General features: G+C 45.0%; 1 pseudogene; it reads right to left on the bottom strand.

The window, feature by feature from the left end:
• Positions 1-40,955: 40,955 nt before the first annotated feature.
• Positions 40,956-60,417, bottom strand: LOC138666573 (oocyte zinc finger protein XlCOF8.4-like; annotated as a pseudogene).
• Between the last annotated feature and the right edge of the window lie 11,672 nt (positions 60,418-72,089).

Here is a 72,089-nt window from a genome sequence, read left to right as displayed (position 1 = left end):
ATACAATATAGAGTAGGCCTATGGGGAGTGCAGTATATTATATTGAATACTATCTGGTGCATTATATTATATTGAGGACAGGGCCGGACTGGGACTAAAATTCAGCCCTGGCATTTAAAGTTACACAGGCCCACTTGTCACATGGTGACTGTATAATATCTTTGTACACTTGTAGATTACAAGAAGTGAGGGGAGTGTAACACGACTATGTAACATATAATCACAGCTGTATCCAGCATTACAGCTCAGTCCTATTTATTGCCTTTAGTTGCAGTACCAAGAAAAGCTGCTACTTTACCTACATAACAGGATCTCGTAGAAAATGAAGGGATTGAGATGACCAAAGGCTGTGGAACCTTATTCTGATGCTCCATAAATGTTGCCTACAGCCACTTTTGGTTCTGCTGCGCAGCACGAGACCCTGTGACTCTGCAGAGCGGTGACATCAGTAACGTCACTGCTCTTTAGATATTCCGGGTCTTGCGCTGAGCTCGGCGACTGTGAAGAGCGGTATTGTTACTACCGTCACCGCTCTTCAGAGTCGCTGGATCTCGCCAGGTCTGGGCTAGTAGTGGGGGTGTCTGATAGACACCTCTCCATTACTTACACCAGGGATTGATAGCAGTTGACATTACACAGCTGGCATCAACCCTAAAAATCATTACACATACCAGAATTAAATGCTCTGGTGGCTGGGAAATGCAGTAGAGTTAGCGCTATTCCCAGGCGCCGGGTGCTAACTACAACTGTCATCATCCTTGCCTGGTCTCCCTGCGAAGCATTTCTGCTGTATTTACATGCGCTGATCTCAGGCCACTAAACGAGTGTGATCGACAATACTGAAGTTGTTCTCTTGTTTCCCGACCTCTGAGAACTGACAAAGAATAAAGGGAACAGAACAATCACAATTAAATCAATCTGTCCCCATAAAGTATCATGTTATCAGCAGCACATCTACAGTTTACAGTGGCAATGTGCTGCTGAGAACAAGGATTTCTGTTCCCACATAAACAATCCAATCACTCGAATAGGCAGCATTTTGCTTGTTTAGTATAATACACCCCATAGTCCTCCATATATTAAAATGTGCACCTCAGTCCTCCATATAGTATAATACACTCCTCATAGTCCTCCATATATTAAAATACACTGCAATTTCTCCATATAGTATAATATACTCCTCAGTCCTCCATATAGTATAACGTATTGCCACAGTTCTCCATATAGTATAATACACTCCTCAGTCCTCCAAATAGTAAAATACATTCCTCATAGTGCTCCATATAGTATAATGCCCCGACATTGTCATCCATGTAGTACAATTCACTTCCCATAGTATAATGCACCCCATAGTTCTTCATATTGTATAATGTATTCCCCATAGTCCTCGATACAGTATAATGCAGCCCACATATAGTATAATGATGCTACCCCACAGAATATATTGTAGCATCCTTAGTATAATGTAACCCCCAGATTATATAATGCAGCCCCCTCATATAGTATAATGCAGCCCCTGCATATATAATATATGGTAGCCCCCTCATAGAGCATAATGCAGCCCCCCATAGAATATAATGTAGCCCCTCCATAGAATATAATACAGCACCCCATAGAATGTAATACAGCCCCCATAGAATGTAATACAGCCCACCTCCCCATAGAATATAATACATACCCCCATAGAATATAATGTATCCCCCATAGAATGTAATACAGCCCCCAATGGAATGTAATAGCCCTCCCACATAGAATGTAATACAGCCCTCCCCCATAGAATGTAATACAGCCCCCCCATAGAATGTAATGCAGCCAGACCCCATAGAATGTAATACAGCAGAGCCCCCATAGAATGTAATGCAGGACAGCCCCCATAGAATGTAATGCAGCCAGCCCCCATAGAATGTAATGCAGCCACCCCCAATAGAAAGTAATAAATCCCGCATAGAATGTAATACAGCCCCCCCAATAGCCCCACAATCCAGTTATCACTCATTGATATATTTAAAAAAAAAAACACTCTCCTCACCTCTCCTCGTGCCCCGCACTGCTCCCGGCTCCAGTCTCATCAGCTGCAGTCTGCCCGCCCGACACACAGCAAGTAGGCGATGATATGATGTTATTGCGCACCCGCAGTGTCAGAGGCAGAGCGGGGAATGATGGGAGAGGGAGCAACAGCAGACGCTCTCTCCTCCATCATTGCATTCAACTGTGCCGGTGTCATAGACGTCGGTATAGTTGAATGCGGCGGCGCTGGCAGTGGGTGAGTCGGCGCTGGGGGGGGGAGTCGGTGCTGGCGAGCGGCCCACTACTGCGACCGGCCCTTCTGGCATTTGTCAGAAGTGCCCGATGGCCAGTCCGGCCTTGATTGAGGACGATCTGGTGCATTATACTACATGGAGGAAATCTAGGGGGGCATCATACAGTGTGGGGATTACAGTGTTGGAGCCATCAAACAGTTTGGAGGCTACTACCGGGTCAGTATACTGTGTATAAGAGAGCATCATAGTGTGTATAAGGGAGCTGTACAGGGGGGAGACTCGGGACATTATTAAATGTAAAGTGGGCACTTATTGTTATAGGGGAACTCAGGTTACTGTGACTATCAAAGGGGTACGCAGGGCAATGTTACTTTCTAGGGGGCAAAATATTGGCTCTGTTATCTAGGGCACTTGCACCCGGCATTACTATATTATAAAGGGGTGCTTTAGAATTTAGAGGGCACAGAGAACCACACAGCAGGGGCAGTAATAGAGTCACATATGGCAGCAGCGGCTCATGACCCTGGACAGATCGATTATCCGTGGTTCCCCCCCTCTTTTTGACCTCACTCCTATAAACAAATGACAGACACATTTCTTTTGGATATTAAATGGCCACAGCAGACAATTTATTAATAATTAAAGAGACTCTTGGTAGGGCCCTCGAAGTCGCAAAAAAACTCTAAAGTCTGGTGGTCTATTTTCCCATGGCATTGCCCCTTCCCCTCCGCTTTTACTCCTAGCCGCGTTTTAATTTTAGCTCAGGAGCACCGCGAGTCCAGGGGAAAAGGTTACCTCCATTCTGTTAACGTGAACCCGATGTTCCATCGCCAGGTATCACCCCAAAACTAACGACCATGTGACCCCGACATACCATCGCCGGGTGCCATCCATTTTTGTGTTGTTATTGTGACACCGACATTACCACCGCCGGGTATCACCCCCTTAACACCAGACCACCACCAGGTAACCAACCAATGAAGGGGGTTCATGGCCTTTTCAATAATCCCCACTTCAAATTTTTTACCGAATTCGAGGACCCAACAACGCCACATCGAGACCCCACCAACTAGCAATGCTGTGGCCCTCCCTATCCCTCATTGTAGCCCCGTGATCCAAATATCCATCCCTGTTGCATTCAAGTGTACCACGTCAGCTCGTCAAAATGCCCCATGTACATCCTCCAGGCCCGCATGGCGCACCGCCACTCCCCCTCTCTGCACTACGAATTTGGATATTGCTTTATTAACCTTCATGCGTGCTTTGTTAACCCTCGGCACTGACCGTGCACCTCGCCAGAATTTCCTAGGTACAATGTCGGACCACACTACTTTTATCCCCGTGAAGGATGACCATAGCTGCCTCAAATCTTTTTTAATGTCATCAACTAATCCTTTCCCAGAGCGAGCTGCCAGATCGTTTCCCCCTACATGTAGAACTAGAATATCTGGGGCTCTGTGGCAGTGAACTGCTAGGTGAAACTCATGAAGAACCCTCTTCCAGACCAACCCCCTAAAGCCCAACCACCTAATGAACGCCACCTCTTTTGTGTAACCCAACTGTCTGCCGTCAATCTGTCTGTCCGCTCGCAGCGCTCCCCAGTGAACGTAAGAGTGGCCTAAGATCCAGATTAACAGTAGAACATGCCCTGCAACAAAGCAAACATATGTTAGTGACATGTTAAATACCAGCCGGCTCGGATCCTCCATTTCCATAAGGTCGCACGTAGGACCGGTAACGCTTTGACTCCCAGCGGCCAATTCTCTTTAAAACTTCGGTGCTCAAGCCTCCCACAGCCGCCTCCGTTGCAGCTCCAATGCGAAATGAATACCCCCCATAACTGCGTGGCTCTACTCCCGATTCCCTCAAAAACGAAAATAAATTGCACTAAGCATTGGGACGGACACATAAAGGAGTCCTTCACCCTGCCCACCAAAACTCTCTGTCCTTTTCCTAACTGGTCCGTCTTTGATTTCCTAATCCAGAATTCCACTCCCCTTTTGGTAATCATTACGTCCTCGACTAAAATGCCCCCAACCTTATTCTTACTTGGCGCAACTAATTCTCCCAATCTCATTGCACTGAAAAAGGCCAAAGAAAATGCAAGTCTGAATAATCTGACCTCAAAGGGGGATCTGCAAACTGCCTTTAGTCGCAGGCCCAACTTCTCTAGTAATTCAAATGAAACTGGCCGCCTATTATCCATTTGGCTTCTTTTCCTACGAAAACCTCTAAGCGCCTGTCTGACTATAAACTTTTTTGTCAAATCCGTCCTATTCCTAAGTTTAAAACCAAAAGCAAACCCGGAAATTAACTGATTCACCCTCGCTGCAGACCACTTATCGTCTTGGTGGTGTGTGAACATGATCATACAGACTTGTTCACTGTGCAAGTAGCCCATGTGTTCCTGTTTCCATAATTGTTCTCTTGTGTCTACAAGACTGGGGAGTTCCACCACTCCTCTTGGGCTATCTGCACAAAAGCTGTTCTACCCTGTATGCACACATGGATTTTTCCTCTCTGAACCCTGTTCACACAGGTTATATACAGATGATCAGGTTTTTAAATACATCAGATAGGGATTGCATACATTAGTTAGGACTGCTCTGATAAGGGTATACCGTGAAGATTGGTAGAGCAGCTTAGTATACATTTTTTGCAAAAAACGTATCAACCAAATACCCTGTTTTTTACATTTTTTACTAGCACTTGCGGATTACTGCAACATTTTTTCAAACTGAGTGTTTTTGGTTTTACTATTCTCTTTTGTGTCTTCAGGTTTCTTGGTGGTGTGTGAACATGATCATACAGACTTGTTCACTGTGCAAGTAGCCCATGTGTTCCTGTTTCCATAATTGTTCTCTTGTGTCTACAAGACTGGGGAGTTCCACCACTCCTCTTGGGCTATCTGCACAAAAGCTGTTCTACCCTGTATGCACACATGGATTTTTCCTCTCTGAACCCTGTTCACACAGGTTATATACAGATGATCAGGTTTTTAAATACATCAGATAGGGATTGCATACATTAGTTAGGACTGCTCTGATAAGGGTATACCGTGAAGATTGGTAGAGCAGCTTAGTATACATTTTTTGCAAAAAACGTATCAACCAAATACCCTGTTTTTTACATTTTTTACTAGCACTTGCGGATTACTGCAACATTTTTTCAAACTGAGTGTTTTTGGTTTTACTATTCTCTTTTGTGTCTTCAGGTTTCTTGGTGGTGTGTGAACATGATCATACAGACTTGTTCACTGTGCAAGTAGCCCATGTGTTCCTGTTTCCATAATTGTTCTCTTGTGTCTACAAGACTGGGGAGTTCCACCACTCCTCTTGGGCTATCTGCACAAAAGCTGTTCTACCCTGTATGCACACATGGATTTTTCCTCTCTGAACCCTGTTCACACAGGTTATATACAGATGATCAGGTTTTTAAATACATCAGATAGGGATTGCATACATTAGTTAGGACTGCTCTGATAAGGGTATACCGTGAAGATTGGTAGAGCAGCTTAGTATACATTTTTTGCAAAAAACGTATCAACCAAATACCCTGTTTTTTACATTTTTTACTAGCACTTGCGGATTACTGCAACATTTTTTCAAACTGAGTGTTTTTGGTTTTACTATTCTCTTTTGTGTCTTCAGGTTTCTTGGTGGTGTGTGAACATGATCATACAGACTTGTTCACTGTGCAAGTAGCCCATGTGTTCCTGTTTCCATAATTGTTCTCTTGTGTCTACAAGACTGGGGAGTTCCACCACTCCTCTTGGGCTATCTGCACAAAAGCTGTTCTACCCTGTATGCACACATGGATTTTTCCTCTCTGAACCCTGTTCACACAGGTTATATACAGATGATCAGGTTTTTAAATACATCAGATAGGGATTGCATACATTAGTTAGGACTGCTCTGATAAGGGTATACCGTGAAGATTGGTAGAGCAGCTTAGTATACATTTTTTGCAAAAAACGTATCAACCAAATACCCTGTTTTTTACATTTTTTACTAGCACTTGCGGATTACTGCAACATTTTTTCAAACTGAATGTTTTTGGTTTTACTATTCTCTTTTGTGTCTTCAGGTTTCTTGGTGGTGTGTGAACATGATCATACAGACTTGTTCACTGTGCAAGTAGCCCATGTGTTCCTGTTTCCATAATTGTTCTCTTGTGTCTACAAGACTGGGGAGTTCCACCACTCCTCTTGGGCTATCTGCACAAAAGCTGTTCTACCCTGTATGCACACATGGATTTTTCCTCTCTGAACCCTGTTCACACAGGTTATATACAGATGATCAGGTTTTTAAATACATCAGATAGGGATTGCATACATTAGTTAGGACTGCTCTGATAAGGGTATACCGTGAAGATTGGTAGAGCAGCTTAGTATACATTTTTTGCAAAAAACGTATCAACCAAATACCCTGTTTTTTACATTTTTTACTAGCACTTGCGGATTACAGCAACATTTTTTCAAACTGAGTGTTTTTGGTTTTACTATTCTCTTTTGTGTCTTCAGGTTTCTTGGTGGTGTGTGAACATGATCATACAGACTTGTTCACTGTGCAAGTAGCCCATGTGTTCCTGTTTCCATAATTGTTCTCTTGTGTCTACAAGACTGGGGAGTTCCACCACTCCTCTTGGGCTATCTGCACAAAAGCTGTTCTACCCTGTATGCACACATGGATTTTTCCTCTCTGAACCCTGTTCACACAGGTTATATACAGATGATCAGGTTTTTAAATACATCAGATAGGGATTGCATACATTAGTTAGGACTGCTCTGATAAGGGTATACCGTGAAGATTGGTAGAGCAGCTTAGTATACATTTTTTGCAAAAAACGTATCAACCAAATACCCTGTTTTTTACATTTTTTACTAGCACTTGCGGATTACTGCAACATTTTTTCAAACTGAGTGTTTTTGGTTTTACTATTCTCTTTTGTGTCTTCACTTATCATCGTCTGCCTGCCTGATTCCCATCAATAACACCCCCACTTTCTCCTCATCTGTTAGGTGTCCCCCCCCTGTCCTAGCCAGTGTTCCCATGTTTTCCATGACCGATGATAGGATGCCCATGCGCTGCTTGCCAATGATGACCTAATTAATGGTCCGACCGCCCTGATACCACATTCCAGAGTCCGGGAGGGCAGGGTATGCCCTTTTCTTCCGCCTCCGGTGCCAGAGCCCGGAACCGCTCCCACTGGAAACGAGAAAGTGCGTCAGCTATTGAGTTAAATTCCCCCGGTACATGTGATGCGGTAAACTGAGCATTACTAGATAGGCAGTCCAATAGTAGCTGCCGCAAAACCCTGATAACTGGAGGGGAAGAAGCGGTTATGTTATTTATAGCCAACACCACACCCATGTTGTCACGTTTGAAACGAATCCTCCTGTTTGCCAGCCGTCCTTTCCACAAATTAACAGCTACCAAAATGGGAAAAATCTCTAGTAACGCTACATTCTTGACAAGATCCAAATGGACCCATTCATCCGGCCACTTGGCCGCGCACCATTGCCGTTGAAAATAAGCTCCAAAACCGCAACTCCCCGCTGCGTCCGTGTATAGATCAATGTCGGAATTGCAACACACCCCTTCCATCATCAATGATCGACCGTTGTGATTTTCCAAAAATGTGTTCCAAACACCCAGATCAGCTCTGTTGTCAGCCGAAAATCGAACATAATGATGAGGCAGCTTCACACCTGCCGTAGCTCCCGCCAACCTCCTTGAAAAAATTCTCCCCATAGACAACACCCGACATGCGAAGTTTAAACTGCCCAATAAGGACTGCACTTCCCATAACCTCAATTTTTTTAGTTTCAAAGCCCTGCGTATTTCTCCTTTGAAGGATGACACCTTATCCTCCGGGAGCCGACATTCCCATTTGACTGCATCGATCACAATACCCAGGAAGGAAATACATGTCGTTGGACGAACTGTTTTTTCAGGAGCCAATGGTACACCGAATTCCCTTGCCACCCATTCTATACTCCTCAAAATCACCGAACATCCGAATCCGGGGGGCCAACGCACCAAAAATCATCCAAGTAATGTATCACCGATTTAAAACCAGAAATGTCCCTGACTACCCATTCCAGAAAACTGCTAAAGGTCTCAAACAAGGAACACGACAGCGAGCATCCCATGGGTAGGCACCTGTCCACAAAGTACTCTCCCTCCCAATAGCACCCAAGAAGGCGTTGACTAACCGGATGTACAGGCAGTAACCGAAAGGCAGATTCCATGTCTGTCTTCGCCATTGAAGCCCCTTTTCCACACTTCCTCACCCACTGCACAGCCTCATCAAACGAGGCGTATACAACCGAGCATAACTCAGGATCAATGGCATCATTAACGGACTTTCCACAGGGATATGACAAATGGTGAATCATTCCTTCTTAGGCACAAAAAAGGCGGAGACTTGAATGGACCTGCCATTCGGCCTAGTAGCACCTCTTTTCTCAATTTTTCCTTCACAACTTCGGAGTGCTGATAGGCAGATTTTAGATTTTTAAATTTTGTTTGTAAAGTGATATTCGTGACAGGAATTACGAAACCATCCCTAAAGCCTCTGATTAACAGGTCCGCCTTGAGTCTATCGGGGTACTTATCTAGAAAGGGGAACATCGCGTGCAGTTTGACTGGGGTTTGGCCCTTGACCATGGTTGTTTCCCCCGGCGGTAGCGTTGTTCTTCCTGACACATTTACTGGCTCCATGTGAGAACCCGTTGCACACTGAGCATTGATGTCTGAATCTACAGCTGGGCCCGAACTTACATTGGCTCTCATTAAACTGCCAACATATACCGTGCTTCTGTACCCCAACCCGGGCTTGAAAACCTCCTGAAGCTTGAGCCCCTGATCCATAACCCGCTTGGCCGGTTCTCCCGGCCCACCCCTGAAAGGAGTTCCCAAATCTGTTACTAGGGGCCATAATCTTTAACCAAAGCCCAATAACTTTTTGGTCTCATCTGATGGACTGTTCATCATACCGCAACCATGCACATAAGTTCTGTAAGCTTCCCCTATGGAATCCATGTAGCAGAACAATTGTGAACAGTTCTCTGGCGCTCTCTCCCCTATCATGCTGGCTAGAATTGCAAAGGCCTGCCACCAATTCGAGAATGTCTGCGGTACCATTTGACTCCGTCGCCTTTCGTCTTCCTCCTTTTTATTCCCCTCCTTCACAATCTTCTCAACACTCACTTTATCAATGGGCAGCAGCGAAAATATGTCTACGTACTCATTCCTCCAAATTTTTTCCCTCACCTCTTTTTTAAGATGGGCACCTAGGGGGCCTGAGAAACAAATGTACACCTCCCCCCGGGCCCTATCATCTAAGGGAAAATTTTCCCCCTCCCCCACTGAACTCGCATCGGCCACTTCGACTGTGCCGTTACTCACACTCGTGCCCCCTCTATGATGGGTGTAAGGGGTGGTCCAGGCTGATAGGTGAGCTGGCCCCGGTTCCTCTAGCCGATCTAGCCTCTTCTCTAACCTGGCTACTAACGCTATCAGCTCGCTGCTGACTGGATCAGGGGGTGACTTGTCAACCGTAACGTTATAAACCTTAGACCCCCGACTATCACTGTTTCCTGTATACGGGCCAGCGATGGGAGACAAATAGATTGATAATTACCATGCTCCCAGGGAGCCGAAGTCCCTCTGGTCGTTTCATAGTCCTCAGAGACCTCTTCTTCTCCGGACTGGGCCAGGGTCATGTCGATGTGGGGCCGGGCTGGCGATATCCTCTCCCTGGTTCTCATGGCGTGGAGGACTGGACTTCCTTCTTCATTGTCGGGACTCTCCTCCCGACATGGAAAAGACTCCCCCTGTGGGCTCAGTTACCTCTCCCCCTGGGGCCTGCACTTCCTTCTCTGACGTGGGCCCGTCCCATCCCTGGAGGGGCTCCTGCAGCGCCACTGTGCCCGCACAGGCATGTCCATGGACAGCCTCTCTGGGGGCCTAGTTCTTCGGGCAGGCCTTATGGATCTTTTTTCAGCTGCAGGCATTTGCACCTCCCCCTCCATTTCCACGCTAAATTCTGCAGGCGCCGCCCTAGACAGCTCATTCCCCGGGGTCCTTTGTGAAGGACCCCGGAAGCAAGATGGCGGCGCCCATTCGGTCACATGTTTCCGGGCTTCACCACGATGCTCCCGTACCGCCCGCCGCCCGGAACGCTGCCTGGCATATACAGGCAGAGCGGTAGGGTAGTCGCTGCGTCTCCCAATTATCTGGCCGCCGCGCTGGGGGATTACCGCCGCGGGCAGCATTGTGGGGGGGTCGACAATCGCCCCTTTGCTGGACTGCACTCTGGAGGGTGCAGTTATTCCCGCAGGCAGCACCGCGGAGGGGCCCCGGCTATCTGCCCGCCTCGCCTGACCGTCGGAGCCAGAGGGGACACCATCTTGCTGCTCCGCCCCGAGACCCCTGCTATGTCCCCTCTCTGCATGCCCTGGAGGGCGTGAGGATTCCATCCCAGGCGTGCTGGCACATGGACTTTTCAGAGCCCCAGACCTTCGCCCTGCTGAGCCCCCACCGACCTGCCGTCTATGTGTCCCCACTCTGGATCTACGTGCCCCAGTCGTCCTAACTGGGATACCCCCGCTACTACCACCCAGGATCCCACTAATGGTAGACTCTAACCAGCCCGGAGGGTGCGTGGTTGCTGCGGCCTGCAATTTACCTATCAAGTCCTCCATGTCCATGCTCGGTAAGAACTTGTTGTCCAGTCGTCCGTCTGTGGTCAAAAAGAGCCCTTACGTCCTGCCCAGTCCTTTTTTAACCCTTCCTTGGGACCCCACCTCCCTTTGTCCTATGTCATTTCCTCCCTGCTGTCCCTTCTCCCATCCCCCCCTTCACCTCCCTGCTTTTCTTTTCTAACCACTCACTCTCTTCCAGTATCATGCCCGCTTCCCCCTATCCTTGCGTGCGTGTCCAGCAGCTCAGTATTGGGGTATCAAGGGCAGTAACAGAGACACATACGGCTGCAGCGGCTCAGTATTGGGGTATCAGCAGGATGAGGAGTTTGTGCAGGTTGGGAATAGATGGTGATGGGGCTGTAATGTGAGAAGTGAAATGTGTCTTTGTTGTATTCCCTGCAGACGAGTCCTGGCTGGAAGAAGTTGTCATGTCAGTCTGGGCCAGATGGGAAAGATGGGAAAAGTGACGACTTCATCAGAAAGATCGTCAGTGGTAAGTCATGATCTGTAACTGTGCTGTGATCTCTTACATGTTCTGCAGGGCTGGTATCTACCACTGACCATATGGCGGTAATAACCATGTTGGTCGTTATATAGAAATTATCTTCAGTAACATCGCTGTCATCTGCTGAGGTTCTCCTCCACTATCACCGAGTTGTAATCAAGGTTACTTGGTTAGGGGCCCACTCAGAAGCTTCGGCCCCCCTGAACCAAATCCCTAGCTATGTCTCTGCTGTGGCTGAATCATTCTGAGAGGTAATTATTTTCAGGACAGTAAAATCTTTTAACCCCTTGGGATATCGCGTCCCTAGGTTATATATCCAAAATGCCTCCCTATTATGAAGACGTCTTTTTATATTTCCCCCTCTTTTGAATCCTGTAACCTGTTCAATTCCCGAAAATTTTAAAGCTGTTGTGTTACCATTATGGCACTGAATAAAATGTTTTGAAGCCATTGAGACGTTCCTTGTATTTATACTATTATTTGTGATGTCCAGAGGCGTATCTAGGGCTTCTGGCACCCGGGGCAAGAATTCATTTTGGCGCCCCCCCCCCCCCCCCCAGGACATATGCGATTTTCACACTTAGTCATGTACCTTCAAGCTCCTCTCCCTAATGCTCTCAATATTCAGTGAAAAACGGAGAAGCAGAAGAGAAGCTCGTTGTCACAGGACCGTAAGTATGAAAGTCGCATATGAGAGAAGTGTCCATGTGATGACTACTGGAACCTGCAGAGCTGAATCCTGACATCGCAGGCTTCTGAATTCTCACAACTAATGTGCTGCACATTTTTAGGATTCTCCCTTGCCTGTGGACAGTCATGTCAGCACAAGTATGTGATTTGTATACTTCTGGCCACATTCCGACTAGACGTGTCTGACCTCGCTCAGTTAATTTTCATTGAGTGAGGCCACACATGTCTAGTCAGCATGTGACCGCATGTATGTAAATCGCCAGCATGAGAGAATTCTGACAGTGTGCAGTGCGCACTGTGAGAACTCAGAAGTCTGCCCTCGTTCCCCAATACTGTTTCCTCATACATGCCAACCCATTCCCCTGTACTGTTTCCTCATATATGCCCCCCATCTCCCCCTTTGCTCTTCATTTTGTGTCCTTAAATCCCCCCATCTCCTCTCCAAATCTCCCCCACACAATAAATCCCCCATTCCCCACACAGCTCCTCATCATTCCCCCCATTCCCCACACAGCTCCTCATCATCCCCCTATTCCCCACACAGGGTCTCATCATCTCCCCATTCCCCACACAGCATCTCATCATCTCCCCATTCCCCACACAGCGTCTCATCAGCCCCCCATTCCCCACACAGCGTCTCATCAGCCCCCCATTCCCCACACAGTGACTCATCAGCCCCCATTCCCCACACAGGGTCTCATCATCTCCCTATTCCCCACACAGCGTCTCTTCATCCCCCTATTCCCCACACAGCATCTCATCATCTCCCCATTCCCCACACAGCATCTCATCATCTCCCCATTCCCCGCACAGCATCTCATCATCTCCCCATTCCCCACACAGTGTCTCATCAGCCCCCATTCCCCACACAGGGTCTCATCATCTCCCTATTCCCCACACAGCGTATCTTCATCCCCCTATTCCCCACACAGCATCTCATCATCTCCCCATTCCCCACACAGCATCTCATCATCTCCCCATTCCCCACACAGCGTCTCATCAGCCCCCCATTCCCCACACAGCGTCTCATCAGCCCCCCATTCCCCACACAGCGTCTCATCAGCCCCCATTCCCCAGACAGCTCCTCATCATTCCCCTATTCCCCACACAGCGTCTCATCAGCCCCTATTCCCCAGACAGCTCCTCATCATCCCCCTATTCCCCACACAGCATCTCATCATCTCCCCATTCCCCACACAGCATCTCATCAGCCCCCCATTCCCCACACAGCGTCTCATCAGCCCCCCATTCCCCACACAGCGTCTCATCAGCCCCCATTCCCCACACAGCGTCTCATCAGCCCCCCATTCCCCACACAGCGTCTCATCAGCCCCCATTCCCCACACAGCGTCTCATCAGCCCCCATTCCCCACACAGCGTCTCATCAGCCCCCCATTCCCCACACAGCATCTCATCAGCCCCCCATTCCCCACACAGCGTCTCATCAGCCCCCTATTCCCCACACAGCGTCTCATCAGCCCCCATTCCCCACACAGCGTCTCATCAGCCCCCATTCCCCACACAGCGTCTCATCAGCCCCCCATTCCCCACACAGCGTCTCATCAGCCCCCATTCCCCAGACAGCTCCTCATCATTCCCCTATTCCCCACACAGCGTCTCATCAGCCCCTATTCCCCAGACAGCTCCTCATCATCTCCCCATTCCCCACACAGCATCTCATCATCTCCCAATTCCCCACACAGCATCTCATCATCTCCCCATTCCCCACACAGCGTCTCATCATCTCCCCATTCCCCACACAGCGTCTCATCATCTCCCCATTCCCCACACAGCGTCTCATCAGCCCCTATTCCAAATGCGTCCTCATTTCCTTGTACCCTGGGTCCACCATGGTGCAGCTCCTCTCCTCACATGGCTCCATGCTGCAGCCCCTTGGTCCTCTCTTCGCACGGCTCCATGCTGCAGCTCCTCATTTCCGGCTTCTCTTCTCCACCAGCAGCTTCCTGCAATCGACTCCTCCCCCTCAAGAAATCAACTCCAGTTTAGACGCTGCCCTGCAGTCAGATCTTCAATTGTACTCGTGTCTAAGATACGAGTACAACTGAATACTGGGAGCCGGCGCGCTGCAGCTTCTCTGTGCCGGCTGTCAGCTTGACAGTCGGCACAGAGAACAGCTGACTCCCAGTCCGGGGGGCGGCAGAATGCAGCTGCTGGGGGAGACACTACGGACCGCCACGTTAGGTGGCCCGACTGCGCCCCCCTGCCAGCTGCGCCCGGGGCAAATGCCCCGGCTGCCCCCCCCTAGATACGCCACTGGTGATGTCTCTTATATGTTCTGACATCCTCACTTTTAATTTTCTAGTTGTGCATCCAATATATCGTTTCCTACACACAGTGCACTCTATTTGATATACAACATTTTCTGTATTACAATTTATGAACTGATTGATATTATAAGAGGTATTTCCTTCTTGATTATTAAAGGTTTTTATATTCTGTGCATATTTGCACATTCTACATGCATTAGCTCCACACTTTACAAATCCCTTATATTTCAACCAATTTTTATTTTTTATTTTCGATGAAAAATAACTTGGTGACAATGCATTTCCTATAGTTGGAGCACGTCTGGATATTACATTAATTCCAAGATCTAATATTTTAGCCAAACTGTTATCTTCATATAGGATTGGTAAACATTTATATATGATCTTTTTTATTTCATTAAATTGTGGGCTGCACCTTAAACATACATACGGTTTTTCATTTCTGTTCACATTACTGCGTTTGTTTTGCGGTTTCATTAATGTTTCCCTATCCTTCAATAATGCTATATTTTTTGCCCTTTCTATTGTCCATATTGGATATTTCCTTTTTGTCATTTTTCTCTGTAAATAATTAAATTCTACATACATATCTTCTACGTTGGAGCAATTTCTCTTTAATCTTATATGCTCACCTACCGGAATTGATCTGATTGTATGCTTCGGGTGGCTACTTTTTGCATGTAAATTTGTGTTTCCCTTGAATGGTTTCTGATGTTTTTGATCCAATTTTTTGATTATTATTGCCCTGACGTTCTAAATCCAAAAATGCTATACTATGTTTGTCTTGTTTATATGTAAATTTTATATTGTAATTATTATTGTTAATATATTCTATGAATTCTGGTATGACAGATACATCCCCCTCCCATATTATGAGGGTATCGTCTATGTATCTGCCATACCAGATCATATACTGTAAATATGGATTATCGTGTGAAAATATGAATTCATGCTCCCAAAATGCGAAGGTGAATATTTCGCTCCCATAGTGACGCCCTTGTAATGTTTCATCAAATAGAAATATATTATGTTTTAATAGATTAAAAATTACCTGTAACAGAAAATTAAGTAAGTCATCCGACTATTGACTAAACCCCTTCAGAAAATATTCTAATGCTTTCATAGCTATCTCGTGTGGAATACATGTGTATAATGAAACAACATCACAACTTAGCCATGAATATTCCTCTCTCCATAGTTTATTTGATGTTGCTCCCAACAAGTCTCGTGAATCTTTTAAATATCTCGGCATGCTCTTTACTAATGGCTGTAATAGGGAATCTGCCCATTCACATAAATGTTCATATACTGAACCTATCCCTGATACTATCGGTCTCATTGCCGGGATTTCATTTGGTTTTTTAATTTTTGGCAACCCATATATAATTGGTAACACTGGATCTGTTACATTCATGTAATCTGCTTGTTTTTTGCTTATCACCCAGACTTAATCCTTCTGTGATTAATTGTTCTATTTCATCTTTGAATCTTTTTGTCGGATTACTTGTCAATTTTTCATATGTATCTACATCCGATAACAGTTCCAACATTTTACATTTATAATCTTCAAAATTTAATACCACCACCATTCCACCTTTATCGCTTTTTTTGATGATAATATTAGTCATTTCTGATAATTCTTTTAAAGCAATTTTTTTGTTTCGCTGTCATATTGTTTTTTTTTTATATTTCTCATCCTTATTTGTTTTCTCTAGCTTTTGAGTTCTCTTTCCATAACCTCTTGAAACTTATCCATACACTCCACCCTAGAATTTATTGGGTAGAAGTATGGATTTTTAACTTGGAGGTATTGTGATTGTTGAATTTTATTTTCGTTTTTCTCTCTTGATGTATCTAAACTTAGCATATTGGATTTTGCAATCTGTTCAATGACATTTATTCCATGATATTCATTTATATTTTCATTTTTATCATCCACTTGTTCAGATATACATTCTTTATCTTGCAAAAAATGTCTTTTGATAGTTAAATTCCGCCTAAATTTATTAATATCCAATATAGTGGAAAACAAATCAAACGATAAGTCCGGTACAAAATTTAATCCTAGCGTTAATACTTCTAGTTGATTTACAGAGAAAAATGGCAAAAAGGAAATATCCAATACGGACAATAGAAAGGGCAAAAAATATAGCATTATTGAAGGATAGGGAACATTAATAAAACCGCAAAACAAACGCAGTAATGTTAACAGAAATGAAAAACCTTATGTATGTTTAAGGTGCAGCCCACATTTTAATGAAATAAAAAAGATCATATATAAATGTTTACCAATCCTATATGAAGATAACAGTTTGGCTAAAATATTAGATCTTGGAATTAATGTAATATCCAGACGTGCTCCAACTATAGGAAATGCATTGTCACCAAGTTATTTTTCATCAAAAATCAAAAATCAAAATTGGTTGAAATATAAGGGATTTGTAAAGTGTGGAGCTAATGCATGTACAATGTGCAAATATGCACAGAATATAAAAACTTTAATAATCAAGAAGGAAATACCTCTTATAATATCAATCAGTTCATAAATTGTAATACAGAAAATGTTGTATATCAAATAGAGTGCACTGTGTGTAGGAAACGATATATTGGATGCACAACTAGAAAATTAAAAGTGAGGATGTCAGAACATATAAGGCTTCTTTCACACTAGCGTCGGGCTCGGCCCGTCACAGTGCGTCGGGCCGAGGTTACCGACGCTAGCGTTGTAAGCGCCGCACAACGGGTGCAGCGGATGCAGATTTTCATCACATCCGCTGCCCCATTGTGAGGTGCGGGGAGGTGGGGGAGGAGTTCCGACCGCGCATGCGCGGTCAGGAAAAGCGGTCCGTCGGCAGCAAAAAACGTTACATGTAGCGGTTTTTTGTGCCGACGGTCCGCCAAAGCACGACGCATCCGTCGCACGACGGATGCGACGTGTGGCAATCCGTCGCAATGCGTTGCCAATACAAGTCTATGGGGAAAAAACGCATCCTGCAAGCACTTTTGCAGGTTGCATTTTTTCTGCAAAACGACGCATTGTGACGGATTGCAGTTAACGCTAGTGTGAAAGTAGCCTAAGGCCATGTTCACACGATCCTTTTTTTCATGCGGAATTGCCGCGATTTTCCCGCTGCGGGTCCGCAGCTGTTTTCCATGCAGGGTACATTACATTGTACCCTATGGAAAACAGGAACTGCTGTGCCCACAATGCGGAAAAAAAAACCAAAAACCGCGCTGAATAGCTGTGGGAAAAAAGAAGTACCATGTCACTTCTTTTTTCGGAGCCGCAGCGGTTCTGCACCCATTGACCTCCATTGTGAGGTCAAACCCGCAGTAAAACCCGCAGATGAAAAAAATATCTGCGGGTTTTACTGCGGTTTGTGGTGCCGAACCGCTGCAGCAGGAAGTGCGGGGAAGCGGGCGGAAGTGCGTGGGCGGAGTGTGGCTGCCCCCCCGTGCTCCGATCCTGCCCCCCCCGTGCTCCAATCCCACCGCCCCGTGCTCTGATGCCCCACCCCCAGTGCTCCGATGCCCCCCCCGTGCCCTAATCTCCCCCCCTTATACTTACCCGGCGTCCCGGTGTCCGTCCGGCCGTCTTCTCCCTGGGCGCCGCCATCTTGCAAAATGGCCGGCAGATTCGTTCCAAAGTGCATTTTGATCACTGAGATATAACCTATCTCAGTGATCAAAATAAAAATAAAATAGTAAATGACACCCCCCCCCCTTTGTCACCCCCATAGGTAGGGACAATAAAAAAAAATTAAGAATTTTTTTTTTCCACTAAGGTTAGAATAGGGTTAGGGGTAGGGTTAGGGTTAGGGGTAGGGTTAGGGGTAGGGGTAGGGTTAGGGTTAGGGGTAGGGTTAGGGGTAGGGTTAGGGTTAGGGGTACGGTTAGGGGTAGGGTATTTTCAGCCATTTTAACTGCATAGAACACTGCATAAAAAATGGATCAAAAAAAGGATCAAAAAAAGGATCAAAAAAGGACAAAAAAAGGACCAAAAAAAGGACCTGCGTTTTCTGCCAAGAGCTGCAGTTTTTTAAAAAACAGTCCTGAAAAAAAAAAGGATGGAAATCAGGAACGTGTGAACATACCCTTAGAGACATCAAAAATAATAGTATAATAATAATAATATATATAATAATAATATAATAATAATAGTACAAGGAACGTCTCAATGGCTTCAAAACATTTTATTCAGTGCCATAATGGTAACACAACAGCTTTAAAATTTTCGGGAATTGAACAGGTTACAGGATTCAAAAGAGGGGGAAATATAAAAAGACGTCTTCATAATAAGGAGGCATTTTGGATATATAACCTAGGGACGCGATATCCCGAGGGGTTAAATAAAAGAAATGAAATAATGTTTTATTACTGAAGTATGTAAATATGTACAGAATTATGTGTTTATGTATCTACTAGATGGTGGCCCGATTCTAACGCATCGGATATTCTAGAATAAGCATGTCCACGTAGTATATTGCCCAGCCACGTAGTATATTGCCCATCGACGTAGTATATTGCTGAGCCACGTAGTATATTGCCCAGTTACGTAGTATATTGCCTAGTGACATAGTATATTGCCCAGCCACGTAGTATATTGCCCATTTATGTAGTATATTGCCCAGTCACGTAGTATATTGCCCAACCACGTAGTATACAGCACAGAGCCATGTAGTATATTGCAGAGCGAGGTAGTATATTGTCCAGCCACGTAGTATATTGCACAGCGACGTAGTATATTGTCCAGCCTTGTAGTATACAGCATAGAGCCACGTAGTATATTGCCCAGTGACGTAGTATATTACCGAGCCACGTATGTCACAGGTTAAAAAAATAAAAAATAAACATACTCACCTAACGATCCGAGGGCCCCTTGTAGTTTAACATACTCACCATTCTCGTCGCTGCTCTTCTGCGTCCCGTCTCTCCGCCTCTTGGGATCCTGTGCAGATGGGCACGCGGCTGCCGCCATCTTGCGTTCCCCGGATGCTTTGCGAAATTACCCATATGACTTAGCGGTCTCGCGAGACCGCTAGGTCTTGTTGGTAATTTTGCAAAGCATCGCTGGGAAAGGAAGATGGCGGAAGGCGCGAGTGGCTGAGCGGACAACGCAGGTTTTTGTTTTTTTTTACTATTTTTAACATTACTTTCTTTTACTATTGATGCCGCATAGGCAGCATCAATAGTAAATGGTTGGGGACACAGAGGGTTAATAGCGGCAGTAATGGAAAGCGTTACCCGCGGCATAACGCGGTCCGTTACCGCCGGCATTAACCCTGTGTTCACGGTGACCGGAGGGGAGTATGGAGCGGGCGCCGGGTACACTGACTGCGGGGAGCGGAGCGCCGGGGACACTGACAGTATGGAGCAGACAGTAACACACAGGATAGGATTAGGTACACAGCTCAGCAGATTGTATCACACAGGATAGGATTAGATACACAGCTCAGCAGACAGTATCACACAGTATAGGATATACACGTCTTAGCAGACAGTATCACACAGAATAGGATTAGATACACAGCTCTTCAGACTGTATCACACAGGATAGGATAAGATACACAGCTCAGGAGACAGTAACACAGGATAGGATTAGATACACGGCTCAGCAGATGGTATCACACAGGACAGGATCAGATACACAGCTCAGCAGAGAGTATCACACAGGATAGAATTAGATACACAGCTCAGCAGAGTTTCACAAAGGATAGGATTAGATACACGGCTCAACACACAGTATCACACAGGAGAGGATTAGATACACAGCTCAGCAGACTTTTACACAGGCTAGGATTAGATACACAGCTCAGCAGATGGTATCACACAGGATAGGATTAGATACACAGCTCAGCAACAGAATGTGCCAAAAGAGGGGATTAGATATGACTCAGCAGAGAGTATCACACAGGATAGGATTAGATACATGGCTTAGCAGACTATCACATAGGATATTAGATACACAGCTGAGCAGTCAGTATCACACAGGATAGGATTAGATACACAGCTCAGGAGTGAGTATCACACAGGTCAGATTTAGATACACAGCTCATCAGATGGTATCACACATGATAGGATTATATACACAGCTCAGCAGTGTATCTAATCCTATCCTGTGTGATACTGTCTGCTGAGCCGTGTATCTAATCCTATCCTGTGTGTTACTGTCTGCCGAGCCGTGTATCTAATCCTATCCTGTGTGATACTGTCTGCTGAGTCATATATTTAATCCCCTCCTTTGGCACATCCTGTTGCTGAGCTGTGTATCTAATCTTATCCTGTGTGATACCATCTGATGAGCTGTGTATCTAATCCTGTTCTGTGTTTTACTGTCTGCTGAGATGTGTGTCGATATCCTATACTGTGTGATACTATCTGCTGAGCCATGTAACTAATGTTTTCCTTTGTGTTACTGTCTGCTGAGCTGTGTATCTAATCCTATCCTGTGTGATACCGTTTGCTCAGTTGTGTATCTAAGGGTACCGTCACACAGTGAAATTTTGATCGCTACGACGGCACGATTCGTGACGTTCGAGCGATATATCTGTGACGTTCGAGCGATATCGCAATGTCTGACACGCTCCTGCGATCAGGGACCCCGCTGAGAATCGTACGTCGTAGCAGATCGTTTGAAACTTTCTTTCGTCGTCTAGTGTCCCGCTGTGGCGGCATGATTGCATGGTGTAACATATATCGTATACGATGTGCGCATAGTAACCAACGGCTTCTACATCGCACATACGTCATGAAATTATCGCTCCAGCGTCGTAGATTGCAAAGTGTGACAGCAGTCTACGACGCTGGAGCGATATTGTTACGACGCTGGAGCGTCACGGATCGTACCGTCGTAGCGATGAAAATTGCACTGTGTGACGGTACCCTAATTCTAGCCTGTGAGATACTGTCTGCTGAGCTGTGTATCTAATCCAATTCTGTGTGATACTGTCTGCTGAGCCGTGTATCTAATCCTCTTCTGTGATACTGTCTGCTAAGCGGGGTATCTAATCCTATCCTGTGTGATACCATCTGCTGAGCCGTGTATCTAATCCTTTTCTGTGTGTTACTGTCTGCTGAGTCGTGTATCTAATCCTATCCTGTGTAATACAGTCTGCTGAGCCGTGTATCTAATCCTATTCTGTGTGATACTGTCTGCTGAGATGTGTATCGATATCCTATACTGTGTGATACTATCTGTTGAGCCGTGTATCTAATCCTCTCCTGCATGTTACTGTCTGCTGAGCTCTGTATCTAATCCTATCCTGTGTGATACTGTCTGCTGAGATGTGTATCTAATTCTATCATGTGTGATACTGTCTGCTCAGCCGTGTATCTAATACTATCATATTGTCCAGAAAAATGAAGGCAGCACTCCAATAGAAAAAATAAGGGTGATTTATTGGCCCATGTGCGAAGTTTCAGTGCCACTGGCAGCCATGCATGCCCAAGCCATCACACTGCCTCCGCCGTGTTTTACAGATGATGTGGTATGCTTTGGGCCATGAGCTGTACCACGCCTTCGCCATACTTTTCTCTTTCCATCATTCTGGTAGAGGTTGATCTTGGTTTCATCTGTCCAAAGAATGTTCTTCCAGAACTGTGCTGGCTTTTTTAGATGTTTTTTAACAAAGTCCAGTTTAGCCTTTTTCTTCTTGATGCTTATGAGTGGCTTGCACCGTGCAGTTAACCCTCTGTATTTACTTTCATGCAGTCTTCTCTTTATGGTAGATTTGGATATTGATACGCCGACCTCCTGGAGAGTGTTGTTCACTTGGTTGGCTGTTGTGAAGGGGTTTCTCTTCACCATGGAGATTATTCTGCGATCATCCACCACTGTTGTCTTCTGTGGGAGCCCAGGTCTTTTTGCATTGATGAGTTCACCAGTGATTTCTTTCTTTCTCAGGATGTACCAAACTGTAGATTTTGCCACTCCTAGTATTGTAGCAATTTCTTGGATGGGTTTTTTCTGTTTTCGCAGCGTAAGGATGGCTTGTTTCACCTGCATGGAGAGCTCCTTTGACCTCATGTTTACTTCACAGCAAAACCTTCCAAATGCAAGCACCACACCTCAAATCAACTCTAGGCCATTTATCTGCTTAATTGAGAATGACATAACAAAGGGATTGCCCACACCTGTCCATGAAATACCCTTGGAGTCAATTGTCCAATTACTTTTTGTCCCTTTAAAAACAAGGTGGCACATGTTAAGGAGCTGAAACTCCTAAACCCTTCATCCAATTTTAATGTGGATGCCCTCAAATGAAAGCTGAAAGTCTGAACTTCAACTGCATCTGAATTGTTTTGTTTAAAATTCATTGTGGTAATGTCTATAACCAAAATTAGAAAAATGTTGTCTCTGTCCAAATATATATGGACTTAACTGTATGTGATACAGTCTGCTGAGTCATATATCTAATCCCCTCCTTTGGCACATCCTGTTGCTGAGCTGTGTATCTAATCCTATCCTGTGTGATACCGTTCCTCAGATGTGTATCTAATTCTAGCCTGTGTGATACAGTCTGCTGAGCCATGTATCTAATTCAATCCTGTGTGATACTGTATGCTGAGCCGTGTATCTTAATCCAATTCTGTGTGATGCTGTCTGCTGAGCCATGCATCTAATCCTATCCTGTGTAATACCATCTGCTGAGCCGTGTATCTAATCCTTTTCTGTTACTTCTCTGCTGAGCCGTGTATGTAATCCTATCCTGCGTGATACCATCTGCTGAGCTGTGTATCCAATCCTGTCCTGTGTGTTACTGTCTGCTGAGCCATGTATCTAAACTTATTGTGTGATACTGTCTGCTGAGCCGTGTATCTAATCCTATCATCTGTGATAGTCTGCTGAGCAGTTTATCTAATCCTATCCTGTGATACTGTCTGCTGAGCCATGTATCTAATCCTATCCTGTTACTGACTGCTGAGCTGTGTATCTAATCCTATTCTGTGTGATACTGTCTGCTGAGCCATGTATCTAATCCTATCCTGTTACTGACTGCTGAGATGTGTATCTAATCCTATTCTGTGTGATACTGTCTGCTGAGCCGTGTATCTAATCCTATTGTCACACTCGCGCCCAGACTGGTTTGCGCGGGCGTGCGGGGTTGTGGCCCCACTGTGCCACAGACCAGACTACCCTGAAAGGTAGCTTCCTTGGTCTTCGCTGGAGTCTCTGATGGTGAGGTCAGACTTGTGCGGCGGGAAGCTACCAGGTGCTACTCCAGGGTGGTGTCTGGCTGTGGCTGCTGATCCCACCGGGGAACGGAAAATAGACAGGCAAGCGGGCACGGCTGGCACTCTGGCAGACAGGCGAGCACGGCTGGGACACAGGCAGGTGGACGGGTACAACAGAGACACAGGCAGGCAGGCATGGCTGGGACACAGGCAGGCAAATGGGTACAAAAGAGACACTAGCAGGCAGGCAGGCATGGCTGGCTCTCTGGTTGGCAGTCAGGTACGGTTGGCTCTAGCAGGACTGGCAGACAAAGCTGGTACACTGGAAGAACCGGTAGGGACCGGTCTGCAGGCAGGTAAGTAAAACAGGTAAGAACCTGTTCAGACAGGAGGACTTATGAATAGGTAGAAAAAGACTGCAAGAGCAGATGCAAAAGCGGAAGCACAGGAGCTAGAGCCAAGAACAGAAACGCAGGAGGCGGAGCCAAAAGCAGGAGGCGGAGCCAATAGCAGAAATGTAGGAAGTAGAGCCAAGAGCAGGAGGCGGAACCAGGTTCGAAAACGCAGGAGGCGGAGCTAAGAGCAGGAGGCAGAGACAAGAGCAGAAACACAGGAGGCGGAGCCAAGAGCAGCAGGCAGAGCCAATGGCTTACACACAGGAGGCGGAGCCAAGGGCAGGAGGCGGAGCCAAGAGCAGACATGCAGGAGGCGGAGCAAGGTAGGACCGCAAGCAGCAGAGCCACAGAGCAAAGCCAGAGTGCAGAGCTGAGAGCAGAGCAAAATCAGAGTGCAAAGCTACAGAGAGCAGAGCCGAGAGTGTTGTGAATTCTGTTGTCGGGCTCCCTCCTGTGGTCATGAATGGTACTTCGGCTGGTTCTGTCCATGGACTTCCTCTGGTGGGTGTTTGAGTTTCACAGGTGACGAGGTTAATTCGTTAGCTGCTGCTCTATTATACTCCACTTAGATCTTTGCTCTATGCCACCTGTCTATGTTCCAGTATTGGTCTGTTCACTCCTGGATCGTTCTTGTGACCTGTCTTCCCATCAGAAGCTAGTTCCAGCTTGTATTTCTTTGGTTTGCTATTTTTCTGTCCAGCTTGCTATTTAATTTGTTGTCTTGCTTGCTGGAAGCTCTGGGACGCAGAGGGAGCGCCTCCGCACCGTGAGTCGGTGCGGAGGGTCGTTTTGCGCCCTCTGTGTGGTCTTTTTGTAGGTTTTTGTGCTTACCACAAAGTAACCTTTCCTATCCTCGGTCTGTTCAGTAAGTCGGGCCTCACTTTGCTAAATCTATTTCATCTCTGTGTTTGTATTTTCATCTTTACTCACAGTCATTATATGTGGGGGGCTGCCTTTTCCTTTGGGGAATTTCTCTGAGGCAAGGTAGGCTTTATTTTTCTATCTTCAGGGCTAGCTAGTTTCTTAGGCTGTGCCGAGTTGCATAGGGAGCGTTAGGCGCAATCCACGGCTATTTCTAGTGTGTTTGATAGGTTTAGGGATTGCGGTCAGCAGAGTTCCCACGTCCCAGAGCTCGTCCTTATTATCAGTAACTATCAGGTCATTCCGTGTGCTCTTAACCACCAGGTCCATTATTGTCCTGACCACCAGGTCATAACAGTACAGGTGGCCCAAAGTACTAATGCATCTCAATAGAGGGATAAAAGAAGTTCTGAGACCATTTTTTTTTCTTTGCAGTGTGTTTTGTCTCTATTTTCCCCTTTACCTCTGGGTGGTTCAGGACACTGGTGTAAACATGGACATTCAAGGTCTGTCCTCTTGGATGGATAATCTCACTACAAGGATACAAAACATTCAAGATTTTGTGGTTCAGAATCCGATGTCAGAGCCTAGGATTCCAATTCCTGATTTGTTTTTTGGTGATAGATCTAAGTTCGTGAATTTCAAAAATAATTGTAAATTGTTTCTTGCCTTGAAACCTCGCTCCTCAGGTGACCCTGTTCAACAAGTAAAGATCATTATTTCTTTGTTACGTGGTGACCCTCAAGACTGGGCATTTTGCCTTGCGCCAGGAGATCCGGCATTGCGTGATGTTGATGCGTTTTCCTGGCGCTTGGATTGCTTTATGACGAACCTAATTCAGTGGATCAGGCAGAGAAAATCTTGCTGGTTCTGTGTCAGGGTCAGGATGAAGCAGAGATATATTGTCAGAAGTTTAGAAAGTGGTCTGTGCTCACTCAGTGGAATGAATGTGCCCTGGCAGCAATCTTCAGAAAGGGTCTCTCTGAAGCCCTTAAGGATGTCATGGAGGGGTTTCCCATGCCTGCTGGTCTGAATGAGTCTATGTCCTTGGCCATTCAGATCGATCGACGCTTGCGTGAGCGTAAAGCTGTGCATCATTTGGCTCATCCTGGTCGGCCTGGGGGCTCTGGTGAGGGTTCGGTGACCCCTCCTCAAGGGGGGGTACTGTTGTGAATTCTGTTGTCGGGCTCCCTCCTGTGGTCATGAATGGTACTTTGGCTGGTTCTGTCCATGGACTTCCTCTGGTGGGTGTTTCTGAGTTTCACAGGTGACGAGGTTAATTCGTTAGCTGCTGCTCTATTATACTCCACTTAGATCTTTGCTCCATGCCACCTGTCTATGTTCCAGTATTGGTCTGTTCACTCCTGGATCGTTCTTGTGACCTGTCTTCCCATCAGAAGCTAGTTCCAGCTTGTATTTCTTTGGTTTGCTATTTTTCTGTCCAGCTTGCTATTTAATTTGTTGTCTTGCTTGCTGGAAGCTCTGGGACGCAGAGGGAGTGCCTCCGCACCGTGAGTCGGTGCGGAGGGTCTTTTTGCGCCCTCTGCGTGGTCTTTTTGTAGGTTTTTGTGCTGACCGCAAAGTAACCTTTCCTATCCTCGGTCTGTTCAGTAAGTCGGGCCTCACTTTGCTAAATCTATTTCATCTCTGTGTTTGTATTTTCATCTTTACTCACAGTCATTATATGTGGGGGGCTGCCTTTTCCTTTGGGGAATTTCTCTGAGGCAAGGTAGGCTTTATTTTTCTATCTTCAGGGCTAGCTAGTTTCTTAGGCTGTGCCGAGTTGCATAGGGAGCGTTAGGCGCAATCCACGGCTATTTCTAGTGTGTTTGATAGGTTTAGGGATTGCGGTCAGCAGAGTTCCCACATCCCAGAGCTCGTCCTTATTATCAGTAACTATCAGGTCATTCCGTGTGCTCTTAACCACCAGGTCCATTATTGTCCTGACCACCAGGTCATAACACGAGAGCAAAGCCAGAGTGCAGAGCTGAGAGCAGAGCAAAGTAAGTGTGCAGAGCAAAAAGCAAAGCAAGGTCGCAGGGAACAGAGCCGAAAGTAGAGCAAAGCAAGACGCAGAGCAGAGCAAAGCTAGATACAGAGTGCAGAACAAAGCAAGACACAGAGTACGCACAGCAGAGAAAGCAAACAAAGACAGGGATATAAACGAACACAGGAACAGGACTAGACTAAGACAGAGACAGGAACGGGACAAGGCACAGAAACATGGACACAAGCCAGGGTACGACGCCCCACTGGGTGGCAGACATAGGCCAGGGTACGAAGCCCCATTGGGTGGCTACACACAGACATAAGCCAGGGTACTAAGCCCCACTGGGTGGCAAACACAGGACAGAGAGCAGGGTACCGCGCCCCACTGGGTGGCGGACACAAGAGTAACAGAGACAGGGCCTGGCACCTCAGCAGCTAAGAACTGAATGAGGGAGTAAGTTGCACAGGACCCCACCAATGGGTGGGGAAGTCTTAAATAAAGGAAGCTTCATAGTAATTGGCCAGGGACACCTTAGCAAGGAGCACACAGACTCAATAAGACTCATGAGTTGCCGGTGCCGCACAGACAGAGCATGCACAGAGCAGACAGCAGACATGAGGCACACAGCATGGAGCTGGCAGCAGAGAGAAGTCACAGCAAGGCCCAGAGAAGTAAGTGAGTTTGAGTGTAATGCAGGTGGGGGATGTAAGGCCAAGCAGTGATGCCAGCAGGGTTGTTACAGTACCCCCCTTTACGGCCCCTCTTCTTCAAGCTCGCCAGGATGATTTGCAGAAGAAGAATAGGTCCACACACAGTCCAGGCCAACATGACATCTTCAGGGTAGAATAAGGCAGGGGGTATATCAGGAATCTCAGAAAGCAAAGTCTCGTTGTGCTCAACAGGTTTAGCTTCCACAATGAGCTGGATCAGCTCCTCCAGTTAGACAGGTAACAAGGACTTGAATGCTGCTGTCTAAACATCTTCACCAGCCAGAAACTTGGAAACTATAAACCCTCTCACGGGGTTCAACTTTTGCCCAACAGGTAGCAGAGAAGTTGTTGGATACTGAACACAGGAAAAGTCATTAGGGATGACTGGTCACATCAGGGATCCGTATACGAGGAGTTCTGCTGAACATTAGATGAGATGGAGCAGCATTAGTGGTAGAATGTGGCGTATTGCGTTAATTGCGCATGAATTTGTATAGTGACTGTTTCAGTGGGGTGTGCTCCAGACTAGCTGCCTTGATTCGTTTCCCCATGGTGCGCATGAAACGTTCTACAATTCCATTAGCTTGCGGCCAGCAAGGTGTGATTTTTCTGTGGCTAAACCCCAAGTATTCAGAAAACTGTGCAAGCACATGTCCATTGAATGGAGGTCCATTATCTGTTTTGACCACTCTTGGAATGCCATATGCAGAGAATGTGTCGTCCAGTTCTGTTATGACACTATTAGCAGACGTTGAAGGGATGAATGAAATGACAGGATATCTAGAATATTCATCAATTGTTACTAGAATGCATTGGCCATTTGGTAATGGTCCATATATGTCGACTGTCACTTCCTTCCATACAGCAGTGGGTAACGGAGACATTTGTAATGGCTCTAGAGTTGATGATGGAGTAATTACTTGACAAGTGGAGCAATGTCTAATCTTCTCTTCCACCAATTTATCCATATTTGGGAACCACACTTTTTCTCTTAGTAACTTTTTTGTGCCAACAATTCCTAGATGACCTTCGTGTGCTATCTGTATGACTAGGTTGCCCAAGGCCTTAGGTACAACCAGTTTGGTGCCACGAAGGATGAGTTGGTCTTCAGTGACTGATAATTCCTCACGTACATTTGAAAATAGTTTTAACTCCTTCACATCAATCCTATCATCAGGAAATTTTTTCTTTTGAATTTCATGCCACCTTCTATTTTGAATAATTTGCATTAAGGCACAGAGTGTCTTGTCACTTGTTGTTTTTTTCACAAACTGATCAACAGAAAGTGCTTTTGGCATGGCGTGAGCTGCAACAAAATGTATGTATTCTTCAATGGAGAAATGCCCAGGTAAATCATCATTCGTAGGATGTCTTGAGAGGTAATCAGCCGGATTGCTGTATTTTCGTTTGTGAACGATTTTGTAATTATGGTCCTGTAGACGAAGACCCCATCGTTCAATCTGTGCCGGCATTTTAGCTCTGGGATTTCCAAAAATTGTAAGGAGGGCTTGATGATCTGTGACAATAGTGAATGGCACTCCATAGAGAAATAAGTGAAAGTGTTCACATCCCCAGACAACTGCCAAGCTTTCTTTTTCAGGTTGCGAATACTTTCTTTCAGTGCTTGTTAAGCTTTTACTTGCATAAGAAATGATGTGGGGACTTTGATTGTCATCCTTGTATTGTGCTAAAATAGCACCCAGTCCCATGGGACTGGCGTCCACAATCAGTTTGGTTCGAAGAGCTGGAGCAAAATAGGCCATGGTGGTTGTTCAGCAGAGTTTGTTTTTAATTGTTTCAAAAGATGCCTGACAGTCTTGGGACCATTGAAAAACACAATTTTGTTTTGTAAGTTCCCTTAATGGAGTGCTGATTGTTGAAAAATTTGGAATGTATCTAGCACAGTAGCTGGCCATTCCAAGAAAAGAGCGCACTTCACTGGCATCCTGTGGAATTGAAGCTGTGCTGATGGATTCCACCTTCTTGGGATCAGGTCGTACTCCTTCCGCCGAGAAAATGTGACCAGAGAACTCCAATGAGTTTTTATCAAATTCGCATTTTTCTTTGTTTAGAGTGAGTCCAGCAGAGAGAAGACATTCAAAGATACAATATAGAGCACGATTATGTTCAGCTTGAGTTTTCCCAAAAACCAGTATGTCATCACTGTAATTAAAGGCATTTGGAATGTGTTGAATGATGCTCCTTATCGTATCTTGAAAAATCAATCTTTTGTATCTTCTGAGACCCACATGGGTGGAAAATGTTGTTAAGTATCTGGATATCTGGATTCTGGGCTCAATTCTAATTGATGATAGCCCTTATTGAGGTTGAGCTTTGAAAAAACAGTTGCTCCATTTAATAAATGAATAATATCATCAATTGTAGGTGAGATAAGTCTTTCCCTCTGAATAGCAGTGTTGGGCAGGCACATGTTAACACACAGTCTCACCTGCTCTGGAGTCTTTGGTCTTGGAACTACCACAAGTGGAGAGACCCACGGAGTGGGACCAGAAACAGTTTCAATGACATCATCATCCATGAGTAATTGGAGTTCCTTTTCTACCTTCTTTCTCAGGTGAAATGGAATACGTCTGTGAGCCTGGGCTACTGGACGGACACTGTCATCCACATAAAGATGCACTTGAGAGTCCTTTAATTTCCCCAATCCACTAAATAGGGAGGGAAAACTGCTCATCATGGCTTGTACATCCAGGTCTGCAGGGTCAGTTATGGTATGAACAATCTGGAGTCCTAGCTTCAAGGCAGTGTGATAGCTGAGAAGACAGCCTCCCGAACTTTGTAATTTGTGAAAAGTGGTTTTCTGCCTATTTTCTTTATAGCTCAGTTCAGCATCAAATTGTCCCATTGTAACTAGAGGTGTTTTAGATCCATATGGAAAGATTTTAGTCTGCACTTGCTGTAAGACTGGCTTTGTTTTCAACTGTTCATAAGTATTGCTGTCTATGATATCCACTGAAGCTCCAGATGCAGATGGTGAGTGTAAAACATGGAGATTGCACTGAGCCAGTGGCAGACGTCGTGAACACATAGTTCTCAGCCACAGACATTTCTTCTATATCTTGATTTACCATTTTTATATTTGCAGGCTTTGTCATTGGCAGAGGAGACTTGTTGGGCGCTGATTTGCAGACAACTGCAAAATGGTTCCCTTTTCCACATTTACTGCAAGTTTGTCCTATAGCTGGACATTTGTTCATGTGGTGAGGGAAATCTTGTCCACATCTATAACATTTCTTCTGTTGCGGGGCCTGCTTGCCTTGTGCACTGTTATGTTTGAGATTATGCACATGTAAATTATCCCCATTCTCCATTGCAGTTGCCTGATGATCTGCTATCTCTATAGCATGGGCCATCTCGAGTAAATCATGCAGAGAGAGATCCTGCTGCAGAGCTTTACGCCTTATGGTATTAGACGAGCAGGTGACAATTACTTGAGTTAGGATTTCATCATCTACGTCAGTAAATGCACACTCATGTGCTAGTTCTTTTAGCCGGGTGACATAGGTGTCTATGGATTCTTCTGGAAGCTGCTTAGCAATCCTGAACTTGTATCTTTCATATCTGATGTTTTGTTTAGGGTTGAAGTAGTCAGTGAGAGCTTTGGAGCAGTTGCTGTACGTGTCTGTCTCTGCTGCGGGTAATGTGCTGTATATGTCATAGACTCCTGTGCCCGCGCAATGCAGGAATACGGCTCTCTTTCTGTTCTCCTCTTTTATATCTATTGCTTCCAGGAAATTCTCAAACAGGTTTAGCCATTTTCTCCAGTTATGAGAGAGATTAGTGACATCAGTCATATCAAACTGTGGGAACGTGTGCAAGTATTCAGCCATGTTGGAGTCTCTCAGTGACGGTGGCGTGTGAAGCGGTAAAGCAGGGGTCAGTACTCACAGCAGCAGGTGATTGAATCCCATCCTTGTCGCAAGTTGTAATTTCCACACGGTGCAAGGAATTTAAGAAAGTAAAGGTACCTTCACACTGAACGATAGCGCTAGCGATCCGTGACGTTGCAGCGTCCTGGATAGCGATATCGTTCAGTTTGACAGGCAGCAGCGATCAAGATCGTGCTGTGCCATCGTTGGTCGGTGCAGAAAGTCCAGAACTTTTTTTCGTCGCTGGACTCCCTGCAGACATTGCTGAATCGGCGTGTGTAACGCCGATTCAGCGATGTCTTCACTGGTAACCAGGGTAAACATCGGGTTACTAAGCGCAGGGCCGCGCTTAGTAACCCGATGTTTACCCTGGTTACCAGCGTAAAAGTAAAAAAAAAAAAACACTACATACTTACCTTCCGCTGTCTGTCCTCCGGCGCTGTGCTTTCCTGCACTGTGAGCGCCGGCCAGCCGGAAAGCAGAGCACAGCGGTGACGTCACCGCTGTGCTTTCCGGCTGGCGCTCACAGTCAGTGCAGGAAAGCAGAACGCCGGGGGACAGACACCGGAAGGTAAGTATGTAGTGTTTGTTTTTTTTACGTTTACGCTGGTAACCAGGGTAAACATCGGGTTACTAAGTGCGGCCCTGTGCTTAGTAACCCGATGTTTACCCTAGTTACCAGGGGACCGGCATCGTTGGTCGCTGGAGAGCTGTCTGTGTGACAGGTCTCCAGCAACCAAACAGCGACGCTGCAGCGATTGGGATCGTTGTCTGGATCACTGCAGCGTCGCTAAATGTGATGGTACCTTAAGCTTTAACTGTAGTTTATTCGTCTCTTTTCCTCCAGCACACAGCATAACAGTAGCATAACATTTTCCTCTCAGACTAGAAATGAAACTGCAAATAAACTCCCGCCCTCACTTTCTTAAAGAGACAGATCTAATCATTATACATTACAACAACCACAGGGATACCGTATTTCAATCTCAGCACCAGAATCAGGCTGCAGATTTGATAGCCCCCTTTTATTAGAACTCTTGGATCTTGCTCGGTGGCTGCTTTGGCAGGTTGTGGAACAGGAGAGTCTTGGACAATCATGGACGGTAGCGACAGTTTACCCACAGGTTTCTTTCGTCTGGACCATCTCTGTGAGCTTGGAGGAGAAGACTTTTCAGGAGAAGCAGTACTAGGTTTATCAAAGGCTTTACAGAAGGCCACCAGGAAGACCCGCAAATTCGAGATAATGGGGTCCCCTGCTTCCCAGAGGGGGTCGAGCCACATCAAAGCATCTCCTCTTGGGTAGGCCATTGTTTGACCTGTACACTCTGCTGTATATGCTCCCCCGAGCCATGAAGATTTTACTGCAATAAAGTTTTACCTGCACTGAAGATCGGTGAGTGCTGCCGTCTCCTTCCTTACTTGCAGCTGCATTGTGATGTTTTCTCGGTCCAGCACCCGAGATCTAGTGGCCGGCTCATGCTGACAGCCTGTGAGTTCTTAGTAACATAGTAAGGCCGAAAAAAGACATTTGTCCGTCCAGTTCAGCCAATATTCCATCATAATAAATCCCCAGGTCTACGTCCTTCTACATAACCTAATAATTGTATGATACAATATTGTTCTGCTCCAGGAAGACATCCAGGCCTCTCTTGAACCCCTCGACTGAGTTCGCCATCACCACCTCCTCAGGCAAGCAATTCCAGATTCTCACCGCCCTAACAGTAAAGAATCCTCTTCTATGTTGGTGGAAAAACCTTCTATCCTCCAGATGCAAAGAATGCCCCCTTGTGCCCGTCACCTTCCTTGGTATAAACAGATCCTCAGCAAGATATTTGTATTGTCCCCTTATATACTTATACATGGTTATTAGATCGCCCCTCAGTCATCTTTTTCTAGACTAAATAATCCTAATTTCGCTCTATCTGGGTATTGTAGTTCTCCCATCCCCTTTATTAATTTTGTTGCCCTCCTTTGTACTCTCTCTAGTTCCATTATATCCTTCCTGAGCATCGGTGCCCAAAACTGGACACAGTACTCCATGTGCGGTCTAACTAGGGATTTGTACAGAGGCAGTATAATGCTCTCATCATGTGTATCCAGACCTCTTTTAATGCACCCCATGATCCTGTTTGCCTTGGCAGCTGCTGCTGCCTGGCACTGGCTGCTCCAGGTAAGTTTATCATTAACTAGGATCCCCAAGTCCTTCTCCCTGTCAGATTTACCCTGTGGTTTCCTGTTCAGTGTGTAATGGTGACATTGATTCCTTCTTCCCATGTGTATAACCTTACATTTATCATTGTTAAACCTCATCTGCCACCTTTCAGCCCAAGTTTCCAACTTATCCAGATCCATCTGTTGCAGAATACTATCTTCTCTTGTATTAACTGCTTTACATAGTTTTGTATCATCTGCAAATATCGATATTTTACTGTGTAAACCTTCTACCAGATCATTAATGAATATGTTGAAGAGAACAGGTCCCAATACCGACCCCTGCGGTACCTATGAGTTCATGAGTTCAGCGTCTTGGTGGTGCGGTCAGCTGTTTCTTGATTGACTAGGCCATTAAGAAACCTACTTTCGTCCAGTCTGTGGGGAATTGGGAAGCATGCCACTTGAAATAACGCAAGCACCGCTCCAAGAACACACGACATTGCTTTGGATCCCCATAGTAGCATGGAGGATCTGCTGGGATGGATTCGTCATTAGGAGCGCAGGCTGTGCTCTCCTTTACGGCCGGCCCTCACAGTCAGTGAGGGAAGCTGATGGTGAGGGACGTGACAGACACCGGAATGTGAGTATGTAGTGTTTTTTTTTTTTTTAATTTACAATGGTAACCAGGGTAAATATCGGGTTACTAAGCGCGGCCCTGCGCTTAGTAACCCGATGTTTACCCTGGTTACCCGGGGACTTCGGCATCGTTGGTCGCTGGAGAGCTGTCTGTGTGACAGCTCTCCAGCGACCACACAACGACTTATCAATGATCACGGCCAGGTCGTATCGCTGGTTGTGATCGTTGGTAAATCGTTTAGTGTAATGGTACCTTTACTGTCTGCTGAGCTGTGTATCTAATCCTATCCTGTGTGATGCAGTCTGCTGGGCTGTGGATGTAATCCTATCCTGTGTGATACTGGGTTGTGTATCTAATCCTATCCTGTATGATACTGGGCTGTGTATCTAATCCTCTCCTGTGTGATACAGTCTGCTGAGCCGTGTATCTAATCCTATACTGTGTGATACTGGGCTCCCCCTGCAGTCTGTGTCAGAGGGTGGTCTGTATTGGCACGGTAATAAAATTATGTTATTGTCAGCTTTACAGAAGGACGATAACACCATAGAAATGATAAGAATAAATAGGCCTCAGTTACCACAGCTGTCTAAAAGGAAAACTGTTGCTCATAGCAACCAATCACAGCTCAGGTTCTTATAAACAGCTCTGGTGAAATGAAAGATGCCTAGTGATTGGTTGCATATACATACACACATACACTCATTTATATATATATATATATATATATATAGAGAGAGAGAGAGATATGGATATAGATAGATATAGATAGATATAGATATACTAGATGGTTGCCCGATTCTAACGCATCGGGTATTCTAGAATATGTATGAAGTTTATTTATGAAGTTTTTAGAATAATGGAATATATACACAGGATTCGGCCGGCCGCGATCAATTAGCCCCCTAGGCGAAAGAGTCTCAGTGGGCCCCGCTCTTTAACACATACCACGATTCATGATGCACAGATACAGCAGAGAAATATAGCACAGCCAAGTAGCGTATAACACAGCCCACACAGTATATAGCACAGCCACGTAGTATATAGCACAGCCATGTAGTATATAACACAGCCACATAGTATATTGCCCAGCCATGTAGTAAATAGCACAGACACGTAGCATATTGCCCAGCCACATAGTATATAGCACAGACACGTAGTATATTGCCCAGTCACGTAGTATATTGCCCAGCCACGTAGTATATTGCTCAGCCACGTAGTATATGGCACAAACACATAGTATATAGCACAGACACATAGTATATTGCCCAGCCACGTAATATATTGCCCAGCCACGTAGTATATTGCCCAGCCATGTAGTATATTGCACAGCCACGTAGTATATTGCACAGCCACGTAGTATATTGCACAGCCACGTAGTATATTGCACAGCCACGTAGTATATAGCACAGAGACGTAGTATATAACACTGCCCATGCAGTATATAACACAGGCTATGTAATATAGAGCACAGCGATGTAGTATATTGCCCAGCCACGTAATATATACCACAGCCACGTAATATATAGCACAGCCCACATAGTATATAACACAGAGATGTAGTGTATAACACAGCCCATGTAGTATATAGCAATGTGGGCATCATATCCCTGTTAAAAATAGAATTAAAATAAAAAATAGTTATATACTCACCCTCCGTCGTCCCCCCGGATCCAGCCCAGGCATTTACCGATGCTCCTCGCGACGCTCCGGTCCCAAGAGTGCATTGCGTTCTCGCGACATGGTGACGTAGCGGTCTCGTGAGACCGCTGCGTCATCATCTCGCGAGACCACAATTTATGGACCGGTCACCGGAGCGTCGCGAGGAGCGGGAAAAGCCTGGGCTGGATCCGGGGGGCCGACGAAAGGTGAGTATATAATGTTTTTTTATTTTTTTTAAATAATTTTTAATATTAGATCTTTTTATTATTGATGCTGCATAGGCAGCATCAAGTTAAAAGTTGGTCACACGGGGTTAATAGCAGCGTTAACGGAGTGTGTTACATCGTGGCATAACGCGGTCCGTTAACACTGCCATTAACCCTGTGTGAGCGCTGACTGGAGGGGAGTATGGAGCGGGCACTGACTGCAGGGGTGTAGGGAGCGGCCATTTCGCCACCGGACTGTGCCCGTCGCGATTGGTCGTGGCCGCTTTGCCGCGATTAATCAGTGACTTTGGTATTCCGTGACAGATAGACAGACGGAAGTGACCCTTAGACAATTACATAGTAGATGTATGTATATATATATATATATATATATATATATATGTGTATATATATATCTACTATATAAATGTCTAAGGGTCACTTCCGTCTTTCTGTTCGTCCTTCTGTCTGTCACGGAAATCCCAAGTCGCTGATTGGTCGTGGCAAAACGGCCATGACCAATCAGCAACGGGCACAGTCCAGCGGCAAAATGGCCGCTCTTTACTCCCCGCGAAGCTCATCATCTCACGAGACCGCAATGCACTCTTGGGACCGAAGCGTCACAAGAAGCATTGGTAAATGCCTGGGCTGTATCCGGGGGTCTGATGGAGGGTGAGTATATAACTATTTTTTATTTTATTTTTTTAGCAGGGATATGGTGCCCACATTGCTATATACTACGTGGGCTGTGGTAGATACTGCATGGGCTGTGTTATATACTACATCTCTGCTATATACTACGTGGCTGTGCAATATATTACATGGCTGGGCAATATACTACATTGCTGTGCTCTATAAGTGGTCTGGGTTATATGCTGCATGGGCAGTGTTATATACTATGTCTCTGTGCTATATATTACGTTGCTGTGCTATATACTACGTGGCTGTGCTATATACTACATGGGCTATGCATTATACTGCGTGGCTGTGCAATATACTACGTGGGCTGTGCAATATACTACGTAGGCTGTGCAATATACTACATGGCTGTGCAATATACTACGTGGGCTGTGCAATATACTACGTGGGCTGTGCAATATACTACGTGGGCTGTGCAATATACTATGTGGGCTGTGCAATATACTATGTGGGCTGTGCAATATACTACGTGGGCTGTCCAATATACTACCTGGCTGTGCAATACACTACATGGCTGTGCTATATACTATGTGGGCTGTTATATACTACGTGGCCTGTATTCTACACTACGTGGGCTGTGTTATACACGTGGGCTGTGTTATACACTACGTGAGCTGTGTTATACACTACGTGGGCTGTTATACACTACGTGGGCTGTTATATACTGCATGTGTGAGCTGTTATATACTACGTGAGCTGTGTTATATGCTATGTGGGCTGTTATACACTCCGTGGGCTATGTTATATACCATGTCGCTGTGCTATATACTCTGTGGGCTGTGCTATATACTATGTGGCTGTGCTATATGCTTCGTGGCCTTGTAATATACTACGTGGCTGTGCTATGTACTACGTGGCTGTGCTATTTACTACGTGGGCTGTTATATACTACGTGGCTGTGCTATATACTACGTGGCCTTGCAATATACTACGCGGCTGTGCTATTTACTGCGTGGGCGGTTATATACTACGTGGCTGTGCTATATACTACGCAGCCGGCTGCGAACAATCAGCGACAGGCGCAGTCCGGCCATGAATTGGCGCTGGATTTGAAACACGCTTCGCTAATTGGTCGCGCCGAATCCTGTGTATTCAATGTATTATTCTAAAATCTTCATAAATAATCTACATACATATTCTAGAATACCTGATGCGTTAGAATCGGGCTACCATCTAGTGATAAGAATAATAGGCCTCAGCCCATGTAGTATAAAACACAGCCTACGTAGTATATAGCATAGCCACGTAGTATATAGCACAGCCACGTAGTATATAACACAGCCTATTGCCCAGCCACGTAATATATTGCACAGCCACGTAGTATATTGCCCAGACACGTAATATATTGCACACTTAGTATGTTGCACAGCCGCGTAATATATTGCACAGCCACGTAGTATATAGCACAGCCAAGTAGTATATAGCACAAAGAAGTAGAATATAACACTGCCCATGCAGTATATAACACAGGCCACGTACTAGAGCACAGAGATGTAGTATATTGCCCAGCCATGTAATATATACCACAGCCACGTAGTATATAGCACAGCCCACATAGTATATAGTACAGAGATGCAGTATATAACACAGCCCACGCAGTATCTAACACAGCCCACATAGTATATAGCAATGTGGGCACCATATCCCTGTTAAAAAAAGAATTAAAATAAATAATAGTTATATACTCACCCTCCGTCGGCCCCCTGGATCCAGCCCAGGCGTTTACCGATGCTCCTCGTGACGCTCCAGTCCCAAGAGTGCATTGTGGTCTCACAACATGATGACGTAGCGGTCTCGTGAGACCGCTACGTCATCATCTCGTGAGACCGCAATACATGGACCGGTTACCGGAGCGTCGCGAGGAGCGGGAAAGGCCTGGGCTGGATCCGGGGGGCCGATGGAGGGTGAGTATATAATGATTTTTTTATTTTTAACATTAGATCTTTTTACTATTGATGTTGCATAGGCAGCATCAATAGTAAAAATTTGGTCACACAGGGTTAATAGCAGCGTTAACGGAGTTTGTTACACTGCGGCATAACGCGGTCCGTTAATGCTGCCATTTACCCTGTGAGAGCGCTGACTGCAGGGGTGTAGGGAGCGGCCATTTCACCGCCGGACTGTGCCTGTCGCTGATTGGTTGTGGCCGTTTTGCCGCGACCAATCAGCGACTTGGGATTTCCGTGAGACAGACGGAAGTGACCCTTAGACAATTATATAGTAGATATATATAGATAGATAGATAGATATACAGTACAAACCAAAAGTTTGGACACACCTTCTCATTTAAAGATTTTTCTGTATTTTCATGACTATGAAAATTGTAAATTCACACTGAAGACATCAAAACTATGAATTAACACATGTGGAATTATTTACTTAACAAAAAATGAGGTGTGTCCAAACTTTTGGTCTGTACTGTATATATATAGATATATATAGATGGCCAGCCAATCATAGTAATGCCACTACTGAGATGGCTAAGGCATAATAGTGACTTGCAGGTAATCCCCTGCATGTTTACTGGCTGTGTAACAGACACCATACATGCAAAGTGGGGATTCAAACTTCAAATCTGAGCAGCGGCTAATGCTCAACGAGTATTTGCAAGCACCCAGATACTCAATTGGTATCAGAGTATCACTGAGCACGTTTGCTCATCCCTAGTAATTATCCTTTAATCATTCGACTCTGTTATGTTTTTGTACAATTTGTCAATAACATATGTAGTGTCTCCCAGTCGGAGTTATTTTTGATGGCCAACAAAATACGATTTCTAGTAATTTATTTTTCACACTCTACTGTAGGTATAATAATGGTTTTTCTCTGTGTGAGATTTTTGATGTTTAAAGGGGATGTCCACTACTTGGACAATCCCTTCTCAGTGGAAAAGGAAAGATTAATCCAGCTTCAACTCTACAAATCCAAGACATGTTTAAACTGACTATATTTTAGCTTTGAAAAATGTACAGCAATCTGCCCCAGTGTCCAGCAATCTGTCCCAGTGTCCAGCATTGCCCCAGTGTGTCCAGAAATCTGCCCCAGGGTCTCCAGCATTGCCCCCAGTGTGGCCAGCATTGCCCCCAGAGTGCACAGCAATCTGCCCCAGAGTGCACAGCAATCTGCCCCAGCGTGCACAGCAATCTGTCCCAGCGTGCACAGCAATCTGCCCCAGCGTGCACAGCAATCTGCCCCAGCGTGCACAGCAATCTGCCCCAGCGTGCACAGCAATCTGCCCCAGCATGCACAGCATTGCCCCAGCGTGTCCAGCAATCTGCCCCAGTGTCCAGAAATCTGCCCCAGGGTCTCCAGCATTGCCCCAGTATGTCCAGAAATCTGCCCCAGTGTGTCCAGAAGTCTGCCCCAGGGTCTCCAGCATTGCCTCAATGTGTCCAGAAATCTGCCCCGGGGTCTCCAGTATTGCCCCAGTGTGTCCAGCAATCTGCCCCATGGTCTCCTGTATTGCCCCAGTGTGTCCAGCATTCTGCCCCATGGTCTCCAGTATTGCCCCAGTGTGTCCAGCATTCTGCCCCATTGTCTTCAGTATTGCCCCAGTGTGTCCAGCATTCTGCCCCATGGTCTCCAGTATTGCCCCAGTGTGTCCAGCAATCTGCCCCATGGTCTCCAGTATTGCCCCGGTGTGTCCAGCAATCTGCCCCATGGTCTCCAGTATTGCCCCAGTGTCTCCAGCATTGCCCCCAGAGTCAGACATAAAGAAAAAAAAATCCTCACCTCTCCCGTTCCTAGCACAGGTCCGGTGCAGCCAGTCAGCGTCTCTCTGGCTCTGCAACGCTCAGGACAGAGAGGCTGAGCGGCGCGCACAGTGATGACGTCATCGCGTCCTCTGCCCTGAGACGTCGCAGAGTCAGAGGGCGCTGAAGACGCTGCAGCTGCCGCAGGAACCAGGAGAGGTGAGTATTAGAGCGGGGGCCGGGGGTGGGGGGAGCCTGGTCTTGGCGGCGGATGGCGCCGCCCGAAGGTTTAAAGTGCCCGCGTCTTTTTTTTTTCTCTTTCTTTCTCCTCCTGCAGCGCCGGCCGCCCCCCGCATTGTGCCGCCCGGGGCGGCCCGCCCCCCCCCCCGCACCCCCCTTCCTACGCCACTGCTCTGGTGCCTAACCAAAGTCAATTTCTGATTAAAACATTTCCCACATTCTAAACAGGAAAAAGGCTTCTCCTCTGTGTGGGTTCTCTGGTGCGTACCCAAATCTAATTTCTACTTAAAACATTTCCCACATTCTAAACATGAAAATGGCTTCTCCCCTGTGTGGGTTCTTTGGTGTATAACAAGATTACATTTCTGATTAAAACATTTCCCACATTTTGAACATGAAAACGGCTTCTCCCCTGTGTGGGTTCTTTGGTGTCTAACAAGATGCGATTTGTGCTTAAAACATTTAACACACTTGGAAGAAGAAAATCTTTTCTCCGCTGTGTGAATTTTTGGATGTTTAAGAAAAGACTTTTTGATGGGAAAACTGTTTCCATATTCTGAACATGAAAATGGCTTCTTTGATTTAGTAGTATTTCCATGTTCAGTGCTTATTTTGTGACTCTGATTTTCCTTAGTTGTCGCTAATGAATCAGAAGACAGGACTTGTTTCAAAGGATCAGATGAGAGGGATGATGGTATATTTGGAGTAATGGTGTTCAATTCATTTGTATCCAGTGGGATCTGAAACTCATCTGATTTAAAAATTGAAGATGTTAGCTGTTCCTCTGATCTCTTGGTACGGGCATCTGCAAGATATAAACCAATTATTATTTTTGAATAAAATATCTTTGAATGTCATTTCACATTTCTACTTAAACTGTCTGTAAAAATGGCAAGTTAAGTAAAAATATTGAATTCTTCACTACGACAATGACAGTTCACAGTCTAATAGAAAATCTCAAAGCATGAACCAGTAGAGCGTGTTGTTGAACTGTTAGTTCATTCTGCCACCCAAATATGAAATAAAAAGCCTCAAAGAAACGTTATGTTGACGAACATAATACCAATAAAAACTTCTATTCATCTCACAAAAAAAAACACAAAGTCCCCACTCAGGTCAAACATCTGTTACTAGAAAAACAAAGGTTTCCACATTATTAGTTGCCTAAAGGCTCTTGAAAAGAAACATAATAAAAATTATAATTTGATTTCTATAGCGTCAACATATTCCGCAGCACCTTACATTTTAGAAGGGACATGTACAGAAAATTTACATTAAGCATAACAAACACATAGATCAAAACAGATACCTAGAGAAATGACGTCCCTGATCGCAAGCTTATAATCTATGAGGAAAAAAGGAGAAACAAAAGGTGGATGGTAACGATTGCTTTCGTTGTTCGGACCAGCCAAAGTGTAAGAATCGGATATTCATGTAATGCTGTATGAATGGATTATCAGCCTAAGTATGTAACAGTACAGACACAGAGGGCTATTAAATGCATAAAGCATGTGAGAACATAATGCGAGGAACCTGGTTATGGTAAAAAATTTTCAATGGGCAACACAGGGACAGTTAAGGTACCATCACAATCAGCGACGCTGCAGCGATATAGACAATGAGCCGACCTAAATTAGATCGCTGGAGCGTCGCTGTTTAGGTCGCTGTAGAGACGTCAAACACAGCAGCTTCAGAACGATGCAGGAGCGATCCAGTGACGTAACGGCGACTCACTTATCGTTGTAGCTGGTTGTTAGCTCCATGTAAAACATTGCTGGCATCGTTGCTTTTGATGTCAAACACGACGATACATGCTGAACTGACGACCAAATAAAGTTCTGGACTTCTAGCTCCGACCAGCGATATCACAGCGGGATCCAGATCGCTGCTGCGTGTCACACACAACGAGATCGCTATCCAGGATGCTGCAACGTCACGGATCGTTGTCGTTCTCGTTGTAAAGTTGCTGAGTGTGAAGGTACCTTTAGGTTAATGCGTTGAGACGGTAAGCCAGTCTGAACAAATGCATTTTTAGGGCCAACTGTGGGGATTAATCGTATGAACATGGATAGTGCATTCCAAAGAATTGGCGCAGCCCGTGAAAAGTCTTGGAGATGGGAGTGGGAGGTTCTGATTATTGAGGATGCTAAGCTTAGGTCATAAGCAGAACGGAGGGCACGGGTAGGGTGGTAGACTGAGAGGAGGGAGGAAATACATAGTAACATAGTAACATAGTTAGTAAGGCCGAAAAAAGACATTTGTCCATCCAGTTCAGCCTATATTCCATCATAATAAATCCCCAGATCTACGTCCTTCTACAGAACCTATGTAGGGTGGTGGTGAGCTATGGAGTGCTTTGTGGATGAGGGTAATAAGTTTGTACTGGATTCTGGAGTGGACGGGTAACCAGTGTAATGACTGGCACAAGGTAGAGGCATCGGTGTAATGATTGGTGAAGAATATGATCCTGGCTTCAGCATTCAAGACAGATTGGAGAGGGGAGAATTTGGTAAGAGGGAGACCGATTAATAGAGAGTTACAATAGTCCAGACGAGAATGAATAAGAGAAACAGTGAGAGTTTTTGCAGTCGAAAGGAAAAAAGGGTTGAATTCTAGAAATGTTTTTTAGGTGCAGATACATGGCTTCCAATAACCAATCCATCAATAACCACTATTCCAAAGTCAAATATCCTTCTCGCTTCTGAGTCTTTTGGTGTGCCCAAGCCACATTTATCATCCATGTATTTGGCATTACTATAGTGAAAAGAACGCACTTAATTTACGGTGGGTGTGTTTCCTGGAGCACAATCTGGGCACTACTGTATATGTTGGGTAATTAAATGGCATATTGTCAATTTTTTTTCTCCCACATCCAATGTGTGCTAAATTCCGGAAACTGCCTGTGGAATAAAAAAATACTTACTACTCCAATAGATTAATTATCTGAGGGTTAACATTTCTAAAATGTAGTCACTTTATGGGGATTTCTGCTACTATGGTTTTCTGAATTTTTTTCATATTAGGGCTTCTGCAGATGCTGTCACATCTCTTCTGAGATCTGCTCCTAGGATGTCTGCTTTTGTCACCAGGTGTGTCCTTATTCACATGGCAGGCGGGGCTGATAATGGGGTAAACCTTGGAACCTGCAGCTCTGGATGATGAAGGCTCAGTTCAACCACTAACATTAGGGTGCCTGGGGCAAGTAGTGCAATCCAGTCTGGCAGTATGAGTGTATGTGCTGTCCAGCTGAAGTAATCTGCTACCTGATTCGGCCAATTGCATAGCACCATATTGTACGAAAGGTCGAAGCATATTGAAAGAAGCTGCCAGATACAGCCTTGTTCTCCTATGGTTCAGTTCTCTATTCCTAGCTCCTGGATTGTGTATTTGTTTGTATCCTGTTGGGATGACGGCCTGTTCACTGACTACTATTGTGTCTTCTGATCTTGTAATTTCTCTGCCTTACTGGTTCTGACCCAGCTACCTATTGTTCTTTCTATTTTGCACCTCCAAACAGCAGGCAACACTATTGCCCAAGCCTGGATGGTCTCTATATTAGTTCAGATCCATGTAGAGGTGTTAATTCGGTCATGAGCTAAGACAATCTTGGGATCAGGAAAATGGAGTAGATAGCGCCAAGCCTGTTTGTAGTGGCCAACTTTTGAGCTGCCAAGTAGTCACAAACACTGCTCCCGATACATTGTGTCTGCAAACTATTCCAGTAAGATCTGGATTCAAATAGCTAAATGGTGCTCCTTTCCTTCTCAACCCTGAATTGTGCCCAGACAGTAGTGCACAAGTGTATATATAGGGTATTGTCGGATTCAAGAGAAGTTTTAAAATAATTTGTTAGGGCCATCTGTATGCTATTCCACTTTGTGAAAGTGAAAAAAAATAGGGCTTATATTTTGCGAAGAATTCTAAAATTATCACCAAATAAAGTGACACACGTCAGATTTGAAAAATGGGCCTGATTAGGAAAGCAATACTGGCTGCAGAAAATGGTTATCAGAGTATTTTGGACACTAACTATTGTAGTCAAAAACTGTGACTATAGACAATAACACAACGACTCAAACTCAACAGTCTTCTTCAGTAAAATAAGAGTATCTAGTGGTGAAACCTCTCTGGAGTAATCACAGAATGGGCTTGGTGTATCAGGAACACCAGGACTGATGCACAGATCGGATCAGTACACGTGTCCAACCTGGGTAGTGGGTTACCTGGTTCTTAGTGCATGGAGGGTTTGCTGGGACAGGCGTGACCGCCGGTGTGCAGGACATGCAACACATGACAGTAGAGGGAGGGTCAGGGGCAGAGCCAACCAGCAAGCTCCCGAAGGAGATATCCGAGAGTGGCGGGGACCATCAGGGCCGTGGGGAGGACAGGTGAACTGAGGTCAGTGCCGGGAGATCAGCGGGGAATCGGAACGAAAGACAAGAGAATGGTCAGGTCAAAGCCGAGAGTCAGATACCGGGAGAGCGACGGAGGTACCAGGGGAACAGGCAAAATGGGCAGTCACAAGGCGAAGCAGGAGTAGCAGAGAAGCACATTGCTAAGGAGAGTAAAACTAATCCCAAACTGTTCTTCAACTATATCAATAGTAAAAGAATAAAAACTGAAAATGTAGGCCCCTTAAAAAATAGTGAGGAAAGAATGGTTGTAGATGACGAGGAAAAAGCTAACATATTAAACACCTTCTTCTCCACGGTATTCACGGTGGAAAATGAAATGCTAGGTGAAATCCCAAGAAACAATGAAAACCCTATATTAAGGGTCACCAATCTAACCCAAGAAGAGGTGCGAAACCGGCTAAATAAGATTAAAATAGATAAATCTCCGGGTCCGGATGGCATACACCCACGAGTACTAAGAGAACTAAGTAATGTAATAGATAAACCATTATTTCTTATTTTTAGTGACTCTATAGCGACAGGGTCTGTTCCGCAGGACTGGCGCATAGCAAATGTGGTGCCAATATTCAAAAAGGGCTCTAAAAGTGAACCTGGAAATTATAGGCCAGTAAGTCTAACCTCTATTGTTGGTAAAATATTTGAAGGGTTTCTGAGGGATGTTATTCTGGATTATCTCAAGGAGAATAACTGTTTAACTCCATATCAGCATGGATTTATGAGAAATCGCTCCTGTCAAACCAATCTAATCAGTTTTTATGAAGAGGTAAGCTATAGGCTGGACCACGGTGAGTCATTGGACGTGGTATATCTCGATTTTTCCAAAGCGTTTGATACCGTGCCGCACAAGAGGTTGGTACACAAAATGAGAATGCTTGGTCTGGGGGAAAATGTGTGTAAATGGGTTAGTAACTGGCTTAGTGATAGAAAGCAGAGGGTGGTTATAAATGGTATAGTCTCTAACTGGGTCGCTGTGACCAGTGGGGTACCGCAGGGGTCAGTATTGGGACCTGTTCTCTTCAACATATTCATTAATGATCTGGTAGAAGGTTTACACAGTAAAATATCGATATTTGCAGATGATACAAAACTATGTAAAGCAGTTAATACAAGAGAAGATAGTATTCTGCTACAGATGGATCTGGATAAGTTGGAAACTTGGGCTGAAAGGTGGCAGATGAGGTTTAACAATGATAAATGTAAGGTTATACACATGGGAAGAGGGAATTAATATCACCATTACACACTGAACGGGAAACCACTGGGTAAATCTGACAGGGAGAAGGACTTGGGGATCCTAGTTAATGATAAACTTACCTGGAGCAGCCAGTGCCAGGCAGCAGCTGCCAAGGCAAACAGGATCATGGGGTGCATTAAAAGAGGTCTGGATACACATGATGAGAGCATTATACTGCCTCTGTACAAATCCCTAGTTAGACCGCACATGGAGTACTGTGTCCAGTTTTGGGCACCGGTGCTCAGGAAGGATATAATGGAACTAGAGAGAGTACAAAGGAGGGCAACAAAATTAATAAAGGGGATGGGAGAACTACAATACCCAGATAGATTAGCGAAATTAGGATTATTTAGTCTAGAAAAAAGACGACTGAGGGGCGATCTAATAACCATGTATAAGTATATAAGGGGACAATACAAATATCTCGCTGAGGATCTGTTTATACCAAGGAAGGTGACGGGCACAAGGGGGCATTCTTTGCGTCTGGAGGAGAGAAGGTTTTTCCACCAACATAGAAGAGGATTCTTTACTGTTAGGGCAGTGAGAATCTGGAATTGCTTGCCTGAGGAGGTGGTGATGGCGAACTCAGTCGAGGGGTTCAAGAGAGGCCTGGATGTCTTCCTGGAGCAGAACAATATTGTATCATACAATTATTAGGTTCTGTAGAAGGACGTAGATCTGGGTATTTATTATGATGGAATATAGGCTGAACTGGATGGACAAATGTCTTTTTTCGGCCTTACTAACTATGTTACTATGTTACTATGTTAGGAGTCAATAACAAGCGAACAACAAACGGTACAGAATCAGCAGGCAAAACGGGAAAAGACCAGGTCAGAAACAGGGGAATCACATAAAAGCATGCACAAGGCACAAGCTTTCAAGGGTCAGCAAACTCAGCCGAGGGAAGGAGTATCACTGACAAACGGACAGCCCAAAGAGAGGCTATTTTAAAGCCCTCCCAAAGGAAGGCCACCAAAATTAACCCCAGAAGCACTAGACAAAACTTCATAAAGACCATGACAGTACCCCCTCTCATGCCTGGCAGGAAATGCCCGAACTAGACGATCGGCGTGTACAGACAGGGCAGGGACCCAAGATCGACCCTATGGACCATTCCCCTTCCAGTGTACCAGATACTACACGGAGTGACATACAGTTAGGGCCAGAAATATTTGGACAGTGACACAATTTTCGCGAGTTGGGCTCTGCATGCCACCACATTGGATTTGAAATGAAACCTCTACAACAGAATTCAAGTGCAGATTGTAACGTTTAATTTGAAGGGTTGAACAAAAATATCTGATAGAAAATGTAGGAATTGTACACATTTCTTTACAAACACCCCACATTTTAGGAGGTCAAAAGTAATTGGACAAATAAACATAACCCAAACAAAATATTTTTATTTTCAATATTTTGTTGCAAATCCTTTGGAGGCAATCACTGCCTTAAGTCTGGAACCCATGGACATCACCAAACGCTGGGTTTCCTCCTTCTTAATGCTTTGCCAGGCCTTTACAGCCGCAGCCTTCAGGTCTTGCTTGTTTGTGGGTCTTTCCGTCTTAAGTCTGGATTTGAGCAAGTGAAATGCATGCTCAATTGGGTTTAGATCTGGAGATTGACTTGGCCATTGCAGAATGTTCCACTTTTTGGCACTCATGAACTCCTGGGTAGCTTTGGCTGTATGCTTGGGGTCATTGTCCATCTGTACTATGAAGCGCCGTCCAATCAACTTTGCAGCATTTGGCTGAATCTGGGCTGAAAGTATATCCCGGTACACTTCAGAATTCATCCGGCTACTCTTGTCTGCTCTTATGTCATCAATAAACACAAGTGACCCAGTGCCATTGAAAGACATGCATGCCCATGCCATCACGTTGCCTCCACCATGTTTTACAGAGGATGTGGTGTGCCTTGGATCATGTGCCGTTCCCTTTCTTCTCCAAACTTTTTTCTTCCCATCATTCTGGTACAGGTTGATCTTTGTCCCATCTGTCCATAGAATACTTTTCCAGAACTGAGCTGGCTTCTTGAGGTGTTTTTCTGCAAATTTAACTCTGGCCTGTCTATTTTTGGTATTGATGAATGGTTTGCATCTAGATGTGAACCCTTTGTATTTACTGTCATGGAGTCTTCTCTTTACTGTTGACTTAGAGACAGATACACCTACTTCACTGAGAGTGTTCTGGACTTCAGTTGATGTTGTGAACGGGTTCTTCACCAAATTAAGTGTGCGGCGATCATCCACCACTGTTGTCATCCGTGGACGCCCAGGCCTTTTTGAGTTCCCAAGCTCACCAGTCAATTCCTTTTTTCTCAGAATGTACCCAACTGTTGATTTTGCTACTCCAAGCATGTCTTCTATCTCTCTGATGGATTTTTTCTTTTTTTTTCAGCCTCAGGATGTTCTGCTTCACCTCAATTGAGAGTTCCTTTGACCGCATGTTGTCTGCTCACAGCAACAGCTTCCAAATGCAAAACCACACACCTGGAATCCACCCCTGACCTTTTAACTACTTCATTGATTACAGGTTAACGAGGGAGACGCCTTCAGAGTTAATTGCAGCCCTTAGAGTCCATTGTCCAATTACTTTTGGTCCCTTGAAAAAGAGGACGCTATGCATTACAGAGCTATGATTCCTAAACCCTTTCTCCGATTTGGATGTGGAAACTATCATATTGCAGCTGGGAGTGTGCACTTTCAGCCCATATTATATATATAATTGTAGTTCTGAACATGTTTTTGTAAACAGCTAAAATAACAAAACTTGTGTCACTGTCCAAATATTTCTGGCCCTAACTGTACAAGACGAGAATCTACAATGTGTCCAACCTTCTATTCTATGCAAACAAGAAGGAAAGAAAAGAAACGCAGTAAAGGTGCACACATAGCCATAATACCAATATAACAAAGCTTTATTGAGACCAAGTAAAAGTGCTGGTGAACATAAAAACATTTAAAAAGCATAAAATGCATACAGACATACACCTATTCAATATCCATAAAATATTCGGATATGAATGAAAACTCGGGCTACTCAAGGTACAATCACCCTTAAACGGTCATCCAGTGAGTTGTATATAATATATAATTTAGGCTAAATGAGACCCACAACATGAAATGCTTATATATCATGAGTCACTATTGAAGCTACTAAAGCTACTCAGCCCACTGTGCGGTATATATTGTGTATGATAACACTAGTGAGCAAGAATGGAATGGAAATAGTGTCATAGAGCACAATGAGTGAGTTAAAGTATAACCACAAAGTGTCATCACCTGTGCTGCATTGCCCAAAAGTCTAATGCCATAATCTTGTCATACTCACTGGAGAGGATGTAGCCCGCTGTCTCCCTACGCGTATCGCTACTCCTGTAGCTTCATCAGGGGAAGTGTAAACTGATGGTCACGTCTGCTATAAATAGTATACAAGTGCACTTGTATCACCAACCAGTGATAACCGACACCTGTGTCCGGCTACCATTGGCCTGTGGCACTGTCAGTCAGGGTCAGGTATGTTCAGTTAATTACAGTCACGGTCCTGTCACTGCTGGGCTCAGGTGGTTCCCTACCTATTGCAGGCATCTTCCGGTCTTGTGCTTTTCCACCATAAGTTATGGTGCCCGCCCTTCAGCCTGGAACCTCGCTACCGGATGTAAATGATCGGGTGCGCCTGCGCAGTAGATTTGTCTCTGCTTCTGTGAGAGAGGCGCCCACCCCTTAGCAACTGCGCATGCTCTATTCTACATAAGATAGCGTCCTAGATACCTAGCCTTTCCTGCACACATAGACGCTCCACGCCTGCGTTGTTAGATCGCGCTGCTAGGTTACCGCGCTTGCGCTGTACTACACTGGCCCAGCGTCATAGATACCAATCGAATGCTGCCAGTTACATAAGGAGACACCTACTTCCGCAAAAACACCACCAATATATGCGCCATACCGATCCGTCCACTCCCACTATACAAGAGAGGTTACCACTAAATCCACACTGTGATTTTGCAACCTAAACAGATCTACAGTTAGGTCCATATGTATTTGGACAGAGACAACATTTTTCTAATTTTGGTTATAGACATTACCACAATGAATTTTAAACAAAACAATTCAGATGCAGTTGAAGTTCAGACTTTCAGCTTTCATTTGAAGGTATCCACATTAAAATTGGAAGAAGGGTTAAGGAGTTTCAGCTCCCTAACTTGTGCCACCCTGTTTTTGAAGGGACCAAAAGTAATTGGACAGATTCAATAATTTTAAATAAAATGTTCATTTTTAGTACTTGGTTGAAAACCCTTTGTTGGCAATGACTGCCTGAAGTCTTGAACTCATGGATATCACCAGACGCTGTGTTTCCTCCTTTTTGATGCTGTGCCAGGCCTTCACTGCAGTGGTTTTCAGTTGGTTTGTTTGTGGGCCTTTCTGTCTGAAGTTTAGTCTTTAACAAGTGAAATGCACGCTCAATTGGGTTGAGATCAGGTGACTGACTTGGCCATTCAAGAATATTCCACTTCTTTGCTTTAATAAACTCCTGGGTTGCTTTGGCTTTATGTTTTGGGTCATTGTCCATCTGTAGTATGAAACGACGACCAATCAGTTTGGCTGCATTTGGCTGGATCTGAGCACACAGTATGGCTCTGAATACCTCAGAATTCATTCGGCTGCTTCTGTCCTGTGTCACATCATCAATAAACACTAGTGACCCAGTGCCACTGGCAGCCATGCATGCCCAAGCCATCACACTGCCTCTGTCGTGTTTTACAGATGATGTGGTATGCTTTGGATCTTGAGCTGTACCACGCCATCACCATATTTTTCTCTTTCCATCATTCTGGTACAAGTTGATCTTGGTTTCATCTGTCCAAAGAATGTTCTTCCAGAACTGTGCTGGCTTTTTTAGATTTTTTAGCAAAGTCCAGTTTAGCCTTTTTATTCTTGATGCTTATGAGTGGCTTGCACCGTGCAGTGAACCCTCTGTATTTACTGTCATGCAGTCTTCGCTTTATGGCAAATTTGGATATTGATACACCGACCTCCTGCAGAGTGTTGTTCACTTGGTTGGCTGTTGTGAAGGGGTTTCTCTTCACCATGGAGATTATTCTGCGATCATCCACCACTGTTGTCTTCTGTGGGAGCCCAGGTCTTTTGCATTGATGAGTTCACCAGTGCTTTCTTTCTTTCTCAGGATGTACAAACTGTAGATTTTGCCACTCCTAATATTGTAGCAATTTCTCGGATGAGTTTTTTCTGTTTTCGCAGCTTAAGGATGGCTTGTTTCACCTGTATGGAGAGCTCCTTTGACCACATGTTTACTTCACAGCAAAACCTTCCAAATGCAAGCACCACAACTCAAATCAACTCCAGGCCTTTTATCAGCTTAATTGAGAATGACATAACGAAGGGATTGCCCACACCTGTCCATGAAATAGCCTTGGAGTCAATTGTCCAATTACTTTTGGTCCCTTTAAAAACAGGGTGGCACATGTTAAGGAGCTGAAACTCCTAAACCCTTCATCCAATTTAAATGCGGATACCCTCAAATGAAAGCTGAAAGTCTGAACTTCAACTGCATCTGAATTGTTTTATTTAAAATTCATTGTTGTACTGTCTGTAACCAAAATTAGAAAAATGTTGTCTCTGTCCAAATATATATGGACCTAACTGTATGTGAATCTCTATGAAAAACCACACACCTACTGCCCCATGTGGACTAGTGTTCCATTGGTTTGCCCGATATCTCCCAATGGCACATCCTCCATACCAGAACTGTCGGCGCCCCGTAGTTATAAAGTTTGACCGATCCCTGCAGGGACTACTATGGTGCCCCCCAAGCCTGATCTCTCCAGTGTTGGGAAATAGCAACCAATACTGATGTAGTTGTGTAGCCAGGTAAAAATCCCAAACACGGACTACTAAGAAGGGTCAATGCTGCACTCAGTAAAATAAATAAATAATAGCCTCTCCTATCGCCAAGCATAATTTACCGTAATGTGCCGCAATTGATTGTGATGATGGAATAGTCATGAGGTCCTAGATACATATTAAGGCCTCGCAATCTTACATTTCCTGGTCTGTACAATAGACCTAGCAATATTCCACCATACTCTCTCAATTATGTTACAGTTAGCCCCCATAAGTTTGAATACTATTTTTGATCTAATTTTGAATTTTAGGCTCTACGGTAATAGGAAACCTGTATATAGGAGGTCCTCATTGAGGCCTCCTGGTGATACTGACCCCAACTGGTATATCCAGCGTGCCTCTAATCTAAGGAGTTCTCCCTGTCGATCTGATTTGCGAAGGTTATTTGGAATTTTTTTCAGACCCGATACCCGTAAGTCGCGAACATTGCTGGAGTGAACCTGTAAAAAATGCATGGCTGCTGAAGAGATCTGTTTGCCTTTAGACAAGTCCTGCCTGGCACAGTTAATATTAGACATATGTTGTTGGATTCTTTTGCGTAACTCTTGTGAGGTCTGCCCCACATATATTTTGGGACAAAAGCACACAATAACACAAACCAAGTTAATTGACTTGCAGTTCATATAGTCCCTGAGATTGTGCTCTGAGGCATCTCCTGGATTTGTGAAGCAGAAGCCCCTACTTACAAAAGGGCAAACATTACAGTCCCCGCATGGGTGTCCAACCATCTATTCTATATGATCCTCCACCAACACCGGGGGAACAGCTGACACAGAATCCTCCTCAACAGGCCCCAAGGGTTTTAAAAGGGACTTGTGGAACACACTGGAAATCTTGAATGAGGCTGGAAGGCGTACCTTATAGGCTACTGGGTTAATTATTTCCACGTTTTCATATGGACCAATGAACTTTGGACAGAACTTGGCTGACAGAAGCTTGAGTTTGCTATTCCACGTGGAAAGCCAAACCTTTTCTCCAACCTGAAATGTATGACCCGAGACTCTTCTTGTCTGCGAAGAACTTATACCTATCCTGAGCTTTGGAGATATTATGACAGACCTCAGCCCAAAGATTTATTAAACGCTGTATAGACCCCTCTGCCCCAGGACAACCCAAATCCAAGCAGGAAAATTCCCCAAAATGTGGACTGAACCCATAGTTAACCAGGAATAAGACATACTGGTGTACTGACTCACGCGGCTGTTGAAGGCGAACTCAATAAGGCAATGCATCACAACAATCATCCTGGTCAACAGAGGCCAAACATTTAAGAATTTGTTCAAGGTACTGATTGGTGCATTCAGTCTGACCATTACTTTCAGGGTGGTACGCAGAAGAAAAAAACAATGTAATTCCCAATTTTTTACAGAATGCCCTCCAGAACCTAGCCACAAATTGCACACCTCTGTCAGACACCACATTCATGGGTACCCCATGCAGATGGACCACGTGTTGCACAAACAGCTTGAACAAGGTTTCAGCAGAGGGTAATGCGGATAAGGGTACAAAGTGGGCCTGCTTGGAAAACCTGTCCACCACAAAACACACAATGGTATTACCCCTGGAAGGAGGGAGATTGGTGATAAAGTCCATGGACAGATGAGCCCATGGTCTATGAGGAACTGACAAAGGCATTAGTTCCCCGGCCGGCTATGAGAGCTCTTAGAACGGGCAGAAACCCCACATGCAGATACAAATTTTTTGACATCCATACCCAATGAGAGCCACCAAAAAGCCCTAGCCATGGCCTCTCATGTGGCCGAAATTCCAGGATGAGCACTCAGCCTAGACTAATGAAACTCTTGAAGGAGTCTACACCGAAATTGTTTCGGGACAAAATTTACCACCCCGGCATAGAGACAGGAGCAAAAGACTGAGCTTCAACAATCTCTCTCCCCAGCTCTGACGAGACCTCAGCCACCACCACCACCCCGAGACTTATAATGGGGGACGGTAGTTCGGAGGGATACACAGAATCAAAACTTCGAGATAAAGCATTAGCTTTGACATTTTTTGACCCAGGACAAAAAGTAATGGAAAACTGAAACCGAGAAAAAAAAAAAGCGACCAGCGGGCCTGTCTGGGGATCAATCTTTTAGCAGACTCAATATACGCCAAATTTTAATGATCAGTAATCACAGTGATCGAATGAATCGCCCCCTCCAAAAAGTGCCTCCATTCTTTAAATGCTAATTTGACCACAAGAAGTTCTCTATTTCCCACATCATAATTTCTTTAGGCTGAAGAGAACTTCCTGGAAAAGTAGGCACATGGCTTGAGATTGTTCAAAGTGGCAGGTCCCTGGGACAACACTGCTCCCACCCCCACCTCAGAAGCATCCACCTCCACAATTAAAGGTTTGGATAGGTCTGGCTAGACCAAAATCGGAGCAGACATAAAATAAAATTTCAGCGTCAAAAAGGAGTACTTGACAGATACAGACCAATATTTTACATACATCCACACCATTGTGTCTGAGATCAGTAAGCGGCTTGACCACATGTGAAAACCCCTTAATAAATTTTTGGTAATAATTGGCGAATCCCAAGAAGCGCTGAAGACCCTTAAGATCCAAGGGTTGGACTCAGTCAACAATAGCCTGCACCTTCTTCGGATCCATGCAAAACCTCTCACACAATCAGTCCAAGAAAAGACAGCTCTTGTACAAAAAAATGAACATTTCTCCATTTTGGCGAGCAATTGATTTTCCCTGAGTCTTAGGAGAACAGTTTGTACATGTAACAGATGGGTATGACTATCAGGGGAGTACACCAAAATGTCATCAAGGTAGATAACTACAAAACGGCCTCTAAGGTCAGCAAACACCACATTAATGACATTTAAATATAGTGGGAGCATTTGTAAGACCAAATGGCATAACCAGATATTGAAAGAGGCCCTCAGATGTGACAAACGCAGTTTTCCACTCATCCCCCTCCTGAATCCTTAGCAGATTATAGGCTCCCCAAAGGTCTAGTTTGGGGAACCAACTCAATGACACAATCAAAAGGTCTTTGTGGTGGTAAGACCTTTGCCTCGCTTTCAGAAAATACGTCTTCAAAGTGTTTTAGGTACTCCGGAATACCCTCCAGACCAACAGACGACACAGACAGATTTTACAGATTTAGACAACAATGCAGATTTATAACATTGACCGACACGGTTAGGACCCCATTGAATAATTTCCCCAGTCTCCCAATTGATGACTGGGTTGTGGCGTTACAACCAGGGCATCCCCAATACCAACCCAGCAGGCAGATTTTCCAAAACAAACAACTTATTTTTTCAACATGGACTGAGCCCACCTTGAGTGAAAAGACCTCCAAAACATAGAGAATCCCTTCTTTGGTGAGAGGAGAGGAGTCAATGGCCACCACTTTAACCAGAGTCTCCAGCCTAACAGTCCCTATCTTATATTGAGATATCAAACGGAAGTCAATCAAGTTGATGGACAAACCGCAATCAACAAAAGCTGAAGAAAAATTAGGACAACTGTCTACCAGCAGTACCACTTGCAACAAAACCTTTGAAAATGAGGAAGAATGTACCTCAGGTTCTGGGTCGTCTCCTTGATCACCACCCAGACCTAGTCGTTTCCCGACACCTTAGCTGACCAGGGACGGGAGGGACAGTCCTTCCTCCAATGTCCAGATTCCACACAATAGAAGCACAGCTGCTTCTCGCAACGGCATCTCCTTTCTTTCTCCTTAAAGGTGACGGCGCCCACCTCTATAGCCTCAGATATGGGAAAGGCTTAACTCCCACTGGAGAACAATAGGGATTCCAATTGCATCACACCCCTCGCCCACAGCCTACGGTCAGCCTGGGTCATGGCATCCTCCAGAGAATCAGGTGGGGGATATAAGGCAAAGGCATCCTTTAAACGCTCTGACAGACCTCTGCGGAATAAGCCCCTGAGGGCGGCGTCACCCCAGGAAACTTCAACAGCCCAGCGTCTTTACTCTGAGCAAAACCACTCGACTGAATGCCTCCCTTGACACATACTCATGACCATATCCTCAGCCAGACGCACATGATCCGGTTCATCATAGATATGCCCAAGGGCCTAAAAAAATGCATCCAACGATATTCTCTCAGGGGCCGTAGAAGTGAGAGAAAAAGCCCAAGCCGGAGGGGATCTTCTTAGCAGAGATATAATAACCCCCATCCTCTGACTTTCATCCCCTGAAGAGCGGGTTTTTAACGAGAAAAATGTTCACATCACTCCTTGAAGACTCTAAATTTCTCTTTGTCTCCAAAGAAGGTATCTGGCAACTGCAACGGAGGTTCAGGAGGATTCTAGGTAACTTCTCTGGCACCCACCCCCTGAACTCCTGATGACAAAGCCCCTTTCACTGTATCAGTCACCTGCTGCTAAGACTTAACAAGAGCTTGCTGCTCAAAATTCACTTTATGTATCATCTGAGTCAGATGTTTCACCTGCTCATAAAGAGTGAGCACAGGATCCATAATATCCCGGAAAATGTTTTTGGGTCAGTGATATCAAAAACACTATGACTGATGCACAGATCGGATCAGTACACGTGTCCAACCTGGGTACTGGGTTACCTGGTTCTTAGTGCATGGAGGGATTGCCGGGATAGACGTGACTGCCGGCGTGCAGGACCTATGACACATGACCGTAGACGGAAGGTCAGGGGCGGAGCCAACCAGCAAGCTCCCGGAGGAGATATCAGAGAGCGGCGGCGACCGGCAGGGCTGAGGGGAGGTCAGGCGAACCAAGGTCAGATACTGGGAGAGCGACGGAGGTACCAGGGGGAACAGGCAAAACGGGCAGTCACAAGATGAAGGGTCAGCTAACTCAGCTGAGGGCAGGAGTATCACTGACTAACGGACAGCCCAAGAGGGGCTATTCAAAGCCCTCCTAAAGCCAGAGGGTGGCCACCAAGATTAACCCCAGAAGCACTAGACAAAATTTCATACAGACCATGACATGGTGGTTCTTGGCTATCTAAACTATCAAAAGGGCCAATATTTTCTGTCAGATGGGTTTCAGGAAGGAATATCAGATAGTCAAAGATAAGCGCAGAGAAAGTATTATCACCCCCATTTCAGGAGAGATTGTGCAGTAATCTGAATTCCTTGGATTCAAAATATAATGGAATTTATGACGTGGAGTGAATCCATGAAACCATATAGTTGGTTTTAAAAGAAAAAGAAAAGTCAGGATAAAGGGAAACTCTACTGTTATTGTACAGAAATTCACACTTGGTCTCACTGCACATTTAGTGTTGTCGATTTTAGAAAGTGAAGTTCAGCCAGAAAGACTGGACTTTGTCATGTAGGGACTATATGAGCACATTCAGTAGCACAGAAATAAGAGAAGGTAGATTCATCCAATAAGATATCAGGGTTCTAGGAAGTCAACAGCATCATTACCCTCAGCTTTCTCTTTCAGGCCCATCATAATATTTTTCTTCAAATGATTTTTTTAACTGGTCATTAAATTTTACGTTTGAGGTTATTTGTCTTTCTAGTTTACAGATATGGGCAGGTTACGGTCAGCATCTCCTAATTTCAGGGGGGAGGTGGATCTTCCAGGCTACACGTTCTACAGAAAAGGGCTTTTAATGCCCAAAGTCATTTGAACAGTTTTGTATTGAGGAGAATGTTGTGGTCTAGAGACAAAATGGTTATGACATGATTGTGACACGGCTGGACTACACCACCGATAAAGCAGCCACGGCCGATGACTGGTAAGAATCTGTGACTTCTCTGCATTTAGTAATTACTACTCAGCAGCACGGTAGCTAGCTGGATAGCACTGCAGCCTTGCAGCACTGGAGTCCTGGGTTCTTATCCCACGAAGGACAACATCTGCAAGGAGTTTGTATGTTGTCCCCGTGTTTGCATGGGTTTCCTCCAGGTACTCTGGTTTCCTCCCACATTCCAAAGACATAGGGAATTTAGATTGTGAGCCCATTGGGGACAGTGATAATATTGTGTCCAAGCTGGAAAGCGCTGCGGAATATGTTAGCGTATATAAAGATTATTATTATTACTACTTACCTGGGTAGTCATAGGTAGGAATCTCCTCTTTACACTGCTCATCGACCTTCACATATGTCTCTATAGTATTAATATGGGTCAGATGGAGAAGTCACATCTATGATCAGCTCTAATCCTGCCATCTCCACTGTTCTCATTATACAAGTATAACACATATAATAGGCAGGGAGGATGGACAGGGAGTCTCCACGTGGGTAGCATCCAGCTGCAATCCAAGCGAGTTTGCTAAAATGTGTCTGGTGGGTGCCAAACCTGCTGGTGCATTCAGCAAACGTTTCCGGCACACCGACCAGTTAAAATTAAAAAAATGTATTTGGACACGATTAAAAATAAAAATATAAAAACAACATGACGCGTTTCTGGCACAAAGATGCGCCCTTAGTCAGGTTGTGTTTATGGTTTATTAAATCGTTTATATTGAATTTTCTTATATAACAAACAAACATTTTACAAGAAACATAAGAATCCCGGCCACGCAGGGCGGTATGCTGGTTTCCATTTGCAAAACATATAATACTGGTGGATAAAACCAGACTGAAAACAAGACCTTTACAGACATCTACACATCATAGGGGAGATCTCATGACACCTTCTCTTCATCTACCTGATGATCCTGAGGAATATTGGGATCTTCTTGTTTACAGCCCTGTGGAAGAAGAGGATGGTGACATCTTTCTGGTGTCCTCTTTCTGGATAGATCTGGAGGAAACCCATACAGAGACTGAATTCATTCTTTACATACAGATAATTATAGACGGTTTGTATTTAGCCCGTCTATTACCTGGCGATGTGAGTGGCTGGGGAACCTCCATCATGATGTCCTTGTACAGATCTTTGTGTCCTTCTAAATACTCCCACTCCTCTATGGAGAAATATATGGAGACATCCTGACACCTTATAGGAACCTGACACATACAATGATACCGTCATCACCTTGATCCCTTCATAGCGTTATTGTATAATGTCCCAGCAGTGTCACCTCTCCAGTCAGCAGCTCAATTATCTTGTAGGTGATTTCTATGATCCTCTGGTCATTGATGGCCTCAGGTATCAGGGGGTGAGATGGAGGCCCTGTGATTGGAATAAGGGGTCTTCCCCATCCCTCAGACACAGGGACCTGACAGTGCTCACTAGAGGTCTTCTTCACTACTGTATAATCCTGGTTATGGAGAGACACATTGATAAATCTCACTGCAGACATTTCCAGAGTCCTCACCTCTCCAGTTCTGTCCATCTGTTATTTCTATAGATAAGGATGTAATGTGTCATCAGAATCTCTCACCTCTCCAGTAAAGGTACCTTCACACATAACGATTTCGTTAACGATATCGTTGCAACGTCACGCTTTTTGTGACGTATCAACGATCCCGCTAACGATCTCGTTATGTGTGACAACGACCAACGATCAGGCCCCTGCTGGGAGGTCGTTGGGGAATGATCAGGACCTTTCTTTGGTCGCTGATCACCAGCTGTCATCGTTGGATCGGCGTGTGTGACACCGATCCAACGATGTGTTCACTTCTAACCAGGCTAAATATCGGGTTACTGAGCGCAGGGCCGCGCTTAGTAACCTGATATTTACCCTGGTTACCATTGTAAAAGTAAAAAAAAAAAACACACTACGTACTCACATTCCGATGTCAGTCAGTGCAGGGAAGCTGACGGCGGGGGACGTGACAGACATCGGAATGTGAGTATGTAGTGTTTTTTTTTTTTACTTTTACAATGGTAACCAGGGTAAATATCGGGTTACTAAGCGCAGCCCTGCACTTAGTAACCCGATGTTTACCCTGGTTACCTGGGGACTTCGGCATCGTTGAAGACATTTTCAACGATGCCGAAGTCTTTCCCCTGATCGTTGGTCGCTGGAGAGAGCTGTCTGTGTGACAGCTCCCCAGCGACCACATAACGACTTACCAACGATCACGGCCAGGTTGTATCGCTGGTCATGATCGTTGGTAAGTCGTTTAGTCTAACGGTACCTTAAGACTGAAGAGGATCTCTAAGGTGAGGTGTAATATCCTATCCACCATCTTATCTCTGTCCACAACCATCCCTGATGGGTAAATCAGGAAAATTTTCTTATACAGAAGATCTTCACTGACAGGATAATAATAATAATAATAATAATTTTATTTATATAGCGCCAACATATTCCGCAGCGCTTTACAAATCTGATATTGTAGAGTCCTGAATGAGAAGAAGATGTAACATCATAAAAATCCTATGTAATAATACAATTACTGGAGATAATAAGGGGAAACATCTCATAAGATAGAACATGTAGGTGTTGTATTCTGTGATCTTGTGTGGACTGGAACATAAGTTAAATTTCTGACTAAGACATTTCCCTATAAATAATATGCATAATCAGTGATAAACACTATCAAATAAGAGTGACAAATAAATGATCTAAGAAAGAGAAATGTATCTGCTATACTATACAACCGACCACCAGTTCGCATTGCTCTGTCTTCAGAAGTGGTGTACCTTACCTTCCTGCAAAGTGGGACAGGAACCTATGTGATGTGGAAGGGAACGGTTCTTGCAATTCAGCAATAGGCGTAGTCACATCTGTCCCACGTCCTCAGCATCTACGTGCACATCATTAGCTGCTCCACTTCCCTGTTCCTTACATCAAGCATTACCAATTTTCTAATTGCTAGGTCTCTAGAAACCAAGTTTATTTTTTATTTAAAAATCCAAAAAATTGGTCACCTGCAGCAGTCAACGTGTTTTTTTTAGTTTAATATCACCATAATGTAACATAAAGCACGTAAAAGTGTATGGATGACAAATTCAATCCAGAAAAATTTCTCAACGCTTATTTGGAGTGTTATATACCACTGAAATGTAGCACAAAGCAAGTAATATTCTATGAATAACACGATAGTCTATTTTTTCACCCCCCCAAAAAAAGAATGTGGTCAACTGCGGCTGCTATATATTTAGCAACGGACTGCAAAGCACTAAGTCCCTGTATTCAGCCAATCACCCTGCTCATGCAACTGTCCCTCACTAGGCTAAATGAAGAATGTATCTGATAAAAACAACAAAGGACAAAATTAACTCTTACAATGACTGTTAATATGATGGTTCAGCTTAAGCACCAGTATCAACAATATAGGACTTTGATTCGTTATGCTGTGCACACAGGCCTGTACAACCACTCTCTTCCTCCAATAAGAACTGTCCCTGAGCTGTGCACTGGCGTCAGTGTGCTGAGCGTGAGGCACCTGTTACTTTATAACCGTTGTCATTAACATGATGTATTTGATTCTCTATTACCACGCACACTGAGCTCTGCTACATCCATTAGGTCTGGGTACAGACACACGCTGTGTGCTTTTGACCCCCTTCCTCCCAGCTCCTTCTCATTTTACACTGTGCAACATGACATCAGTGTGCAGCAGCCCCCACTGAGTAGTTTATGGCCTTGAGCTGGCTGGAGGCAGTTGTGGAAATGTGTTCTTTTGTTCTTTTAAAAACTTAATAGTAGGGCATAACTTGACCCCAATTAGTGATAGAGATATAAAAGTTACATATTCTGAACGTCCACCGAAAGATCTATAACTCACTGAAATCTCTAGGATCCTGGCCCAATGAAATCCAAGGAAGGGATTTCTCTGTAAGAAGGTCATGTATCCACTTTGAGCTTATACTTAAATGAACCGCCATGTTATGATGAGCATAACAATAATTTTGTCTTTCTTCTACAAGGTTCACCCTAAGAGCTATGGGTAATAGAATATTTCATAATTGTTCAGAAAGGGGAATTCCCCAACCACCCAGTGAGGTCAGCACAGTGGAAGTGCCTTAAGTTGAGCACAGGTATTAGACATGGAGGTGGGACTAGAGCTCTCTTCGACTGGGAAGCAGATACTATGCCGGATGCATTGGGACATATGCTCTTCCTCCTCCCTGCCGCATAGCTTACCATGGAATGACATAAGACAAATGTGAGTTTTTTTTCATCTTTAATCCCTTTTATTTTGTAATCGATCTGTACATACTAGATTGTCTCATTTTGGTAATATCTTTTTATATACTTTTGTAAACACTGCCTAATCTTTTTGGAGTAAAAGTTATCATGTTCACTAGTCTCATCCTCCTTTCTTTAAAACCAACCTCCAGCGTCCTCTGAAGTAAATTACGCTACTGGTTGGGTTGGCTCCTGACCTGCTATTGGTCATAGGAATAGGAGTTGGTGGCAACAGATTGTACTGAGCTTGTTGGGTAACGCTGGCAGTGACGGAACGGGGTTTATAAGTGTATTGCTCAGCTGTGGCTGGGAATAATTATTTCACCCTCATGGCAGCGTGTCCAGTAGACAGTACATAGCAGGCAGCCTTTCTGGCGACTAAATATGCTAGGTGCTGTTTCCTGACTGACCTCACAGTAAGGGGACACCAGAGAGCTGCAAGTTCCAAATCGGAACTGGGAAGTGGGATGTAAATAAATTCCTGGGGGCAATAAACTGGGGGCAACCAAATACCCTGGTTCATGACATATTGGTGGCAGTGGTGAGATGATAAAAATATCCCCCCTGTGATTTGTAACAACCCCTGATTACATAATACTGTCTGAGAGCCCGGTGTTGCCTGGGCATAGCAACTAACTGTAATATAATGATTATATTGCACATAAAACCATTTCACATCATATACTCAACACTACAGATTTGCAACACAAACTAACTAAACAATTACCTAAGTATTGATAGTGTTTTATTTGCAACTCATTCAAGAGTCTTTTGATAAACAGCATTTTTGTTTTTTCCTTCCGGTGCAAAGTTGAACAGATCTTTGGCAGTTCCAACTCTTGAACAGGCCACGTAAAGTTGACCATGAGAAAAGCATGGAGATTGCAAATCAATCCCTACTACTTTGGAGGACTGTCCCTGAGCCTTGCTAATGGACATTGCAAATGCCAGTAGAAGTGGAAACTGGAGGCCTTTAAAATCAAAAAGCAAATCAGATAGAATGAGAGGAATTCTTGGAATGAAAAGGTCCTCTCCTTTGTCACAGCCTGTTGCTGAACTGTATATCTAATTTTGTCCTGTGTGATACTGGCTCCTGAGCTGTGTATCTAATCCTATCCTGTGTGATAGTCTGTTGAAGCGTGTATCTAATTCTTTCCTGTTTAATACAGTCTGCTGAGCTGTGTAATTAATCCTATCCTGTGTAATACTGTCTGTTGAGCTGTGTATCTAATCCTGTCTTGAGTGATACTGTCTGATAAGCTGTGTATCTAATCCTATCCTGTGTGATATTATCTGCTGAGCTGTGTATCTAAACCTATATTGTGTGATACTGACTGCTGGGCTGTGTATCTATTTCTATCCTGTGTGATACTGTCTGCTGAGCCATGTATCTAATTCTGTCCTTTGTGTTTCTGTCTGCTGAGCCATGTATCTAATCCAATCATGTGTGATACAGTCTGCTGAACCGTGTCTCTAATCCTATCCTGTGTGACACTGTCTTCTGAGCTGTGTATCTAATTATGTCCTGTGTGATACAGTCTGCTGAGCTGTGCATCTAATCCTATCCTTTGTGACAATGTCTTCTGAGTTGTATATCTAATCCTATTTTGTGACACTGTCTGCTGAGCTGTGTATCTAATCCTGTCTTTTGTGATACTGTCTGTTGAACCGTGTATCTAATCCTCTACTTTGGCACATCCTGGTGTTGAGCTGTGTATCTAAACCTATCCTGTGTGATACCGTCTCCTGAGCTGGGTATATAATTCTGTCCTTTGTGATACTGTCTGCTGAGCTGTGTATCTAATCCTATCCTGTGTGATACTGTCTGCTGAGCTGTGTATCTAATCCTATCCTTTGTGATACTGTCTGCTGAGCTGTGTATCTAATCCTATCCTGTGTGATACAGACTGCTGAGCTGTGTATCTAATCCTATCCTGTGTGACACTGCTGATTTGTGTATCTAATCCTTTCCCGAATGATAGTCTGCTGAGCTGTGTATCTAATCCTATCCTGTGTGTTAGGCCGGGATCACACATGCGAGAAACACGTTCGTGTCTCGCATGTGAAATCCAAGCTCTGGCGCCGGCACTCCAGAGCGGAGCGTGCGGCTCCATGTGTTGCTATGCGGCCGCACGCTCCGCTCCACAGTGCCGGCGCCAGAGCTTGGATTTCACATGCGAGATACGGACGTGTTTCTCGCATGTGTGATCCCAGCCATACTGTCTGCTGAGCTGTGTATCTAATCCTATCCTGTGTGATAGTCTGCTGAGCCGTGTATCTAATCTTATCCTGTGTGATACTGTCTGCTGAGCCATGTATCTAATCCTATCCTGTGTGATAGTCTGCTGAGCCGTGTATCTAATCCTATTCTGTGTGATACTGTCTGCTGAGACGGGTATCTAATTAGCTCAGCAGACAGTATCACACAGGATAAGATTAGATACACAGTGCAGCAGAGAATAACCCACAGGACAGGATTAGATACACCGCCCAGCAGATGGTATTACACAGCATAGGATTAGATGCAGTACTCAGCAGACAGTAACACAGGATAGGAATAGATACACAGCTCAGCAGATTATCACACAGGAAAAGATTAGATACACAGTTGAGCAGACAGTGTCACACAGGATAGGATTAGATATACAGCTCAGCAGACTATCACACAGGAGAGGATTAGATACATGGCACAGCAGACTATTGCACAGGATAGGATTAGATACACGGCTCAGCAGATAGTATCACACAGAATAGGATTTGAAAAACTGCTCAGTAGACAGTATCACACAGGATGGAATTAGATACATGGCTATGCAGACAGTAACACGCAGGATACGATTAGATACATGGCTCAACAGACAGTATCACACTGTATGGGATATCGATACACGTCTCAGCAGACAGTATCACACAGAATAGGATTAGATACACGGCTCAGCAGACCGTATCACACAGGATAGAATTAGATACACAGGTCAGCAGACAGTATCACATAGAATAGGACTAGATACACGGCTCAGCAGACAGTATCATACAGAATTGAATTAGATACACGGCTCAGCAACAGGATGTGCCAAAGGAGGGGATTAGATATATGACTCAGCAGACAATAACACACAGGATAGGATTAGATACACAGCTCAGGAGACAGTATCACACAGGACAGAATTGGATACACGGCTCATCAGATGGTATCACACAGGATAGGATTAGATACACAGCTCAGCAGACAGTATCACACAGAATAGGATTAGATACACAGCTCAGCAGACAATAACACAAAGGATAGGATTAGATACACAGCTCAGCAGACAGTAAGGCCGGGGTCACACTCAGCGTAAGGAAATACGGTCTGTATTTTACATGCGTAATACGCAGAAATGTTTCCAAAATAGTGATCCGTATGTCATCCGTAGGCAGGGTGTGGCAGCATATTTTACGCATGTTTACCTCCGTATGTAATCCATATGCCATCCGTAATGCGTATTTTTTACGCAAACTCACAAATTGGACATGTTAAACGGTTTTGAGACCTGAAAATAATTTAAATCAACATCCTAATCCTATTTAAGGCCTCAACAACAGATGAAACCCTCCCATATGGCCATTTTGTTGCTGTGCTTGGGTAGGTGTTGTGGTGTTACTTGTGCAACATGTCTGACCTCCTGTAATTCACACCAACTCAGTGGGTGTCATTTAATTGGGTCTTGTCACGCCGCTTTGGCCAGCCATACCCTGTGATAGTTGATCCGCGAAGGAGGAGACGAAGAATGTGGGTGCATCCACTTTTGCAGCAACGCACCACTAAGGCTACGTTCACATTTGCGTTGTTGGGTGCAGTGTCGGTGACGCAACCAACAACGCATGTACACAACACAGCGTTTGGCAACGCATGCGTTGTCATAAGATCGTACAGAGCAGAAATTTCGGCGCAGGGAAAACGCTACAAGTAGCGTCCTCTGCGCCCTGTCTGTGCCTCAATATGATGCATGCGTTGTAAAACACAATACAACGCATACCGGCGCATGTCCATGTGCCCCCCATGTTAAAGACAGGGGCGCATGACACATGCGTCGGTATCCATCGCCGACGCTGCGCCCATCAACGCAAATGTGAACGTAGCCTAAAGGGCATTTTCACAGGCTCTATTCAGCTCTGCGGACACATCCTGGGGAATTCTACAACTACTGTCGGATGACAATATCCGATGATGATATGTTGTTGGAAATCGTATGTCCAGGAATCATGTATCAGGATACCAGGATGCGGAAATGCATATCCGCAGAGGAGCGTCTTCTCCTTACCTTACGGTATGTAATCACCATCCTCACATACTGTATGTTGATATTTTTTTGGTAATGTTAACAACCTAGTCTATTTTGATACTTAGATTACAAAGTGTTTTAGGAATCCAAGACCAATATGTCTTAAAGGTTAAATGTTTTAAATGTTGTTATCCAGTGAACATTTTTGAAGGTACACCGTTGTCCTGCCTTTTTAAAAAAAATAAAACTATGGTTTAGTCTAAGCATTGTAACGTATATATTTTTTGTCTTGTGCTTTCAGATTCCTGTCAACTGGCTTATCTTATGCAGGATTACATCTAGAATTTCTCATAGGGCAGTCAACAATTTCAGGCATTATACGTTACACATGTATGGAAATCTGGAACAGACGGCATGGACTTGTGATGCCTGAGCCTAAAATGGAGGATTGGCTCAAAATAGCCCATCATTTTTCACAATCTTGTCAATTTCCGCAGTGTATTGGAGCCCTGGATGGGAAACATATCAGGGTGCGTAAGCCACCAAATTCGGGCACCCAATTCTATAATTATAAGCAGTTTTTCTCTGTAGTTCTGTTAGCTGTAGTTGACAGTAACTACAGGTTTATAATTGTAGACATTGGGGCCTATGGGCGAACTGGAGACTCTAAAGTCTTCAATGCATCCATTATGGGTCGGCGGCTACGTGAAAACCTGTTGGACCTCCCACCACCACAACAACTCCCAGGCTCCAATGCTGAACCAGTGCCATATGTACTTGTGGCAGATGAGGCCTTCCAATTGACCAGGCATGTCATAAGGCCTTATCCCCGTCGCAACCTGGACCACCGACGGCGTGTATTTAATGTCAGACTTTCACAGGAAGGTGACTTGTGGAGTGCGCCTTTGGCATTATGGCAGCAAAATGGCGTGTTCTCCAGTCTGCCATTCAGCTGAGTGAGGCAAATGTAAATGAAGTAATATAAGCTTGTGTTGTTCTACACAACTTCACAAGAATTCATGAGTGCTGCTCAACTGACAGTGGTGAAGGCATGTCGCCTAATGTGGGTAGGCCCACAACACAAGTCCTTCCTCCGCAGCAGGGTGTGAGGAGCGGCCATTTTCTTCCGGACTGTGCCCATCGCTGATTGGTCAAGGCAGCCATGACAGGCAGCTGGTGAGACCAATCAGCGAATGAATAACCGTGAAAGAAAGACAGAAGGACAGAAAGACGGAAGTGATCCTTAGACAATTATATAGTAGATAGATATATATATATAAATGTTTTGCAAAGTTATAAACTTAAAAAAAAAACTGTGTGTGTTTCTTTGACAAATGTAGCAGATGTTTAACTACCAAGTAATTGAGTCTGATGTTTGAATGATTGGTCAAACAAACTGTAAATGATTTTGGACTCTATTTATTGTTTTGAGCCCAAGCCATTTTTTGTGTTTAAACACCATATTATTAGCATATGGTTTTTTATAAAAGTAATATAAAAAAATAAGGAAAAAACAAAAAAAAAAACCTAGTGCTATCACAGCAGATTAAAACATAAAATTGTAAAAAAATAAAATATAAAAAATTAGCAATATATACCGGTATATATATATATAAAAAAAAATTACAGATTTCTGTATGTTGGTTGAGGAGATGGTGGAAGCTCAGGGTTCTGGTCAGGTGGCCTTTGTTGGGCCAATTGTACATCATCCTGTGTGTTGGATGTTTGACCATGCTCAAAATGATGCCCTTGATCATATTGGCCAGTTGGGTTTTGGCTAGAAAGATACGTGCTTTGAGTCTGGCCCTCATGAGGTTGCAAAAAAGGCCTTGGCTCATAACCCCACCCAATATGGCCATGTCATCCAAAACCAGGTTGGGACCAGCCTCCAGCATCGGGTCTGGACACATGGCCATATTGGGAAGGTTGCTGGAATGTTGGATTATTGTAATGTGATGGCCTTGGTTGGTTTTGGGTGGGAAGGGGTAGAGGTGTAGGCACACGTGAAGGGGGTGCTTCAAATACTTGTTGATCATGCACCTGCTGAGATAATGAAATGCTCAGGAGGTTACGTGATAAGAGCTGTCACCTCTCAATGATCTCAAACAATTCATATGGATAATTTGGGGAGGTGCATGAATCAATAAGTATTTGAATACACCCTCTCACACATAGCCTTGCCTCACGGGGCATGGTACGGGGGTACCGGGCCAGGCTCCTCGCAAAGGCCTCCTCACCATCATCCTGAGCAGCCCTGGCCAAATAATTTAGGACCCCAGTGTCCACATTCCTGCAACTTGCTTGCAGCTCTCTCCTCCTGCGGCCGCGGCAGGAAATGACAGCAGGCTGTGGTGATATCTCCAGAGGAACTGTAGGGCTGCTGCTGCTGGTTCCTGCTTCCTCTTGGCTTCCTGGATGTGCTGCTGCTGTGGGTGGTGCTGCTGTTTCTTGGCCACTTGTTGCCGGATCGTGAGTTGGACCTGAAGATATTGCAGCAGGGAGGTGTCATGCCATTCTGTCTGTTTCTGGTTTTTGGCATGACAATGCATATGTTTGCTTTAACCCTTTACTCTTTTCCCCCTAATTTGAGCTATGATACTGTTGACTGTTACCTTAATGGGGCCTTCTCAGTCCCCTGCTCTGCTGCGCAGTCGTACATGGGCATTTAGGTATTTGCCTTGCTGCATACCTTCCTCATGTGCGGTCCCTGGTTGCTGCTGTGAAGCTGTCTGCGGGATTGTGAGGTCATTTACGGCTGGTGCATGACTTTCCACGTGGCTCAGTGCATGCAGTCTCAGCCAGGTGCCCTGAGCCTCAGAGCCTGCACTGTGTGTGCTTAGGGCGTGCACGGGCACACCTCCCCTGCTTTTATCAGGGTTAGGGTGTGTACCTCAAATGCTGTCCCCAGCCAATTGCTGAGGGGCAGCTCATATATAAAGCCATAACTCCCAACTTTTGAAGACGGGAAAGAGCGACAAAGTTTGCGGCGTGCAACGCGCGCCGCGGCAAATTTTAGGCCACGCCCTGACCACACCCATTCATAATTAGTCACACCCATATCCACGTCCCAACCACACCCATTTAGCACTGCTGATCACACTGTTTCAGATATACAATAATTATAAACAAAAAAATATGGCCACACAGTGCTCCATATTGTATAATGACCCCACATGATGCTCAATACTGTATAATGACCGCACATGATGCTCCATACTCTATAATGACTGCACATGATGCTCCATACTGTATAATGGCTCCACATGATGCTCCATACTGTATAATGGCTCCACATGATGCTCCATACTGTATAATGGCCGCACATGATGCTCCATACTGTATAATGACCGCACATGATGCTCCATACTGTATAATGACCACACATGATGCTCCATACTGTATAATGACCGCACATGATGCTCCATACTGTATAATGGCCGCACATAGTGCTCCATACTGTATAATGGCTACACATGATGCTCCATTCTGTATAATGACCGCACATGATGCTCCATACTGTATAATGACCGCACATGATGCTCCATTCTGTATAATGACCGCACATGATGCTCCATTCTGTATAATGACCGCACATGATGCTTTATTCTGTATAATGACCACACATGATGCTCCATTCTGTATAATGACCGCACATGATGCTCCATACTGTATAATGACCGCACATGATGCTCCATACTGTATAATGACTGCACATGATGCTCCATACTGTATAATGGCCCCACATGATTCTCCATACTGTAATGACCGCATGATTCTATACTGTATAATGACTGCACATGATGCTCAATACTGTATAATGACTGCACATGATGCTCCATACCATATAATGGCGACACATAGCTACTCCTACACACGCGGCTGCGCTTCGTACACTTTGCACACACGACTCTGCTCCGTACACCTCGTACACATTTGGCTCCCCTCCGTACACCTCGCACACACACGGCTCTGCTCCGTACACCTTGCACACACACTGCTCTACTCCGTACACCTCGCACACACACTGCTCCACTCCGTACACCTCGCACACACACTGCTCCACTCCGTACATCTCGCACACACTGCCCCACTCCGTACACCTCGCACACACACGGCTCCGCTCCGTACACCTCTTACACACATGGCTCCGCTCCGTATACCTCGCACACACGGTTCCGCTCCGTACACCTCGCACACACACGGTTCCACTCCGTACACCTCGCGCACACACGGCTCCACTCTGTACACCTCGCACACACACTGCTCCACACACCTCGCACACACATGGCTCCGCTCCGTACACCTCGCACACACTCGGCTCCACTCCGTACACCTCGTGCACACACGGCTCCGCTCCGTACACCTCGCACACACACGGCTCCGCTCTGTACACCTCGCACACACACGGCTCCACGCCATACACCTCGCACACAAGGCTCTGCTACATCCACACTGTACACCTCCTGACCCCACACAAGGCAGCTTACCTCATCCTGCGGCTGCAGCACCATATGGCAAGTTGGGAACCAGCACAGGCAGCAGAGTCCTGCAATCCACGGAGGTCTCGATCATGTGACCCCTGACTCCTCCCCTCCTGTGACCTCATCACAGGTCCTGTGCACAGAAAGCAGGCAGCCATACGGAAGGGTAAGGGCCCGGGGCATGGCTTAACAAGGGGGCGTGTCGATCCTGCTGTCTGCGGGATCAGAGCATCCCGTGCTGGACAGCAGGGCAAAGGCTCAAAACCGGGATAGTCCCGCACAATGAGGGATGGTTGGGAGCTATGTATAAAGCTCCTCTGCCCTATGGGCGGGGCCTGAGCTATACTCACAAAGCTCCTGAATTTTGCTGTGTGTTTATGTTCCTGGACCTCTCCTGTCTATGTTTTGGTACCAAAGACCTTGCCTTGATTCCTGTTTTGTCCTGTTCTGGGGCCTATCCTGAAGGCGGTATATCCAGGCCCGAATCCTTGATCCTGTACCTGTCTGAACTGTCTGCTGTGATTATGTTCCTGGAATCCCTCTGCATCTGGAGCCTCACTCCCAGTGACTTTGAGTCTCTTGAAACCGGTGTTTCTGCTGAGCATCTACTACTCTGTGCTCTGACTACCATGCGGTGTTAACTGTTGTGAATTCTGTGGCTGAATTCACTCCTGTGGTCACAAGTGGTATTGCAGCCTCTGGGCTTCCTCCCTCAGGTGTTTTGGTGAGCTCGTTGGCTGCCTTGCTATTTAACTCCACCTGAGTCTGTCTTCCTTGCTCCTTGTCAATGTTCCAGTGTTGGATCTGAGCTACTGCATCTTTCCTGTGGCCTGCTGCTCTGCTAGATAAGTGTTACTTTGTTTTTGTTTCCGTTTTTTCTGTCCAGCTGTGCTATTCTCTTTTGCTGGAAGCTCTGAGATGCAAAGGGTGCACCGCCGTGCCGTTAGTTCGGCACGGTGGGTCTTTTTGCCCCCCTTTGTGTGGTTCTGCTTTAGGGT

Source organism: Ranitomeya imitator, chromosome 2, assembly GCF_032444005.1.
Source record: "Ranitomeya imitator isolate aRanImi1 chromosome 2, aRanImi1.pri, whole genome shotgun sequence".
Taxonomy (NCBI): domain Eukaryota; kingdom Metazoa; phylum Chordata; class Amphibia; order Anura; family Dendrobatidae; genus Ranitomeya; species Ranitomeya imitator.
The sequence above is the reverse complement of the archived record's forward strand: the minus strand, read 5'-3'. Positions and strand labels throughout refer to the sequence as shown.